The sequence below is a fragment of the Ochotona curzoniae genome, unplaced genomic scaffold, assembly GCF_017591425.1.
Source record: "Ochotona curzoniae isolate NIBS_2020 unplaced genomic scaffold, NIBS_Ocur_1.0 scaffold_3171, whole genome shotgun sequence".
NCBI classification, from domain to species: Eukaryota; Metazoa; Chordata; class Mammalia; order Lagomorpha; family Ochotonidae; genus Ochotona; species Ochotona curzoniae.
Window position 1 is genome coordinate 4308754 of NW_024467104.1, and position 70260 is coordinate 4379013.

A 70260-nucleotide genomic window follows, 5' to 3' on the forward strand; every position below is an offset into this window, starting at 1 on the left:
GAGCAGTTAGGGACGCTGGGAATGGAAGTTCCTTTCCTTGACCTGATAGCCACTGCTGAGCTTGGCCAACTCTGGCTTGGTTCCCTTTGAGGAGTTCTTTTCTGAGTTCGCCTCCTGCAATAGGTTGTGTTCTAGTGTTCTTTGCTTTGGCTGGGGGTGGGGTGGGCGGGTGACAGAGGTCTTCTGGTTTTGCTTTTTGACATTTCTCAGGCTCTGGGGTTTGCCCAAGTCCGTGGAACTGAAGTTCTCGAGCACCCGGGATCAGCAGGTTCCTAAGGGAAAACTTGTGTTCCTGCTCTCTTTGGACTTGAACTTCATTTCTCGTGGTGCATCCCGCAGTGGTGCCTTTGTAGGGATGGTGGAAGCTGCTTTTGTTTGGGCTCTCTTCCGCCAGCGTTTTGCCTCAGAGACGCCTCAGCATACACTGTCTATCATATTGTCAGGAACCAAGGCGGGAGCCAGGTTTCCCAACCCCGCTTGAATACGGTTCGCTCAGGACCACGTGATCGCGTGTGTGTCCACTTTACCCCGGCTTGTGGTTTGGTCGCCTGTTTTTGAATAGTGTTCTCCTTCCCCAACGAGTCCATCACGAAGTTCCACTCACTGAAGCATGGTAAATGAAAACAGAACTGAATCAGTGAGCTGGGCACACCCATGCACCATCCTGTGTTGCTAGAGACCATCCACTAGAGGGCAACCTCAGCTGATGGCCAAGCCTATTCTGCCCCCCTGGGTTGGACAGGGTCGAGCCACCCAGAGGGGAGTCTGGCTCCCCGAGGCTCCCAAACCCACTACATCAAACATTCCCTTGGGCAGGACTCAGTGAAGGGAAAAAAAATCTTCCAGCTTGCACAAGCGGGGAAACGAACCCACGTGAGGAAGTGGGCAGTGAATGACCAAGAGGGGGTCCCCAAGAGTGGCCACAATCAACCCTCTTCAGGGTTCTGCTTGGGCAATCTATCTCTTCTTTCATTCAACAAACATTTATTCAGCGCCTACGGTAGGTATGCCCATCGGTAATCAAACACTTGTGGTTGCCTTTTGCTACCGGTGGCAACCTCCTGCTGCTGTCCTCCCATGCAGCCCAATATGTTCCAGCCTACCTGACCACCTTCTTCCAGCCCTCCACTTCTGCTGTGTGGCCTCGAGCCTCCCCCATCACCACCTGTCAGGATCCTCTCCACTGCTTCAGGTCCCAGTCCCATGCCAGAATCTCGTAGAGGAGGACCTAGCCCCATTCCTAGAGCAGAGGTGGGGTTGAACCCTTCTGTGCCATCTCTGGGGGTAGTCCCACCTGGGCCAGGGCTGTCCTTTCTGCAGAAGGAGGTGAGGGACGCACTCTCTCAGGCCCACCCCAATTTTCTTTTTGTCTGAGGAAAAGCTTACTTAGGCTGTAGGCTCTCAAGGAAGTGTGTCCCCACTGGAATTCCCAGCTGTTCCACTTCCGCTCCAGCTTCCTGCCTAATGAGCCTGGGAAACATCAGATGATGTAACTCCTTGGGCCTTTGCTGCCCACATGAGAGACCCAGATGGGGCTCCAGGCTCCTGGTCTCAGCCTGGCTCAGCCCTGACCATTGCAGCTGTTGGGGAGTGAACCAGTAGATAGAAGATCTCTCACACCCTCTCTCTGTAAGTTGGCCTTTCATTTAAACAAAAATCTTTTTTTAAAATGGTGCCTTGAGGGGTGTGTGTTGTGGCACAGTAGAGTAAGCTACCACTTAGTTTACTGGGGACACCTGCATCTCAGGTCAGAGTCTCGCTATTGCTTTGGACGCAGCTTCTTCTACACGGCCTGGGAAACAGATGGTGGCTTAACGACTGGAGTTTCTGTCACCCACTCAAAGACCTGGATTGAGAAGGCTGCTGGCTTCAGCCTGGTCCAACCCTGAAGTTGTCGGCATTTGGGGACAGTTGTCGGCATTTGGGGACATAGGAACAGTCGGAAGGTGTCACTTTGTCTCTTTCTCTGCCTTTCACACACAAAAAAAGTTTGTACCAAGACCTCTCCTTTCCTGCTTCCCAGCCACCCTCGTACACCAGGACAAGGTCAACTTGGGATTTGATCCGAGGAAAGCAGAATCCGTGGAATGGAACACAATGAGCCATCTCTTCCGCTTTCCATGTGTGTTGATTGCACAAGTACCAACAGCCCCTCCATTTCCCTTTGTGTTAGGAGATTCTGGGGAAGTGTGTGTCCGCATCTGAGTGTGCATGTGTGTCCATGGTATCTGACTCTGTGACTCTTGGGGTTCACCTGGGCTTGCGGGGCTCCCAGCAGAGGCGTGCTGCATCAGCCTGGCTCGCAGCTGTACCAGCCTAGCTTCCTGGAGACCAAAACCACAAGCAGAGGGGAGAGGCGCAAGAGACTCTTACGGCTGGGCTTGGTCGTCTGTGTTTCAGAGAGAAAGCAGCTGAGAGAAAGGCGCACGTTGCACTGGTGGGGCGGGTGAGAGGGGTGCACCTGTTGGTCCCAGGATGGCGCTTCCCACTGGAGGACACGCTTAAGTGTCGGAAATGGCCCCGGACATGCGGCTCCTGTTCATGCTGGCTGGATTGCTGACGGCAGCCCTCCCAGGTAACCTGCTCCTCTGTCACTTTCTACTTGCGTGTGCCCTAGGACCCCCCCGCCCCCCCCCCCCCCCCCAGTTATCTCCTAGCCATGTTTCTGGAGTTGTTTAAGCCAAAACTGTATGCGGGGAGGTCTCGGTTCTGCTGGCAGCTGCTGCAGCTCAGAGAGGGGCCAGCGCTGTGCCTGGACGGTACTCCAGTCCTGAGGGCCCGGGCGTGAGACAGTGTGGGGTGCAGTGCCAACCATGTGTCTCACCGATGGGTTCCTAGGGCGGGTTTCCCCTGTGGGCACCAGAGCTCCTCCATTGTGGCTTTCTCACCACCTCGCCAGAAGCAGCCATTCCCTTTTCCAAGAGGGAGAGTTTCTGATGTCAGATTTTTAACATTGAAGCTGGGCTCGGGGCTTGAGAAGTCCAAGGAGAGTGAGTGGCTGGTGGCTTCAGCTCAGCCAGTTGGGGTGGCCAAGGGCACGTAGAAGTGGCAGGCATTTGAGGGCCACGTGCCATGGCCAAAGCGCACTTGCGACTGGGGCAGGGGGGAATGGGTAGCTACCAGGGCTGGCTCCTGCTGAGAGCTTGTGTCTGAGCTGGTCAGGGATGGGCAGAGGCCCAGAGAGCAGGCTTCTGGGGTGCTGTCCCATTTAGGGGGTGATGAGCCTGGTGTGGAAGCAGCAGTGTGGACATGGGCAGTCAGGTGCTTTTGGTTTGGAATGAGGTCCTTCAGGAGGGGACATGGGAGCAGGTGGGCACACTCTTGCCCGGGGTTCCTCTCTGCCCCTGGCTGCAGGCATACACTGTGAGTCCCTGAGCTGCCCTGTTCCCGTGTTTTTCTGGGAGTGTGAGTTTGTGTGCCCCTGGGGCCTGTGGGGTCTGCCCTCAGCTTTGTCTCCCTCATTCCACAAGCAGTTTCCAATCTAGGACTTGAGGGTACATGGGTACAGCAGATGGGGCTTCCTCTCATCGCTGTCTCCTCGCTCTCCACTCTCTCGTCTTCTCTGGGAGTCTTGGCCATGCCACAGTAGGCTTAAGGTTCATTCAGAGCTGGCAGGTCCTGCCCAGGGCCTTGGGCCAGCTCCTTGCCTGGCCTCCTATGGGAATGAGGGCCTAGGACTGAGCTGGACACTGGGCAGCACCATCTGTGCAGGAGCCAGGGGAAATGACCTTGAATGGTGCCCAAAGGGAAAGTACAAGGACAGCCCCGTGGGACCTGCTCTGTTGTGGGCACGACAGTTGCTTCTTGTTTTTGAAACTATGTTTGTAGTTGATGCGCTTTTTGTACCTGATATCAACTGAATTTGGAAAGGAAACTTTACACCACAATTGCAGGTGGAAAGTGGGTATATGTGCCCTAAATAAAAAGGACAGGGATGCATAAAATATAAATGCTGGCCGATGCATCTGCTTGGCAGGAGTGTGCAGTGGCACCAAAGTGCCCTGGCAAGGAGGGCCTGTAGGTGGAGAGTGGATGGTATCTCAGGCAGGCTGAGCCGCTGTTGCTGGCCTGTCTGAGCGCTTCACCACTACGACTGTGCCCACTCGGGTCCAGAGCCTGGCAAGCCCTGCCCGCAGGAGGCAAAATGAGCCTAGATTTGCTCATGAGGGGGTCTGTGTAGATCCTTCAAGGAGAAAAAGCAAAGGTAATAATGATAATAATAATAGTAATAATAATAATAGCAATATTAAAAGATGGAGGAGAGGGAGCCCAGAGAATGAGGTCAGACTGGGGTTCTAGAGGCTTCACTCCAGGGGCTGGGTCTGAAGCCTGGGGAAGGCCGCCCGTCCCTGCTGTCGGAGCTACGGCCCTGGAGGAGCGTGGGCTGCTTAGGACCAGCCTACCTGCCCTGGGCCCTCCGATGCCCGGGCTGACCACCCCGGGGAGGTGCCAGGCTCTCTGCTTCTCTGCCCAGGTGGTCTGGTCCCTGGGCTGAGACAGGGCGGCCTGCTCTGTGTTGGTGAGTGACCAGGGCTTAGGGAACTGGGTCCACGCCTCTGCCGGTGCTCCCCGGAGTCCTGGACCTGGGACCTTGCACTTCTGTACCTCTAAGGGTGAAGCTACAGAGACAAAGAACTGGAAGTCCTTGATGAAGGAGGCTGGAGTGGGGTCTAGAAACCCAGGGCTGTGTCGTGTCCTGCTTCTGATCCTGTGGCTTCTGATCCTGTCGCTGTGCTCCTTTCCTCCCCTGGGCCTCAGTTTGCCTGGACTTGGAATGGGGCTGCTTTGGGAAGATGACCGTCCAGGGCTCCTCCAGTTCTCACCCGCCGCTGTCGTCATGAAGGCCTTTCGCACTGGGGCAGTGCCCATCCAGCTCCCTGACTCCAGCTCCACTGCGCTGTAGTTTTCAGGCGCTTTAGGGCTGGTTTTGCGTGTGGAAATCGTTGCTCGGGGTGGCTTTCAAAAGATATCATCCTTTAATGAACAAATTTAAAAATCTGTTTTTTTCCTGAGCTTGAAAATTTAACATTCGAGTCGCATTTTATGTGTAAGCTCAGTAATTTTTAACAATGACTTTCAAGGGGCCTTTGATTAATATTTCAGCAAATCAAGTTGCACAGCCTAGGCCTCTTTAAATAATAAATATCCTCTACAAGAGAAGCCAATTAAACGCCTTTAGATCCCTGTTGCTCAGGGCCGTAGCCCCTGGAAATGTGTGTTTAAAATGTGGTGGCTCAAGTGGAGATGTGTGAAGTGTAATATATACAGTAGATCCTAAGGATGAGTTCCAAAAAGAACGTAATGATACTCAGTACTACTTTTAGGTGAATAATACGTTGAAATGATAATATCCTCGGGACGTGTTATGTTAAGTAAACTCGATTATTATAACACAGTTTGCTTATTCTCTTTCACCTTTTAGCAACGTGACCATTGGGAAACATTAAATTATGTATGAAGACTCTTCAAAAAGTTCACGGAAAAATGTGTAGTTTGGGAACATTATGCATGGATCTCATTTTTCTTTTTTTTAACAACACATCTGACTGTGCACGGAGTTTTGCAATCCCTTCTGTACGTGGATCGCGTTCTCTCTGTATCAGGCAGCGCAGCCTTTGATAGCCCAAACCACATTTATAAATACAGTGAATTCCATTCCTAGAGAATAAGAAACGGAACTTTCCCAAGGATTTCAGAGAATGCCATTGGGCCTAAAAAAGTAGCACAATTCTAAATAAATGCTAAGTTTTTTTTTTTAGATATTCTAATGATGCTTACAGTCAAATTCTTTTCACTTTCACATTGACTTGTTTATTTAAAGATTTATTTATTTTTATTGGGAAGTAGAACTGGTGCCCATATGGGATCCTGGCACTTGCAAGGGGAGGATTAGCTAATTGAGTCATTGTGCTGGGTCCTCACTTTTCAACTTAAAGTATGAACTGAAAAAAATTATCCCATGAGAAACTCCATGGGCTGAGTGTTCTGGAACATCGCAAGTATTGAACCTTGATTAAGCTTGCATTTAATGTCGACGTAAAGGGATACCTCAGTTTGTGCAAAATGGAGTAAAAAGGGCTGTTTTGAAGCAGGAACAAGTTAGAAATTCAAACTTAGTTTCGTCATCATGCGCATTTCCACGGACTTTCAAAATAGCTTCATGTAAGCACTATGGGGTTTCTGCTTATTAAGTCATTTCTCTATTCTAAATTCTAATCTTCTTGGAATAAAAAGTACTTATGTGTGCTCTCTGGATTTAAATTATATACATCTCACCTTCGATAACTGGCCTCACCCCCGAGGCCTCGCGCCTGGATTGCATTAATCACACACGGGTCTCCTTTTCCACTCTGCTTTCTTGCTAAGTTCTCCCAGCTTGGCTTGCAGACACCTAAGTGACATGGCACAGGTTCCTGGCCTTCCTGGCTTGGTGTGTCCAGAACGGGAGCTGACACAACAGGAGAGTTGGCTCAATCGTGGCAACAGTGGCAATGAGGACCAGGGGAATGAGGAATAGCGGTAAGGCTCGCTTAGCCATATGTGGATGATTATAGAAGGATCGAGAATGAGCGAGAAGCACCTCTGTGCCCCTCTCATTAGGTCCTTGTTCACTGTAGCCTCGTTCAGAGGCAACACCTGCTCCATTACCTTATGGGAGAATCAGTGACTCCACTGGGCCTAGCTGTGGGAGTCAAAGGAGCTGGCCTTCTCCCTGGGACAGGGAGGAACAGCACGTGGCCGTGTTGGAGGCTCTGGGACAACGGTTACAAGGGGTAACTGCAACCGCCTGCTAAAAAGGCAGCAACTTTACCAGCCTGGCCATGTGCTCAGGCTGCACTGAGCAGACCTCAGGAAGCTGCCATTCCGGTTCCATCTCCGTTCCCGGTCAGCATCCTGTCCACCCCAGCACGGGTCCACCTTCCTGGTGTTTGCTAAAACCAGCAGGTTTTCCCACTTTTTTTTTTTAATTATTATTATTACAAAGTCAGATATACAGAGAGGAGGAGAAACAGAGAGGAAGATCTTCCGTCCGATGATTCACTCCCCAAGTGAGTGCAATGGCTGGTACTGCGCTGATCCAAAGCCGGGAACCAGGAACCTCTTCCAGGTCTCCCACGTGGGTGCAGGGTCCCAAAGCCTTGGGCCGTCCTCGACTGCTTTCCCAGGCCACAATTAGGGAGCTGGATGGGAAGTGGAGTTGCCGGGATTAGAACTGGTGCCAGTTCAAGGCGAGGACTTTAGCTGCTAGGCCATGCTGCCGGGCCCTCCACTTTTTCTTTTGAAAATAATTTATTTCTTTCTATTGGAAAGGCAGATTTATAGAGAGGAGAGATGAAGAGAAGGATCTTCTGTCCGCCAACTCACTCCCCAAGTGGTCACAATGGCTGGAACTGAGCTGATCTGAAGCCAGGAGCCACGAGCTTTCTGGGTCTCCCATGTGGTGCAGGGTCCCAAGGCTTTGGACCATCCTCTACTGCTTTCCCAGGCCACAAGCCGGGGGCTGGATGGGAAGTGGGGCAGCTGGCACCTGTATGGGATCTGGGTGCATGCAAGGTAGCGCTTTAGCCGCTGTGCCATCGCACCCGGCCCTTCTGCTCTTTCTTAACCTTAAGGTGACAATGCCTTTCTTCTTAGATGAGAGTGTATTAACACGACCTTAAAGGGGAATTACGAGAAGGATAATACTGGTGGAAGTAAGAGTCACAGAAGCAGTGACATCATGAAATCCCAGCTAGGCGTGTTGCTGCCTTTTCCTGCTCAGAAGGGAGGACTGTGGGTATGGCAGAAGCAGGAACACTCTGGCCCTGTTGCTTGACGAGCCTTTCTCAGAGAGGCTGAGAGGAAAGTCAGGGGGCACAACTCCCACAGCAAGCGAGTTGGTGGCATTCAGGGCCACGGCTGTGACCACGGAGTCATCATGCAGATTTCTGGCTGTGCGTCTTGTGTTTTTGTAACGGGGATGCCCTCGTTAGGGGTCTGGGCGTGGGAGGCTGTGTGCTCAGACGACCCCATGTCAGACAGCCTGCAGGCATGCTGGGCAGCCTCTGGATATCCCTGAGGAGCCTTGAAACTGGGGCTGATCCCCAAACTCAAGTGTCTAGCTCTGGGAGATGAAGTCCCTATGCACAGAGAGGAGCTGGGGGCCCTTGGGGGCAGGAGGTGGGGATGGAGGCTTGGGGCTTCACTCTGGCCCTGCTTTGTTGGGTCATCTCGTGACCTCCTTTCTCTGCCTCTCGTTTCCTCCCTGGAAAAACAGGACAATGAATACCAAAGACCCAGCCTATACATTCTGGTACTTTCTGTTTGCTCCTCCGGCAGCCAGCACTTCGCTGTGTGTATTCAGGAGTCCACGTAAGCTTGGCCTGACCCTAGGTGCTTTCTGTGCCTGTGTGTTAGAAACAAAAAGCATCCAGCTTACTAAGGCACGGTGCTGTATTTAGTTAACCAATCTAAAAAGGAACCGATGAAACGCAGTGGTCAGCTTATGTCACAAGATCATCCCTTATAAATGTGGATGCGAAATTCGGTGGTTAACATAGTGCTATTTGCCTAATGAGCTCGATTCCCCACGTGGCAATCTCACTTCATAAATGAGGAATTGGAACTTGAGTGAGGCTGAAAGACTTGTTCAAAATCTACAGCTAGCCTTGGGCAGGCAGCCCAGTGGGTTTTCCTCCGTGAACGAGTGACCTGGCCTAGCTCCGTACTGTTGTCCTACTGGCCGGTATCCAGTTCTGGGTTCCTCCCCCAGGGCCTCCTGCCAGAGCACAGCCTGGTGACACTGAGTCCCAGTACAGTCTGAGATTCCTCTGAGATCTGGGTGTCCCCTGCATCCGAGTGAAAGAGGACTCTCTCCTGTTGGCCCAGCCTTGTGGGGCTGCCTGGCAGGTGTTGTGCATGTTGAGGCCAGGAATAAGGTGAAGTTGCCGTGTGGTACCAGGAGCCAGGAGAAAGCTGATGGGCTCTGTCTGTTTGCATCCATTCAGCACCTGCTGTAAGCTGGGTCCTGCATTGGCAGTGAGATATGAGACAGGAAAGTTTTCCCTTGAATGCTTTGTGGTGTTGTTGGGAAGAGGCTGGGACACACCATGGTCTGCCTGGGCAGGTGTAATCCGGTGAGGACTATAGCTGCCACCTGGTACAGGGGAATTCCAGTTCATCCAGTCCCACTCTGATACCTAGTGGAAAGCTGCTTCTCAGAAAGCATTGTCCCTGGTAGGGACTGATGCTAACTTTTTTTTCCCCCCAGTCTTATTTGGGAGGCAGAGTTCTATAGAGAGAGAATGAAGGAGAGACGAATCTTCTGTTTGCTGGTTTGGGGTTTCATCTCCAAACACCAGGGTCTCTCACATGGGTGGCCGGAGCCAGATGCTTGAGACATGTCCACTGCTTACCCAGACGCATCATAAGGGAACTGAGCCAGAAGCAGAGCAGCCGGGACTCCAGCTGGGGCTGTGATCTGGGGTACTGCACGACAGGCAGTGGTTAATCCACTGCATCACAGTACCGGCTCCTGATGCCGACCTTAACATTGCTCACAAGTCTGCCAAACCACTCATCTGGGGGCGGGTGGTTCAAGGGAAGACGCATGTGATATGGGACAGCTTCCTAGAAAGGGCACACCACCACTGTCTCCGAGGGACTGCACTCTGAGAAGCCACTGCACGTGAAGAACGGCCCCAAGCCTTGAGGCACAGAGAGTTTTGGCCAAGGAAGGCATGCGTGCGCTGGGTGGTCTGCCTGGCGTGCTGCTGTCTGTGGGTCAGCTGTGCCAGCACTCACTTCCTGGTCTCGGTGATGCACTCGAGTTAGAAAACATATCACTATCATTTGCCAAACTTCTTTGCCATTCGTGTCGTTTCTTGTAAGTTTGTGCATTGTTTAAAAAAAAAAAAAACCTTATAAAGTGTTTACTTGAAAGGTGGAGTTCCAAAAAGAAAAGGGAGAGACAGCGATCTTCCGTCTGCTTTTCCACTCTGCAAATGGCTGAGTGCAAACGGCTGGCCCAGGATGGATGTAGAAGTCCATCCGTGTGAGTGACACGGACTCAGGCATGCGGTCATCCTCCGCTGCCTTCCCACGCACCTTAGCAGGGAGCGGGATGGGAAGGAGAGCAGCCGGGACACAGAGCAGCACTCAACAAGACAGCTTCAGACACAAGGGCACACTCGTGCGGTTGCCTGCAGTGGGGAGAGCCATGTGGCAGTTGCCCACCTCCTGTCCCAGAGGCTCTGTTGGGTGGGAGTGATGCAGTGTCTGCATGAACACGCTGGGCCCTCGGAGCGGCCGGCACGTGGGACACACACAGGTGACACCTTCCTCACTGCCGGCAGGGTCTTGCCATTGGCGAGGGCCTCCAGCAGAGTGCTCTGTCTGTATCTAAACCTGCCTGCGAGATGCCGCCCCTATCCCTTTACTCATCAAGTGACTGAAGTCTGGACAGGCCAAGTGACTAGTCCTAGGTTGCCTTGCTCACAGACGACCTAGACCTTGTGACTACAAGCAGAAATTGGGCAGTACTGGGGGAGGACTTCCGCTCCTCTCTGCAGTCCAGGACCCTTCCCTGTTTTCCCACCGCCATCCCTTTTCTTTGAGGTTTTTCACCCAGGCCTCCAGTTGGGCTGCCAAGGGACTGCACGGAGACAAGCTCGGTTGTGTTTGTTTCTGCTTAACTCAACTTTCCTCTGCTATAAGGCGGGGTCATGGTAACCCTCCAAGCCCAGGGCCAGGCTGGGCTCCATGGGACATTGCCTGTGACAGACTTACAGAAACAACAGGCTTTATGGAATAATAGGAGAGTCTCGGGGACATGACCGCTGCTAGGGCCGGGACAGGGCTCGGGAGGACAGCAGAGGGCAGCCAGGCTTCTACCCGCCATTTCATGGGTTCCTACAGCCCGCTGCCTTATGCGTCATGGCAGAAGGAAGCAGCGTGCGGCTCCCGCAATCTGGCCCATGGGAGATGCTGCGCAGTGCTCTCATCAGAGCTGCCCCAGGGTCTTCACCATGTGTCAGGGTAGGGGCATGTGGGAAGGTTTGGCCTGTGAGGTTTCAAGTCATGACTGACTTCCATCATGCTTCTGAGTGTGGACTGGGATCTTTGTGAAGGGCCAACAGAGCCCAGGATGTCTGTGTGGGGCTGTGGTCAGAAGCAGATAGGGGCCAGATTGTGAGAGAGAGAGACGTCTTGGGGTATCCTGGGTTGGGGGGGGTGTGCATCCACCCCAAAGTGAAGGGCACCTGCTGAGCCCTGTGCCAGGGAGGATGGCGAGGTGACGACACTGTGTCTTCAGGACACAGCTCTGTCAGAGGGCCAACGCCCTTCAACAGTGCCCCCAGTTGCTGGCAGAGCTGATGCCAGCCCATCCCATCCCAGTGGGCCTTGGGGGAGGGGTTTGATCCTGAATGTCAGGGCATTTTATGCAAGGGTATTGACTTCCTCTGGGAATGCCTGAGAGCAGAGGTGGGAAGCCCACGCCTCGCTCTGCATGTGCCTTGCTTCGCCTCCTTTCCGCCACGATGCTCGCATGAACACGCCCGTCATGTAAAGTGGGCACTCCCTCACTGTGCACCTCTGATGCCCATGAGATTGCCTAACCTCTGGTTCTGGAGCGTGGCTCAGCTCCGGGCCACCCCAGGGTCAGCTCTTCCCTTAGCTTTCCAACTTGGACCATTCATTTTCTGAGTTCCTGTAACGGGGTCCTGGTCACTGCTTTTTATCACAGAGGATACCCAACAAACTCCTTGTCTTCAAAGAGCTTATGTATGTAGTGTAAACATTTATTTATTTATTTATTTATATTGGAAAGGCAGAACAGATTTACGGAGAGAAGGAGAGACAGACAGACAGATCTTCCATTCACTGGTTTGCTCCTCAAATGGCCACAACAGGCATGGAGCTAAACTGATCCGAAACCAGGAGCCAGGAGCTTCCTCTGGGTCGCCAGTGTGGGTGCAGGGTCCCAAGGCTTTGGGGTGTCCTGTACTGTTTTCCCAGTAGAAGAACAAACCTGGGGCTGGATGGAAAGTGGGGCAGCTGGGACATGAACTGGCGCTCATACAGGATCCTGGGGCTCATAAGGCGAAGACTTTAGCTACTGAGCTGTTGTACCAGGCCCAAGTGCTTCTATTGTACCAAGGTGAACAGGTAAACAAGTAAACACAGTTTTCGAACTTTCATTTCAGAAAACAATACTGAGATATTTGAAAAGTTTGTGGGAAAAAGTGAAATTAAAAGGTACATTTATTTTAACGCAGTTTTGAAATCCACAGTTTTCATGCGCTACACAGTCTCCACAAACTTATTGAACACGCCTCACTTGCATGGATTTCAAGACGTTTTGCACTGGAGGAAACTTACCCTTTACTTTCATTTTCTGCAAACATTTTGAAAGATCTTCCTTTGTGCAGCATGGGAGCAGAGGCATAGCCAAGCCCCTGAGGGCACATGAGCTGGGAAGCCAAGGTCAGCGAGAAGGACACTACAGAGATGATTTTTTCTTAAAAAAAACTTGTTTATTTTTATTGGAAAGGCATATATAGAGAGGAGAGGGAAACAGAGAGGAAGATCTTCTGTCCAATGGTTCACTCCCCAAGCAGCTGCAACGGTTGGAGCTGAGCCAATCCGAAGCCAGGAGCCAGGAGCTCTTCTAGGTCTCCCACACGGGTACAGGGTCCCAGGGCTTTGGGCCATCCTTAACTGCTTTCCCAGGCCACAAGCAGGGAGCTGGGAGGGAAGTGGAGCATTTGAACCATGAACCAGCGTCCATGTGGGATCTCAGGGCTTGCAAGGCAGAGATTAGCCGATGGAGCCATTGCGCTTGCTCTAAGTCCACCTAGTTTGAAGTGCCTATTTCTACCGGGACATAACTGTGAGTCATCCTCACTGACTTGCGGAGCAGCACCTGCGATGCTGGCTGAAGACACGCAAAGGGATGGATAAAATCTCCAATGTCCCCAGCAGCAGGGCTGGGCCCTGAGCTCAATGCAGGCGTCTGATGATGGCAGTAAAACCCCGGGCCCTGGAATCCTCCCCTACTGCCGCCCCACAGCCGGCTGGATGGGCACCCCGCTGCTCACCCAGCACAGCGTCCCATTCTGGAAAGAAGTTCTGCGGCAGTCTTGAAGAGGGTTAGTCAGCGCAAGGCGGGTGTGTTGCCGGCGCCCAGGCAGGGCAGGCTTCGCCATGGCCATGGCTGCGAGGCCAGCCCTGACTCGACAGTTCCGCTCCGAGTGTGGGCGGGTACCACCGCCTCGCAGGGAAAGCGGGTCAGCTCCTCCGCTCTGGGCTTCCAGACAGACTCAGGGCCTTCCCTGCAGAACCCGGTAGGCAGGCTTTAGGCATAGCCTCAGAACCAGTCCCACCAAGCCCACCTGGTTTGCAGCCTTTGAGGCATCTGGCAGCCAAGACTAGGGCGTCCCGGGTCGGGTGTCCTCCAGCTTGCTCCCCAGGTCCCGTGAGAGCTCTGGGCCCTGAAGGCTGTTTTTGTTACAGGTGCATATCTTAGTCTTGGTTAGTCTTAAGCTTGCATAACGTAGTTTCTCAGACAACACAAAACAGCCTGCTCACAGTTGGCAGGCTAGGAGCCCAAGCCCAGGGTGTGGACTTTCCTTCCTGTCCACCACCCCCTTCTGGAGGCGACCTGCCAACCGCGGGCACCCCTGGTTTTGTGGTTGCTTCCTGCAGAACTCACCCTTCCTGGGGACATGGCGTTCTCCCGGGGCTGGCATTTTCCCTTTGTAGGCAGGCATCAGTCTTTTTGCATTTAAACTTTGTGACTTCTTGCAAGGCCTCGTCTTCCAATCGGGCACCAGAGACCAGGATCTAACATGTATTTTGGAGCAAAGACACAAGCCAACTCTTGGCTGTGAGGTAATGTGTGTGCTCCATACTGATGGCTTGTTGCCGTGGAGTCAGAGAGATCCCGGTGTTGCTTGGGAGTGGACGAGTTCACATCCTCCTTTCCACCCACGCCCAGGGCAGGCAGCGTTTTTTCCTGACCCTTTTCACCACTCTTTGGGCTTTGACCTAGCCAGGGGGTCTTCGGCTCACTCATCATTGTGGGGCTGGGAACATTTTGTGTTGCTGAGCCCTTCCCACCCCCTGTAGGTGCCATCCCTGTCTTATTTGCTTTTCCCTAATTCCTTCATGGAAGATATCTTTCTCAGGCTAGCACCATGGCGTAGCAAGCTAAGCCTCAGCCTGCAGCACCAGTATACTTTATGGGCGCTGGTTTGAGTCCCAGGAATTCCACGTGTTTTGTTTTTCAATTTTTGAAGATTTATTTCTTTTATTGGAAAGGCAGATCTACAGAGAGAAGGAGAGAAAGATCTTTTGTTCACTGGTTCATTCCCCAAGTGGTCACAATGGCCGGAGCTGAGCTGATCCAAAGCCAGCAGCCAGGATTCTCTTCCGGGTTTCCCACACAGGTGCAGGGTCCCAAGGCTTTGGGCCGTCCTCTACTGCTTTCCCAGGCTAAAAGCAGGATGCTGGAAAGGAAGTGGAGCATCCAGCATGCAAACCAGCATCCATCTTGGATCCTGGCGGATACAAGGCAAGGATTTAACCACTAGGCTATTGTGCCCGGCCCAAGGGTTCCACTTCTGATTCAGCTTCCTGCTAATTGCCTGGGAAGGCCGTGGAGGAGAATCCAAATCTGAGACCACCGTATCTCCATGGGGTACCCAGAAGAAGCTCCTGGCTCCTAGCTTTGGACTGACCCAGCTCTGGCCAAAGTGGCCATTTGGAGAGTGAACCAGTGGATGGAAGATTTTTCTCTCTCTTTCTCTCTATAATTTTGTATTTCAAAAAAAAAAAAAAAATCTTAAAAAAAGTTTAAAATAAAATCAAATAAAGAAGTCTTTCTCCCAGGACAAGATCAGAGAGAGGAAGAGAAAGGGAAGTTGGGCCAGCTGTTCCAGCCTGGTGTTCCAACTGGTTGAACTGGTGTGTCTTTCAGGCAAAACAGGAAACCATTCATGGTCCATGGTCTGTTGCGTCTTGAAATTTCTGGAATTGAGTAACTCGTTACTGATAATGTTTTGCATTCAGATGGTGAGCTGGTACTCACACAGGGCACTTCAAAGAGTTCATGGGAAAACAGGATTAAAAATGAGTTTACTTTGATGCAGGAGAGTTTCAAAGTCCATGCATATAGTCTATTCAAAATTCATGGTTTTCACAAACTTTCTGGAGACTCATCATGCTGTCTTTTTTGTGGTGGCTCAGCAGGGGCCTGGCCAGCCACTGAAATCCCACGTCTTCACATTTCTGCAGCAGAGCGTGCGGCCTTTCACATCACGTCGAATAAATGAGCAGCCACACGTCGGGTCTGGCTGTCCGCAGACTCTCTGGGCCTGAGTCTCAGAGAGGGAACTGTGCGAGGTGGTTCCACAACAGAGGCTGTTGAGGCCTGGCCTGCAGAGCCTGTCTTACTCCCCTGACAGTCCCTGGGAAACTGAGGCTGACGTGGCCATGGATGTTAGCAAAGGCCACTTGGGGCTCCGAGAGGCCAGAACCAACGATCTGGAAGAACTGGGATTTGAACCTGTATGAGCCTGGCTTCAAAACCTACACATCTCTCTCTCGTTCTGCTGTGTTCTGAGGCTGTGGTGTCCTTTGGAGGCCAGTTTCTCTGCTCCCCAGGACTCCAGAGTTTGGAAATGAAGCCACTGCCCAGTGCAGTAGCATTTAGGGCATATCAGGACTGAGTAGGTAGTGAGCCACTGGCTGGGCCAGGTTTCACCCCATGCAGCGGGTGCCAGTTGCGGGAGCCTGTCATGCCCACTCAAACTTCCTGGAAGGTTCCAAGCACCCTGTAGGCTTTGGCACCTGCTGGACCTCTTCTTACCCAGGTTTAAAAATCTGAAGACTGCACAAGTGGGGGTGGATGGGAAGGGGTCATTGATCGTGATGTTAGTCATTGGTGAGATTCAAGGGCGAAAAGCAGCCAGGTCTCCCCAGCTTGCCTAGCAGGATGGGGGATTCCAGATGCCAGGGCATGGGCAGGGGAAGAAGATGCGCTCACAGGATGTGCTGAGAGACTGGAAGGCCACTGCCTGCGAATTCTCCTCCCAGCTCTCTCTCCCCTTGGAAAGATGCAAGGCCAGCATCACAGGTCCTATGGTCAAGACCTGGGGCTCCACTTCTGTCGGTGACGTTTCCATCCTTGTAAGTCCTGCCTCTCTGCTCAGACCCTGCTCACCTGCTCTTTGGCGTCACAGCTGTTCCCTCCCACCTCAGCCTCCTAGGGGACTCTTTTCTGAGATAACACATACAAGTGACCAGAATCAACCGCACATACCTGTGTACCCTGTGTTAGACTGTGAGCCTGACGCAGAACCCAGCTGAGAGTAGTGAAGTATTGCTTCCTTTACTAAGGAAAGAAGGAATGACATCCACTTGGCCAAGGGTTCAGAGAGGTGAGAGATGGTGGAAGGCCTAGAAGTGAAGAGGCCATTTGAGATGCCCCCATCTCATGCTGGAGTGCCTGGGTTGGAGTTTCCCCATTGCTTCAGATCCAGGTTCCAGCTCTTGTGCGTCCTGCGAGGCAGCAGGTTGAGTCGACGCCATTCACGAGGGACACCTGGATTGGCTTCTTGGCTCTCAGCTTTGGCCCGACCCAGCCCCGGCTGGTGCAGGTGGGGGAGAAACAAACTAGTGGATGAGATAGGGCTCCACCCCGTCTCTGGCTGCCTCTCTGTCTCCGCTCTGCCTAAATAAAAACAAAAGAATGAGGGCTTAAGAGGACCGTACTGGCTCTCAGACTAATCTTGTGGGCCGACAACTTAGAGTGTGGGCCTGGGTATGGAGCGATCTGAAGTCAAATCCCATTCCACCTGTTAGTTACTGTGACCTTGGGCAAGTCATTTTATGCCCCCGAGCCTTCATTTTCTCATCAGGGAAACCAAGGCCTTCCGGTCTCATAAGGAGATAAATGAGTGCATGCCGTGTGTGTAGAGCAAGGCACACATGGGGAACAGCAGGTGTGATCTCCCTACCAGGACAGCCACATTTATATCACGAACTTGAACCCAGGGGACCGTTGAATTCTTTGGTTGCTGGCGATTACCAGTCCCTGGCTGTTCATGACACAAGCTGACCATAGACCACTGATCTAGATATCTCTAATGCTTTCCAACTTCTCTTTGAACTTAGGTCTGAGCCTGGATTTATTGAAAAAGAGCAGGTGGCTGGGAGTTTGATCATGCGTACATGAAGGGGGGTGGGCAGAGGAGACTCGTCAGGTGCCCCCAGGAGACACTTTGATTCTAGCTTGAAAATGACTAGTTCCTTCCCAGCATGCCTTCTCTTATGGATCCTCCGGCCCCCCAGAAAGGCCTCCACATCCTCCTGGGTTGGGGGACTTTTGTCCCTCACCCACGCTCAGTTTAACTCACCAGAAACTGATAGTCCATCAACTCAGGGAGATGGCAAACAGGGGCCCCTCCTGGCAGCCAGTGGGTGGGGCAACCCCCCCGGGAAATCCTGAACAACCCAGCACTTTCGACTTTGTTCCTGCAGAAACCCAGTGCAGCCTTGTCACAGAGTGGCCACACTCCAGGGCTTTTACTCAGCCATTTGCTCTCTTGAGTTTGGAGCCAGGCTGCCAGGTCTTGCCTAGCCTCCAAACCTTGGCTCAGGGTGCCCTGCTACCTTCTCTCAACTACCCAGGTTGGCAGGATGGAGGGGAGAGAATTAGGAAGTGAAGTTGAGTTTGAACACTGGTTCTGTCAACTGCAGGCTGGGTGACTTTAGGCTGGTAACTTGCCCTCCCCGAGTCTCTCTCTTTTTTTAAATGGATTTTGTAATAAAAACTCCCCACCAGGTCCTCCTGGTGCACATGTAAAATGCTCATGGCAAAGGAAGTCCTCCTAAATGCTGGATCTGCTCCGGCTGCCCTAGTGACATGCTGCTTGGCCCAGAGACCACTGTCCCTGCCGTAACTTCCTGGACTCACGACCACTCCTCTTCCTCCACACCCCCTGGAGCAGGTTGTCTGTGCCTCTGTCTGCATCTGACCTGTAGAGACAGGGCTTGAGGCAGCCCCTGACACCCAGGCCTCCCTTCCCTCTGTCTTTCCCTAGCAGAATCCAGCATGGGCCTGATCCCACAGGGTGCAGGGTCCCAAGGCTTTGGGCTGTCCTTGACAGTTTTCCCAGGCCACAAGCAGGGAGCTGGTTAGGAAGTGGAGCTGCTGGAATTAGAACCAGTGTCCATACAGGATCCTGGTGCATGTAAGGCAAGTACTTTAGCCACTAGGTTATTATTGCGCCAGGCCCCCCTTTTAACTTAAAAAAAAAATTATTATTGTTATTTGAAAGGCAGAGTTACACAGAGAAAGTGAAACAAAGAGAGATTTTTTTTTTTTTTTCCACATTCACTGGTTCACTCCTCAAATGCCTACAACAGCCAGGGCTGGGCCAGGTCAGGAGTCAGGAGCCTGCAGTTCCATCCAAGTCTTCTATGTGAGTGACGGGGCTCCAGCACTTGAGCCGTCTTCCACTGCTCTCCCAGCTGCTTTAGCAGGGAGCTGGATTGGAAGCGGAACAGCTGGCATCGGATGGGTACTCACATAGGATGCCAGTGACACTGGGAGCGGTTTAATTTGCTGTGCCACAACACCAGTTCCTGCTTTCATTTTAAAAAAATAAAGTTTATTTTTATTGGAAAGTCAGCTTCACAGAGAGAAGGAGAAACAGAGAGGAAGATCTTCCATGTGCTGGTTTGCTACTCAAGCAGCTGCAATGGCCAGAGCTGATCTGATCTGATCTGAACCCAGGAGCCAGGAGCCTCTTCTGGGTCTCCCACACAGGTGCAGGGTCTCAAGGCCTTGGGTCATCCTCTACTGCTTTCCCAGGCCACAGGCAGGGAGCTGGGTGGGAAGTGGAACTGCCGGGATACAAACCGATGCTCCTTTGGGCTCCTGGGGCAGGTAAGGCTAGGACTTTGGCTACTAGGTTGCCATGATGAACCCCTGCTTTCATTTTGAAAAGTTTGTTTTTATTTTGATCACTAAAAATTTATATGGTAAAAAATGTTAATAGAATCTAGGAGATCCAGGGGAGGGGAAACTTACCAGTATGCTTTCAAAGAGAACTATTCTGGAATCGTACAGGCATTTTGTCAGAAAACTGCCAATGCGGAGAAGAGCAGAGAGAATGTTCTAGCAAGGCCCAGGCGTCTCCACCAGCAAGGTGTAAGAGAGGTTGACATTTTTGTCTTATTTGTTCAGACCTGCAGCAGTCAGAAAGCCTACGATGCTGGAGAAAACTTGCTCAACCTTTACGCCCCAAGCCTTACAACCTGCAGCCTGGCCTGGGCAACTGGTCCTTCCACCTCTTTGTTTTCCATGACACCGTGATGTAGCTGTAATGCCAGTGGGTATTGTGACGTATGTCACATTGTATACAAACTACAGTCAATTGGATGACGCTGTGACTTCTGTTCTCATTGGTTTCAAGACCTGCCCAAGTGGATAGTTTTGGATCCAGCTCATTCAGCCATCCGAGTCATCCGGTCTGTGACAGAGCACAGTATCTTTGCTTCTAGCTGGTGAGCTTTGGTATTATCTTAGTTTCTCCTATTATTATTATTATTATTATTTTAATCCTAAACATGTGAAGTAATAGAGAATTCTTGTCTAGAACTAATACATAAAGGTGTGACTTGGTTGTCAAATACGAACTTCAAATTGATGAGGATATCATCGGCTATTTTTCTTGTTATTATTGTCTGACAGCCAGAGAGAGGCACACACACACACACACACACACACACACACACACACAGTGCTTCCACTTCCATTTGTAGATCACTAAATGCCTGCAACAGCTGGGACTGGGCCAGGTTCAAGTTAGCAGCCAGCAACCCGATGTGGGTGCAGGCACCCAGTGGCTTGGGCCATCACTGCGGCTTCCTAGGTGCGTATCAGCAGGAGGCTCAAGGTGGGCGTGGAGCTAGGACTTGACCTCAATGTTCTGATCCGGGACAGAATGTGTCCCATCACACCACATGCTGACTCCTAGGCACCGCATGTGCGAGAGTAGGATCTTTGTGTCTTTTGTTTGTAATCTGCTCAAGTCACTTATACCTACACACACACACATCCACCACCCAGACGCTTTGACTCCTTGAGGTCTGCTTGGACCCTGGGTTTTCCTTGTGACCTTCAGTCAGTCCTGGAGATGAGGGAGACCAGTTAGGTTAGGAAGGGACCCACCCAAGGTCACAGAGCAGTAAGGAGCAAGCCAGGTTTGAACTCAGGCACACTGGACTCCACCCCAGCACTCTGTCTGTGGCCAGATGCCTAACAGATGGTTTGCCCAGGACCTGGGGAAGGGCTCCTGCCAAGACCTGCAAAATGGAAGTGCCAGAGGCAGGGCAGAGATGTCCTCCTCCCCCATTCAGGACACTTGACAGAGGGTGGAGAAGATGGGGCAGGAAAAAGGCCAGTGCCTCTGCAGGCAGCTCGTGACCCTCCCACCACGAGGGCTGTGTCTCTTTGAAGCATCTGGAGCTGTGGAGAAGGTACCGTTTGGCCCAGGGATCCGAGTGAGCCTGCAGCCTCAAGGCCAAGATCGCAGGAGCTTCTGCTTTCACAGGCACTCCTGTTACTATGGCAACCATGGCCCTCATTTCCTCTCCAGGAATGCGGATGCCAGACTGGCAGAGCCAGGGAAGGGAACAGCCAAGCTGTGGATCTGAGGCAGTGTGGCTGAGCATTAGAAGAAAGACGGGGAGAGAAAAAGAAGAATTGCAGTCTTGGGGGAACTGTCATTGTCCCTTTGGAGAGAAGGCTGAGGGGGCCCCTGTCACACCTGGTCACAGGGAGCTCCAGGAAGTTCATGAAAATGGGAATGAAGTGTTTCATTTAGAGCATTTTAAAAACATTTATTTATTTTTATTGCAAAGTCAGAGATATATAGAGAGGAGGAGAGACAGAGAGAAATATCTTCCATCTGGCAATTCGCTCCCTAAGTGACTGCAACAGCCAGTGCTGTGCCAATCCAAAGCCAGGAGGCAGGAGCTCTTCCTGGTCCCCCATGCGGGTGCAGGGCCCCAAGGCTTTGGGTCGTCCTTGACTGCTTTCCCAGGCCACAAGCAGGAAGCTGGATGGGAAATGGGGCTGCTGGGATTAGAACTGGCGTCTACATGGGATCCCGGCACATTCAAGGGAAGGACTTTAGCCGCTAGGCCACAGTGCCGGGCCCTAGAGGATTTTTTTGAATCTATGCATGCAAGGAGTCTTCAAAATTTTTTTTATAAAAATATGTATTAAACCTTTCAAAACACTTTTTTGTATCACAATGGGTTTACCGTTGAGTTCCATTATCCATGCACTTTGGGAGGTATCTTGGTATGCTAAGTGGCGGCCACCTTCCCCTCCTCACCTGGTGCTGAAGGAGGGAAAGGCCGAAGCCTCGGGGTGGGGACCACCGCAGCAGCTGTCACCTCCCAAGTGCCAGCTTTTCACATTTAACAGCCTTCACAGCTGTCCTGGCTGACTGGAGGATTAAGCCCAGAGCAAGGTGAAAGCTGACCCCAGCTGGGCTCCTGGCTTCCTCAGGGTCACACAGCTGGTGGTTCAGATCACTGCTTTATCCGGTCCCAGAGTCCCTGACCTGCTTATGCAGAGAGAATGTCCAGGGAGTAGGAGCTGCGATGAACTGAGTCTTGTGCTGCGTCCCCCGCCGTTCCACTTCTCTCCCTAACCCCCGGCACTGGGAGGAAGCTCAGTAAAGGTTAATGGAATTGAATGCAGGCTGGTGACAGACTCATCTCTCAGCCTTCAGGAGAAGAAGGCTCACACGCTTTCACCTTCCTGAGAGAGAGAGAGAGAGAAAGACAGGAAAATTGAATCTACCCCAAGGCAGGCGAGCCACGCTGCTGTCATCGCCAAGCTCCCTTCCTGCAGCCACCACGGCTGCCCTTCACTTCCCCTTGCACTTGGAGGTGGGAGAGGAGGGATTTAAAATCCGGGCCTGCACAGTGGGAGTCTGTAGGGCCAGGTCCTCTGTGCTGTGACACGGTAACAAGACGGAGATGAAAAAACTGAGATGAATGGCGTTGGCCCTTTGGGGACTGGGACTCAGAGCTTTTGCTGTTCACCTCGCCCTGTCCATCAAAAGGGTAGCGTTGTCCTTGTGTTCTCAGGCACTCGCTAAGTGGAATGAGACAATGTGAAGGAAAAGGAACCAAACAAAATTTTGTGAGAGACAAAAGTGACTGCAATCTTCCTGGGCGTTGCAGGGCATGCAGTGCAGCCCAGATATAACCTGGTCTCTGCCGTGGGCATCCTCATCTGGGCTGGTGTGGATGACACTACCCCAGGAAGCTCCACACAGCCTGGATGAAATAAAGGACACTCCAAGGCCCCCCTCCCAGTCAGATGCGCCGTCAGTGCCGTCAGGCCTGGGCTGCTGTCCAATTTGAATCCATTCATAGCATCCTCTGCCCTTTACCCAGTGCTCTCAGTTAACAACATCGAGGGAACTCTTGTGATTCATGGCAACCCCTGCATCCTCCGACATGTGGGGACCCTCCCCCTAAATCCAGCACTCTCTTGGTTGATAGTCCTTCCCATTTCCACCTAGTGTGCAAGTCACATAGCTGTGGAGAGGGGGGTGTGCTAGCTTGTTGCTGAACAGTAGGACCTTACCCTGTCCACGCAGCAGGGACTGTGGGACAACAGCCATTCAGACTCCCTACCCCAGCACAGGATGGGCTCCTCCCTGCTGCTCGTGTTTGGAGTTAGAAGCCCTTTCGGAAGTTAGTCCCTCGCAGGTGGGGGTGGAAGGTTTGAATTGTATCCCTATCAGGAGTCCTGGTGGGTGAACACTTCCAAGTTCAGGGAAATCCGAGGCTGTCATCCTTTGCGTGGTCACTCACGGACAGGGAAGCCAGTAAGCTTAATCCCGGTCTGGTGGAGAGGAATGTCAAGAAGCTGGTCTTGCAGGGGCCAGTGGGTTAAGCTGCCATTTGCAATACTGGTGTCCCATATCTGAGCACCAGTTTGAGTCCTGGCTGTGCTGCTTCCAATCCAGCTTCCTGCTAATGTGCCTGGGAAAATACCAGAAGATGGCTTAAGTGCTAAGTACCTGCCACTCCCGTGGGAGACCAGGATGGAATTCCTGGCTCCTGGTTTTGGTTTGATCTAACCCTGACCATTTGGACCATTTGGGGAGTGAGCTGGTAGGTAGAAAATCTCATCTCTCTAACAGGTTGTCTTTCAAGTAAGAGCGGCAGGTGCACTGCGCGGGGGATCGCCGCTGTATGGCTCTGACTTCCCAAGAACTTTGGCGCATGCCTTCCCTCGGGTCCCACTTGCTGTAATTATTCAGCAGGATCATTAGCCTAGGCTGTGACAGTCACCACGTTTTCTCAGTCTCAACAGCCAACAGAGCACTTGTCCACAGAAAGGCTTCTGAGAGAAGCTTCACGAGCTTTAGCTTGTGGGTCAGAGATGGCAAGGTGCAGAGTGGCGAGCTGACTGGCTGCAGTCACTGCAAAGGCTCCAACCCAAGGCATAGGACACAACACCCCTGTTCTCTTCCCCAGTGCTGTGCTGGCTTGTACAAATGGTGTAATGTCAAGTTTTCTAGTAGCCACAATAGAGAAAAGGAAAAAGAGACAGGTGAAGTAGATTTATTTAAGACTTTCGTTTTTATTTATTTGTTTATTTGAGAGAGATAGATGGAGAAGATACAAAGACAGATCTCTTATTCACTGATTTACTTCCCAAATACCTGAAACAATCAGGTCTGGGCTAGGAGAAGCTATGAGCCCCGAACTCAACTTTAATCTCCCATGTGAGTGGCAGAAACCCAATTATCTGAGCTATCACCTGCTGCCTAGCACGGTACACATTAGCAGGAAGCAGGAGCAGGGCCAAGTGTCGAACCCAATCACTGTAATATGGGATGCAGTCACCACATGAAGGGTTCAAGTTGCTTTGCCAAGCACCTGCTCCTGAAGTTCATTTAACTATATATGTCATGAACCCAGTGTATCAGAAATATTATCATTCCAACATACTATCACCATAAAAAGTAACGGAAAATTTTTATTTCTTCTTATTTTTTTTTTTTTACCAAGCCTTCAAAAACACAATGTGTATATTTAAAACACAGCTCTATTTGAACCCTGAAGTTCCATCCAAAATTAACACCAGTATTTAGATTTTGTGACATTTACGATTGAAAAAGGAGAGTCAGGGGCCTGGCACGATGACTCAGTGGCTAAGTCCTCTGCTTGCACGTGCCGAGAGCCCACTGGGTGTTGGTTCATGTCCTGGCTGCTCTACTTTCCATCCAGCTCCCTGCTTTGTGACCTGGGGAAATAGCCGAGGATGACCCAAAGCCTTGGGACCCTGCACCCACATGAGAAACTTGGAAGAAGCTCCTGGCTCCTGGTTTCAGATCAGCTTAGCTCTGACCATTGTGGCCACCTGGGGAGCAAACCAGCAGATGGAAGATCTTTCTGTCTCTACTGTCTTAAATTTGCCTTTCTAATAAAAATAAATGATTTTTTTTTTTTAAAAAAGAGTCACATATCCAAGTTGTTCAAAACATTTTGATGACAATGGCCTGACCTCTGTCCTGCTAGATGAGAGTGCATTACTGTGCCATGCACAGTAATGGTTAAAAGGGTAGCTTTTAGAACAGGACTACCCAGATTCCAGTCTTGCCTCTATAATCCACCAGCTCATTATGTAGTGTGGGGATTCAAACCAGCCCTACATGTAGAACACACAGATAAGGCATGCAGCACGTTTCCAAGAGATGTTGTCTAGTACTCTGTATGTTGCTCAATTATAATCAGAGAAGGAAAGGACTGGAAGAGCTCCAAGCCTCATCAATCTATGGTTGTGAAAGTGAGACAATTGTTCCAGAGAAGGTCAAGGTCTCAAGGTCACACAGCAAGCCAATGGCAGGAATCAACCTGCACCTGCCAAAAGTCTGTCCGATGGTGCCTCTATTGTGGTCTCCATCAGTTCTAATATTTTCAACAAACATCTTGACTCCCCCCCAGGCTGTTGAAGTCTTCATTGCTTCCTGAGAGTGAGGATGGCTTTGGCCAACAAGGCTACATGGTCTGCCAGATTTTCCCTGTAGCTCAGGTGAGCAGAATGAGGGAGCAGTCAGGATTAAAACTCACTGAGACCCGCATATGGGATCTTGGTGCATGCAAGGCGAGGACTTCGGCTGCTAGGCTACCGGGCTGGTCCTTGCAAACACTTTTAATGCACTGCCTTTTCCTAATTAGTCCATCTCTTGGAGATGATTCAGCTCTCTCCAATTTGGGGTTTTTGCTTCTGTTTCTTTTCTTGTTGGTGTTTTTGTTTTCCATTAGAAACAATGTTTCCAGAAGCTTTCTGCCTCTGACTGATTGAGGAATTGGCTTATTTAACCCTCATGATGTACATCTGATTCCCATTCTACAGAGGGGGTACCTCAGGTTCAGAGAGGCTTATGGTTTGTCTGAGCCACGTGGTTAAAAGGAGCTTGGCTGTGTGCAATTCTCAATCATGGACTTGAACCTCCATGCCACTTTGGTATTCAGGACTCCTTCTCTCCCTCCCTCCCTCCCTCCCTTCCTTCCTTCCATTTTATTTATTTGAAAGGCAGAGTTACAGAGAAGGAGAGGCGAGGAAGATAGAGATCTTGCGCCCATTGTTTCACTCTCCAAGCGGCCACAGTGGCTGGGTTTGGGCCAGACCAAAGCCCAGAGCCAAGAACTTCATCCAGATCTTCCGCGTGGGTGGAAGGGACCAAAGTACCTGGGTCGTCTTCTGCTTTTTTCCCAGGCTCGTTAGCGGACAGCTGGATCAGAAACTCAGCAGTTAGAACTCAAATCGGACTCTGGTAGGGAATGCTGCTGTCACATTTGGCAGCTTAGCTGGCTGCACCACCATGTGGCGGCAGGATGGTTTCCCTAGGCAGGTCCCCAGAGGCGGAATTAACTGAATCCAGGGAACTTGCTTTGATGTTGCAATCCTTGTTGTTGAAGCTGTTGGCATGTGTACTCCCAAACACTTCCCCATGGCTTTTTTTGGAGTGTGCTCCGGCAGGTGACATGTACCACACTTCCCACACTGGTTCTCCTTGGCGCTCCCTTCTCCGAATGCCTACAGGCGTGGTTTCATCTCCGTCACCCACTCAGCTCTCTGCCTGTGTTTCTCTTAGCATGCCCAGTGAAGTGAAGGGGCAGTTCCGCTCGAGCTGGTGGTGTTGCTGGTTGCCTGGAGCTGGCTGTTTTGTATCTTCAGTGGACCTTAATTCTGCATCACACAGAGTGAACATCAGGGTCATGTCTTCTCAGGCTCTGGGCTGGGGACCGTTTTGTGCTCTTATCCTTCCTGGCTTGGAGTGTCCCTGGCTACACTTCCCCTGGTCTTTCTCAGGGTCCCATCCCATGGAGGGGCTTCTGCCTGGAGCTGGTCTAAAAAGGCACCTGCCTCCTTCCTGTGCTGGGCAGGGCTCTCTCAGTTTTTTTCTTCTCCTCTGCTCTGCTTCATCAATTCCCCATCTTGTGCCCTCCCTTTCAGAATCTGGGGCACAACTCAAGATGTTTTTGAGGCACACACAGGATAGATTCAGATGGCAAATGAACTGGGTGTTAAGTAACACTAAGTCACACAATAACTATAATTTGATTAGTCCTTCTCAATGTCCCACCAGTCTGTTTTTTTTTTTCAAAATAAATCTATTTATTCATTTATTTTGTTTGGAAATCAGAGAGAAACAGACTTAATTGCCCATTTGCTTGTTCATTGCCCCAGATAGCAACAATGGCTGGGGCTGGGCCAGACCAAAGCCAAGAACTGGGGATTCAGGTCTCCTGTGTGGGCGATAGGGATCCAAGCACTTAACCATTAACTGCTGCCTCCCAGAGCACACGCTTGCAGGAAGCTGGGGTTGGAGATGGAGCTAGAAGCCAAAAGCAGGCCCTGTGATTTGCAACGCAGGCCCCCGAACCAGCAGCTGCACTGCTAGGCCAAATGTGTCCCCAAGGGGACTGAGGGTGACGCACCTTTTAACATGTCTAGTAGGGTTTCCTTATTATGACACCTATTGTTATACCTACCTTCTATTTCATTCAAGCAATATAAAGATCTCCTTACACGTTTTAAGATTTTTCTAATTTTTTGTCCATCAGCACATGCACCTAGCTTTGTTGCCAGAGGTGGCTGGAATAGAGGTTCTGGTTTTCCCACAAGGAAGAATTTGAGCTGTGAGACAGAGCAGCAACAAGGCCTAATGAGTTAGGGTGCTGGTCAGAACAGGTGGGCACTTCTTCAGATGGATCTGGGCGTGCCTAGCCACTCAGATCTGGGTAGCAAAATCGCAAGGTTTGATGGAGTACACCTGATAGGTCAGGTGGGAGGCTCAGCGAAGGACAGAGAGCTGAGAGCAAAGGCTGTGTTCAGATTGGGGTTTGTAAGTGGGCGGGATGCAACTTTGCTCTCTGAACTCCCCTCTGCGCCCACCTTCTCCTAGACAAAGGGATTGCTGACATGGGTGGAATTCCTTCCGAGGTCTTATTACCCAATGTTATTGGATTGCATAGCCCGTTTGGCACTAGGCAAAGAGAATGTTCCTGGGGGGCTCTCTTTGTGGCTGGGGCCACCTAGGAAGTTATGGGGGCGAGTGTGAGGCTTTGGAGTGTGAAATTCCAGCCTGTTCCTGAGCCTGCTGCATGCCTTGCCTGGCTTTTTTCTTGGGCCCCTTTTACACACCTGTGCTAATTTGTATCTTCCCACCTAACCACGTCACACCCATGGGATTACAGTACACACAACTTTATAAACACAGCCTTTGAAAATCGTTCTGTACCATTGTTCTTTTTTTTTTTTTTCTACACCTTGATTCTCTGACTCAGCACAGTGTGGAAATCTCTCTAACCGGTGTGGGCCTCTTTCTTTCCAAAGGGCTGTGTCGGGTGTCGCACTGTGGCTGGGCCACGATGAACTCAGCGGTTCCCTTGTGGACACATGTTCACTCTGTTTCCAATTTTTTGCTATTTAAAAAACTGCACAGAACTTTTTTTTTTTTTAAAATTTTTAGAGTGAGTGCACAGGAAAAGGCTAACGGTTCCTTTGCACGTGAGTGTGGTTGTAGAGAAAGGGCGAACCGATGCAAAGGCAGATGGGAATCACAGGACCAGCTAAGTGATGGCCATGCCAGGAAACTTGGACACTGCACTGGGCCCTCGGTTGTGAACAGAGGCCTGGCTCCCAGGGGCTGGGGCAGGGAGGTGTCTGCAACTTCTGCTTTTGCTCCTGCTGTTCAGAAGAGAGAGACTACACACAAGTTGGGCTGTCTTCTTGGGGTAGGGGATGGGAGACTCAGACAGAGCTAGCACAGAGCAGAGCTGGAGCCCTGCACATGTATGCGTGCATGGTCTGTCACATCCTAGCACATGCAGTCACGCCCACGCATGTTCACACACCGCAGCCCGCATCCCAACCCCTCCCCTCCCCCAACACTTGAGAAATGCCGAAAGCGACAGCAGAGCCCTGGGACCCGTTGCTGTGGGAACCAGGACTCTGCAGTCCTAACTTGTGGGCATCTGAATTCTTGTTCTGAATATTGCATTAGCTGCAGAGTTTGTGCTCTGAATTCTGAGTGATTCCCCTCCAGGGGGTCAGCCTGGGCAGCCGAGCAGGGAGCTGGTGAGGATGGGCAGTTACAGCCTCATTCTTTGCTGTCTGGGTGATGGAGTGGTCCAGATGGAAGCAAGCAGGAAGGAGGGCAGTGGCTGTAGGGGGTATGTGCGTGTGTGTGTGTGTGTGTGTGTGTGAGAGAGAGAGAGAGAGAGAGAGAGAGAGAGAGAGAAAGAATGCTCATCAGGGTGGGAAGCCACTGAATTTTTTTTTTTTTTAGATTTTGCTACATTGTTATTTTAAATTTTTGCATTTTATGGTGCAATTTTGTAGGCCATTGAATCTTGCTGGGTCTTCAGCCTCTGTCAGTCAAGCCAGGTGGGGCGAGGTGGTGACAATAAGACTCGCCCCCTAATCTGGAGGAACCTAGTGAAGGGTGGTTGCTTAAGTCACACAAAATCCAAGTCAGGTCAGCATCCTCCTCTGTCTTCCAGCTGCTTCTGGAACCCAGGACCTTCTCACATCCTGCAACAGGGAAGACACCAAGTATGGATGTTAGCTCTCTCCTCCCTGCAGTGGCTGGAAGGGAGCATGCATCCTTCTATGCAAGCTTCCACTGCCCCAACCCAGCTGCAGGGGAGATCAGACGAGGCCGAGAGCCAGGTCTCAGGGGAAACCAGGCCATTCTGAAGGCCTGGTCCCGTGCGGGGTGGGGGCGGGGTGTGGTAGACCAGGGGTCCAGGTCCCAGGAGACAGTTCATAGCTTGGTTCTGCGCTTGCTTGCTAGCCGATGGCCTCGGGGCCACTTTCCAGGCAGGGTTCCCCCAGGAAATAGGAGTTGAAAGGCAGCTTGTTCACAAAGGCACTCCTGCAACGCAGTGATCAAGGGCACCATGCTCGGGTCCTCAGGAGAGAGGACCTGGGGTGATCTGTGAGATGCCAAAGATGGGCATGAGGAGGCAATTACCTTGGGAGAAGCAGTGACTTCAGAAAAGGCACAGCCTGCCCGAGGGACCTCATAGAGAGGAGTCTGAAAGCAGCATGCAGCATCGCTGGCCTCTTGCCCTCCTGTCTCTGCTGGGGCTCACACTGGCTGACATCAGCAGATGCCTTCAAATGGCCGTGAAGATCTAGTTCCAATGGAGCCGCCTTGTGGGACAGAGCAAGGAGTGACTCTGGAAGCACAAACGGCCATTGTCTAGCACAGCATCCCTTTATTTAAATGTAGTTTTTTAAAAAGAAAATATTTATTTATTTATTATTGGAAAGACAAATCTGTAGAAAGAGAGACAGAGAGAAAGATCTTCCATTTGCTAGTTCACTTCCCAAGTGGCCTCAGAGACAGCCAATCCAAAGCCAGGAGCCAGTGGCTTCTTCCAGTTCTCTCATCTGGGTTCAGGATCCCAAGGCTTTGGGCCGTCCTCCTCTGGTTTCCCAGGCCACAAGCAGGGAGCTGGTTGGGAAGTGGAGCTGCCAGGATATAAACCGATGCCCATTAGGGTTCCCAGTGCATGCAAAGGTAGGGTTTAGCCACTGAGCCATGGTGTTTAGCCCCCATTTCCTGTTTAGACCTCCCTTACCTAGTTTGTAGTAGAACTGGAATGCCAGTGTCTGCCTCACTGTGTGTGTGTGTGTGTGCTGTTCCTCTTGAATTAGCAAGTGTAGTGCAAGGACCTTGGCCAGCGAACGTTAGTTTCTCAGTAGCAGTTCTCAGCGGACCATGTGCCAATTCTGCTCAAGCCACAGGTGTCAGAACAAATCCTGCAAATGCAAATTGTTCCCAAACTGCTCCTGTTTCTGAGCTGCTTCCATATGGCAAGTATTCCACAGGTGTCATCTCCTCTCAACCTTACAACATTTTCCTAAATGTTACCGATAGTAAATTAGAATGGGTGGAAAGAGAGGCTGAGCTGCCCACCCGTGGCCGCACCGGCGGCTCTAGCCTTAGTGCCCGTGTTGCTCCTCCCTGTGGCTCTGTCTTGATGCCTGAGAGGTGTCTGTGATTCTTAGATGATGCAAGGGATGAGGCTGAGGGCCGTGTCCTTCCACAGGCTGCAGTACATGGGCAGGATAGGCTCAGCCCATGCCTCCCCATGTGCCCTCCACATCCTGCCCCACTCACTGACCATGGCTGCTGCTGGTTAATTTCAGGTCGCCCCCCTCCAGCACCGTTGGGCCAACCGGACACCAACAGTACACACAGCAAGCCCTTGGAGCCACGTGAGCCAACCCATTTCTCCAGTGTCAGCTTATGGAGATCAAGTAGGTTGAAGAGGGAGAGAGACTTTGGGCGCACCCAGGAGGCTCCTGGCCTTGGGACAATACTTCTTCCCAACTCAGCGGTTGGAGTTTTGCCATTAGAGTCACAGTTCTGTCACAGACACACACATACAGATTTTCCTGGAGACCTGTCAGGGGATTTGTGGAGAATCAGCTAAAGAGTCTGTGGTGGTACTGCAGATGCCACCAGGTACCCAACAGGGAGGCTCATGAGGGAGCCACTCTGTGCCAAGCCATGAGCTAGCCCTGCGGACCCAGTCACAGGCAAAAATGGAGGGTGGTTCCCAAGCAGAAGCCCATCACCAACTGCACATCTGTCCTCCGGGACATTGGGGTCACTTCAGAGCCACAGAGACACCCAGTGGACTAGGGCCCCGACCCCAGAACTCTGCCCTGGAGACAGGGATGAGTGGGGTCGGGGGACCCCATCTTCCACTCTAAGGAGAGCTAGGAGGTCAGACCTTAAAGGGTGGCTCGGGATGAGCCCACATAATCCCATTTTACAGACTGGAAAACTGAGGCCCCCAGAGACCTAGCAGGACCTCATCCAAGCTCACCCACAGGGTTAACAGGGGAAAAGGGCAGAGTGTGACTCCTTCTCTCAGCTCGAGTCTGGCACTTGCAGGGCCCCGCCTGGTGAATGGGAGCAGCCGCTGCAGCGGGGTGGTGGAGATCCAGCTCAACTCGACCTGGAAGCCCGTGTGCGGGTCCCCGCCTTGGGACAGCCGCGCCGCTGAAGCTGTGTGTCGCGTGCTGGACTGTGGCGAGCCGGTCCCGCCTACCCAGGAGCTGCTCTGGGGATCCGCTGGTGGAAACGCCAGCAGGGCCCCGAATACCTCTTTGCCAGCGGTCCGGTGCAACAGTTCCGAGTGGCAGCTCTGTGAGGTGGTGAACCGGCCTTGCAGCACCGAAGGGAAGCCGGTGCAAGTCACCTGCGCAGGTAGGTACAGTGCTGGGTCTCCAGAGCGCCCAGGTTCCTAGACGCACACCATTTGGATGGTGCGGGTTCAGCCTGCCCTTTCCGAGCTCGGGGTGTCTGCCTCGACCCTTCACCCCAGGTACTGCAGACACCGATAACCCAGGGCACACAGCCCAAGTAGCTCCTGGTCCTTCCACTATGCCCCGCCCCACCCACAACTCTCCTGCTCAGGACCCCAAGTTCCGGCCCCATCCCCCACAAAACCCTCCCTCCCCCAGAGAATCGCGTGCTGCGTTTGGTGGACGGTGGGAGTCCCTGTGCTGGACGCGTGGAGATGCAAGAGCATGGCAGGTGGGGGACAGTATGCGATGACACCTGGGACCTGGAGGATGCCCACGTGGTGTGCCGGCAACTGGGCTGTGGCTGGGCCATCCAGGCCCTGCCCGGCCTGCACTTCAGCCCTGGCCAAGGGCCCATCCACCGGGACCAAGTGAACTGCTCCGGGAACGAGGACTACCTTTGGGACTGCCCAGGGATGCCAGGAGCCCACTACTGTGGCCACAAGGAAGATGCCGGCGTCGTGTGTGCAGGTCAGTGGGAGCACAGCCCAGCTGTCTCCAATCATCAACACTCTACCCACCTGCTGGGTCCCTACCCTCAGATGCTCACAGCTCAGGCAGGGAGATGAGACCCAGGCAATTCAGGGAAGTACGTGTTGGAATGCCCCCAGAGTTTTCCAGGGAAACACAATCCAGGAAGGATGAGCCTGTCCACCCACTGGAGGAGGTGACACTTCTCCAGAGAGGACGTCTCACTTAGTTTCCAGCTGTAGGAGGAAGACAAAGGCAGGACTCCCCCAAGGAGGCCGTTGGCCCTTCCAGATGCTTCTTGCGGGATGAGACTGGTGGTGGAGGGAGTGTGTTAGAGCAGCTCCTGGTTGAGCAGGCCTGAGCAAGCCTGTGCGTTCTGTGTCTTAGTAAGATCCCAGTACTTCTGACGCTGCTGCTCCCTGGACCCCACCTTGAGGAGTGAGGATCGGGAGCCAGCCAGAGCAGATGAAAGGGGTGCAGGTGCAGGAAGGAGATTGCAGAAGCTCTTGAGGCCGATTGGCTGCAGTGGCCCGCGGTGTCTGCACTGGGGTGTGCTGACTGGTGGGTATTCCAGTTCCAAAGACTTCCTCATCTCCTCCCTACAGAGCACCAGTCATGGCGCCTGAGCGGAGGTGCCGACCGCTGCGAGGGGCAGGTGGAGGTGCACTTCCGAGGGGTGTGGAGCACAGTGTGTGACAGCGAGTGGTACTCCCAGGAGGCCGGTGTGCTGTGCCAGGCTTTGGGCTGCGGGACCGTGGTGGACAGGCCCAAGGGGCGGCCGCATTCGCTGGCGGGCAGGATGTACTACTCCTGCAAGGGATGGGAGCCCACCCTTTCTGACTGCTCCTGGCGATTCAACAACTCCAACCTCTGCAGCCAGTCACACGCGGCCAGGGTCCTCTGCTCAGGTACGCTCCCCTCCAGCTACCCACACCCCTCATCACCCACAGAAATGACCCAAGGATTCCACCCAGGTGCGTGGCCTGAACTTGTAGCTCAAGAGCTACGCTGGCACCTGAGGGACCCTTAGCTGAGTCAACAGGATGATCTTTGCTGCAGATGTTCAAATCCAGCCCCAGAGTCAGGAATTAAATATTGAGGAATGTCTTACAGGATGCCAAGCCACTGTCACTGCTCAGGAGGTGACATCTGTTTGCCAGCCAGGGGGTGGTGAGCACAGTACCAACACAGTCAGGGCACGGTGATCATATGAGCGATGATGCTTTCAGGGACCTTCATTATGGCTAGGAGAGCGTACTCCAGCCAAGTCCCCTGCCCCCTCAGATCCAAGACAGCACTGATGGTAAGGTACACCATGGTTACTGCCCAGAAGGTAAAGAATGAGAGAGGTTGGCAAAGTGAACTCCTTGGATGCCAGCCAATGCCACTGCCAAGCGCATGTCCCCCACTTCTGAGATATCCAAGGCTGAACAGGGCTATAAGACCTAAATACATCCCTGGGATGTAGGCACCCCTGTGGAGTGCAGTGACCTGGTCATTCATTCCAGCTCTGCCACGAGCCAGCTGGGCAGCTTCACAGCTCGCCCTCACCTGCACCCGGACTGTTAGTTTCATGAACAGGTGCCCGTTGTACTAGGGTACCTGGGACATCAGGTAACGTCTGTGAAGAGATTCTGCAAGCTCATGTCTCTGTCAGTGTGCCTGTCAAATGGGGATGCTGACTATGCTAATGCAGATGATAGAATAAAAACGAGGCCTGAACAGAAAAGGGATTTGTGGTTTGGGGCAGATTAAACAGAAGGATGATTCTTCTGTTAGCTCCTGACTCTAACTAGAGAACCTGCCAGCGTTTAACCCCTCACCTCCTGCTTTTTGAGAAGGAGTGGGAAGAAGTCTCCTTGGCATCATGCCCCAGCTCCAGGCTACGTGTCTGCCTTGTTCAGGATCACACACCAGGCTGAGCACACAGTAGGTGTTCAGGATTTGTGCTGAGGGAGTGGGTGGTGCTTTCCACAGGTTCGCGGAGTTTGAACAACCTGTCTACTTCCGAAGCCCCTGCAAGTGTCCAGCCGGCGTCCACAGGTGAGTGTTGCTGGGGACTTAGTCTCTCTGACACGCAGGGCTCTGTGTGTGCATGTGTGTGTGTATGCCTGCACATGCACTGTGTGTGCATCTGTCTGGGGTGGGCGGTGGCCAGTGGACTTGCTTCCCAGAAGCCCTCTGGGCACTTTGTGCTATTGTCCTGCTTCTGACAGCCCAGGGATAAAAATGCCTTCCTGTAGGGCAGAAGGCTAGAGCTGGAGAGAGGCCAGATGGTCCTGGCCTGCCAGGTCATGGGGACCAGCCAACATTTCCAGGCACTGGGACTCATGCGTGTCAGCTACTATTCCCAGCCCTTTGCTGCTCTCCACAGTGACCTGGGAGAGGACTCTTGGAAGAAGCTGAGGCTTGGGGCGGAAGTGACAGCAGGGGTTCGCCAGAATCAGCATCCAAGACCTTAACTTCAAACCTACATTTGTTTTGTGTGCACCAGTTGTATAGCCTGGCCAGCATCAAGCCCAATGCCTGGGCTTAGATGCTCCCTGTGCCTCTTGCCAGCTGTGTGATGTTGGGCAACAATGAACCAACCGAGCCTCCGACTCCTCAGCTACAAAATGGGGCTCTTCTTTGGGTGATCTAGTCCAGGCCCAAGATCCCTCCTGGCCATGGCATAGCCACAGGGTTTGCCCAAAATCCTCTGCTCTGACCTGGCTCCCTGTCCCCCGTCTCAGGTACTGCAACATCAGGAGGATGTGCAGGCTGCAGAGCAGGTGCCTGCTGGGTGCACCTTGAACACTAGCTCTTGCTGAGGCCGAGGTGGGATGATCCCTCTTGTGTCAGTGTCCTTCCTCCAGGGATGTCCTCGGGAGGATACTAGCTGTGCTCCTCGCCCATGGAGAGTAAGGTGCCCCCAGTGAGCCTCAGGCCCGGCGTCTCCGTGCAGGTCTCCATCACAGGTGTCTCCCACACTGGATAGATCTGCTTGTCTGCCATCGAGGTACCTGAGGCTGCTATCATAGTTGTATCTTTAGCATCTCATGCCTGATACATGGTAGGTGCTCAACAATCGTCTGTTGAACAGAAATGGAGTTCTACAGGGATAACAGAAACCCCTGTAGACTTAGAGCCATAGGACAGTTTCCAGTGGTCAACTCCTGTGGTTAATTGCCCCTTCACTCAGTATGCATTTATGGAGCACCTGTTGTATTCCAGGCACTCAAAAGCAGATGAGAAAATCCTTTTAAAGGAAGGGAGGGAGAAAAGTTAAAAAGGAGGAGGGATTCAACTGTAGGAAGAGTGGTAAGGCAGCAAAAAAAAAAGGTGAGGAGAACTCTACCCATTTCTTTCCCTCTCTAACTTGGGGTTCTTTCCAGAACCTTCTGTGATAGTGAAAGTGGATGACAAGGAATCCCGGGAGCTGGCACTCCTCATCCCCTGCATCATCCTGGGAATTCTCCTCCTTGCCTCTCTCATCTCCATAGCCTGCATCCTCTTGAGAATCAAAGGGAAGTACGGTAAGTGCAGGGCTGGGAGAGGCACTGGGAAGGCTTGGGGACCCAGGCTGCACACTGGGTACAGCCGTCCTAGAGCCTCACGAGCTTTGATGGAACTCCAGCAGGAGTGGTGTGAACCAGCAGTGACCCCCCCAGCACTGGGAAACACCTCTGTCTGCTGGGAAGGACTTTCCCAGTGTGTCCAGCAGAAGCACAGAGGTGGAACCACCACTGTGGCTCTCCCAGGAAGAGTAGCCAGTGTGCCCATGCCTGTGTATGTGTGTGTGCATGCGTGTGTGTGCATGCGTGTAGGGAGGAAGCAGGTGGCTTGATGAGAGCAGGCAAGGTAGACTGGATAGGGCAAAACAATGACCTATAAGACTCTCTGCCTCCCCTCCTTCAGCCCTCCCTGTTACCATGAACCACCAGTACCTGCCCACCACCATCCCAGCAGGGACCAATAGCTACCAAGCGGTCCCCATCACCATCCCCAAAGAAGAAGGTAGGATGTGCCCCACCCTGGGCGTGGGAGGTGGGAGGACAGCCAGGGCAGGCTCTCTGCTTAGGTCAGAACAGTGCCAGCCTCCTGGAGGTGACACCCCTACAGCCCACTTGTGGCTGTGGGATCTGGGAGCAGGTCCAGTGCCTCTTGAGCTGGATGCGTAGGTGATGTCCAAGTTCAGGCCACTAGGCTTGTGAGTTCTGGACCAATACAGACCCAGGGCAGTTTGGATCTTGGTTCTTGTGGAAAGCTGCCCAATCGGTACATGGAACATAGATTTATTTTGTGTTTTCCAAGTGAAAAAGACATTGGGCCAAGAATCCATCCTTTATGATGTAAAGTCTGAAAGCTCTTGGGAGTCACACGTAGGAGCTGGAGTTTAATCACTTTGCATTATTAGTATATTTAATCATCTTCATAAAAAAAGAGCGTGAAGACATGAAAACCTATATAAAACTTAACCAAATATAACAGCTTTTCTTTGCACACCAGATCTGGATACTTGAGAATAGAATAGGAATGTAGTATCTTTTAAAAACATTATTTATTTTTTATTGAAAGGCAGATTTACAGAGGAAAAGAAAGAGAGAGAGAGAGAGAGAGAGAGAGAGAGAGAGAGATCTTCCATCTGCTGGTTCACTCCCCAAGTGGCCTCAATAGTCAGAGCTGAGCTGATCTGAAGCCAGGAGCCAGGAACTTCTGGGCCTCCCACATGGGTGCAGGACCCAAGGACTTGAGCTATCCTGCACTGCTTTCCCAGGCTTTGTAAGCAGGCAGCTGGAACACAAACTGGTGTCCCTATGGGATGCTGGTAATGCAAGGTGGAGGATTAGCCTGTTGAACCACTGTGCCAGCTGCAGTAATGCAGTATCTTGAGCAAGGCTCACTAACAAGCAGTCACTCAAGCATCTAGAAGTTTAGAACCAGAACACCTGCCTGTCTGGGCAAGGTGAGAACCTCTGTGTGCCTCAGTTTGTCTACCTGTAAACTGGGGCTAAGAATCTACCTACTCCACAGAGTCAAGATATAAGTAAATGAGATCAGAGCTGTAAATGGCATGTTAGCATAGGGCCCAGCACAAAGAGTGTGCTCCATAGAATGTTTGTTAAGCAAATAACTGTGGTTGGCTCCATGAGTTTGAAGTAGAAAGGCAAGCTAGGAGAACTCTCATTGGACAGTCCTGTTTGAGATGGACCACTGGGTGCTGTCCTGCCCTGTCTGCTGTCCCCCCTCAACCCTCTCCCGACACCTTTCTGCCCTCTGCTCTGATCTCTCCCCAGTTCCCAAGCTGTCCATCCAGGTCCGGGCACAGCCTGCCGAGGACTCGAGTTCCAGCTCAGACTCAGACTACGAGCACTATGACTTCAGCACCCAGCCTCCCGTGGCCCTGAGCACCTTCTACAGTGAGTGCCTGTAGGCTCCCCAGGACTCACTTTGCCCCTGTCCCAGGTCCTGCCTGTGACCCCTGCAGAGGGTGGGCAGGATCCGCCTTCTCACCCACTGTATCTGTTGACAGTGGGCCCACACTGAACTTTCAAAGCACTGAGTGACCTGGTAGTCAGCTCCATGTCTCAAGGCATTTCTGTCCTGACCAGGCAGGGTCTTCCCTATCATGGAATGTGTGGAGAAGCTCTTTAGGAGGAAAAGAGGCTTATTTTGGCTCACGGTTGTAGAGGTTCCCAGTTCGTTATCAGGAGGGTGCCATGGCTGAGCCCTCGCAGGAGGCAGAGCATGCATGAAGTGCCCACACGCGAGCCAGGATGTGGTGGGGGAGGATGGCTGGGCCTAACTCTGGCCTTTGTTTTCTTTTTGATTGGAGAAGCAAGGGATCAGAGAACCCACCTGCTGATTCACTTCCTGACTGCCTGCAATGGTTCAGATGGGCTAGGCCAAAGCCAGGGGCTGGGAATTCTGTCCTGGGCATCAGGAATCCAAATTGTGAGCCATTATGTTGATCACTGCCTCCTTGGATCTACAGTGGCCCCACTTTTTTTTTTTTTAGATTGATTCATTTATTTGAAAGGTGAAAGAGAGGGAGAAGGAGAGTGAGAGAGAGAGAGAGAGAGAGAGAGAGAGAGAGAGAGAGAAAGAGAGATATGAGAGACCCTGCGTGCATACGTTCTCTTCCCAAATTATCACAGCAGGTCCGGGCCATCATCTGCTTTTCCAGGTGTATTAGCAGGAAGCTGGATCAGAAATGAAGCAACTGTTGGACCTTGCCAGTGTGTCCCAAGTGGCAGCTCAGCCTGCTACACCATAATGCTGGCTTCCTTATCCTAACTCTGGCTTTCAGAGCCCTCTTGGGAGAAGTACCTTCCAAAGACACGCCCACCCCCTCCCCCAGGAACCCAAGGCCCACCCATAGGGTCCACTTCTGGGAGTCCAGGCAACAGATGCTGTTGGGATGGTCTGGGATAGTCTTTTGTTTGCCCACACCTCTGTGTCCCACAGGGGTTAGCCCCACCCACCCCATTGTTATACAGCTCCCAGCTCTTAGTGTCCTGTCAGGCCCTTCCTTTCTTCTATCTGTAGGGGGAGGGGAGCAGCATAGGGAAGATGGTGCTTCTGGTGGGGACTGGGACAGTTACAAGGAGGCAGGGGCTGACCAGAGAACCCACCCCTAGTGTGGAACCACTTCTCTAGCTCCTCCAAACCCTAATGGACATGTGTAGCCACACCCCTGATGTCTGGGGAGTCCACCTGGTCCACATAGTAAGGAATGGCCCACCTATGTTCACGTGCCAGAGCTGGGGCTGCCCCCATCAGCCCCATCCCAGCCTACCTCCTGGGAAAATGAAGCCTGTGGCCTGGCAGCTCTGCATCCAAAGCAGGCCAGGGCTGACTCCACTGTCCTGTATGCCCAGGTGCTTCAGCCTCCAGGACTCTGCTTCCCCCCTTGAAGGAGCCACTGAGGCTGTGACCCTCTGCAGCCACCATGCTAGTCTCCATGGAGGAGCAAATAGCAGCCCCTTTCCTGCCCAGAGCTGTCAGGGCACCAGGAGCAGGGCCGAGCCTCTTGCTAACTGCTTAGGTCAGAAGAGGGGCAGCTGGCGGTGCATGGCACCCTCAGTGCTTGACCCGTCCGTGTTTCAGGATAACCCTGGGTCAGTCTCATGCAGGGTCTGCCTGGGTGAGCCAATGGGAAAGGTCATGGCCATCCTGCCACCCTGGGTTCCCGGGACAAGGAGGCTGAGCCTTCACCCTCCTCAACAACCCACTCTGCCTACAGATTCCCAGCGGCACCGGGTCACAGACGATGAGGTCCAGCAGAGAAGGTTCCAGATGCCCCCACTCGAGGAAGGTGAGTCAGGCTGGGGAGGGGTGTGAGGCAGGAGCGGTGTGGATGGCAGGTTTGTCTTTAGGTTGGGTAGCTCAGTTGCCCTGGAGACTCACAGCAGTAACCTCTTGCGCTGGGTCCTTCCCAGCTTTTACAGTCACTGTGGGCCCTAAGTTCTTCCCAGAGTCTGATCTGAAGACTCTTTGCTGCATGGCTTCTGTTTTTCTCAGGACTTGAAGAGCTTCATGTCCCCATCTCAGCTGCTAACCCTGGACACAGCATGGCAAGCACTCCTTCCCTTGGCCCTCAGAGTCAACACAGAAGCCAGAGCGAGTCCAGTACCTCCTCTGGGGAGGACTACTGCAACAGTCCCAGCAGCAAGCCTCAGCTGCCTTGGAGCTCTCAGGGCTTCCCTTCAGAAAGGAATTCTCTGCTGGAGCAGCCTCCAAACCTGGAGCTAGCGAGCCCCCAGGTGACCTGCTCGGGTAAGCCAAGCTTCCCCAGCCTCCAGCCATTGCGCTGTCCTGGGTTGCGAGGTCCTGTCCCTGCTCTGAGAGTTGTTGACCAGCTCTGGCGGGTTCTCCCAGCAGGGTTCCCGGCCGAGGACAGCTCCAGCACCTCCTCTGGAGAGTGGTACCAGAACTTCCAACCACCGCCCCAGCTGCCTTCAGTGGAGCAGTTTGGCTGTCCAGGTAATGGGGCAGGTGAGAAGGCAACTGGGGAGGACCTGGAGAGGTTGGGGGGTGGGGGCGGTGGCAGCACTGTGGACATCAGCCCAGAGGATGCATCAGCCCAGGGAGAAAACGGAGATGGGAGAGGGCCAAGAGGAGAGGGGAGGGAAAGCGGAGCAAGCTTGGGGGGAAGTGAGGAACTCAAACGTGAATTGGATGGAGAAATGATCCAAGCAGCTGCTGTAGAAGGAACCGAGTCCCCCGTTTGTGCAGGTGGGCGAGTAGAAACAGCTGGTGGCCCCTGGGCGAGGCTGTAGCAGCAGAGGGGCCCTCAGCACCCACATGTTCACCAGCATGGGGACCTGAGCTAGCCAGCCAAGTTCTGCCAGGGACTGACCTGCTAGCATGGCCATGACAGCGGGCAAGGGGACAAGGGGGTATCACACAGCAGCCAGGGGAGGGGACAGTGGTCTGACCTGCTCTGCTCTTCCCCCTGGGGCAGCGGGATCAGTGACTGGGCCTCCTCCTGTCCCCACAGGGCCTCCTGCCTCCCGACCAGACTCCACGGATGAGGACGACTATGATGACATTGGAGCAGCTTAGACTGGGGCCAGCCCAGGCTTCTCAGGGACTCCCCAGTGCTGGCCTCCTGCTCTGCCTGCTCCCTGCCCTGCCCCACAACCCCTGCCATGCAGCTCTAAGGCCTCCCTGGAGACTAGAAGGGAATGCCCAATGGTAGCTCTGGAATGGAGAGGCCTGGCAAGCCCTGTTGGTCTCATGCATGATCATGCCAAGTCCAGGCCACCTCCTGCAGCTGCTGGGCAGTTACAAGGGACGCTGCTTAAGTCCCTGGTGTCCCTTGGTGAGAGGTGCTTTGAGTCCCTGAGTCTGCGACAGCTCAGAGCCCACGGGTACTGAAAGGAGATCCTATGTACTTGGGGCTCTTGGCTGGTGTCACTCAGGTAGGGGATGCTATAGGAGGCCCGGCCAGCCCGTCCTTCAAGGTGCCAGCTGCACTGGGATGGCCTTCCTGGGCACAGGTGGCTGACTGCGGGCAGGATGACCATGTGTCCGGACGCAGGGGCTGGAGTCTGATGTCAGTCCTGTCTCTAAGGACCCTCTGAAGCCACAAGCCTGTGCCCCAGGGATGGTGCCCGGACAGCCGATCCTTATTCTGGGCTTCCTATAGTTTACAAAGATGGTCCCAGGCCAGTGTTCTTGCAGACCTCAGAGTGAGGGTCCCAATCAGTCCCCGTGGAGCAATAGCTATAGAGTTATGTGCCAGGAAGCAGCTCCCTGGGGCTGCATTGGTCCCTGTGTCCCCATGGTCTCCTTTCATTGATGGGCGTGTGACTCTGCAGTGCTGACCGAGAGCGGGAGTCCCAGAGAGGCCCGAAGGCTCAGACTGGGGCCTGCTGTCCGTTCTGGATATCCTGAGACTAAACAGAATTACTAAATAAAACTGGAACCCAAAGTGACAAGTCCTTGAATTCTCATAGCACCCAGGCTCTGTGTGTAATTGTGGGCATGCATGTCACGTGTGTGTGCATGTGTATATATGTGTGTTGACATGTGTGCACGTGGCAGGCATGGGGTTTTCTCAGCAGCAGATGGGACAAAGAGTTGAGCTCAAGTCCTCATTTGGGAAGTGAACCCAGGAAATGCCAGAAGGAAAATGAGGAAGAGTAGGGAAGCATGTCAGGACCCGGAGTTCACGAACAGGCTGCACGTTTGGGCTGCCAAGGCTCGATGCTGCTAGGGGACTCGGAGACACAGCGTAGGATTATCCTGCTAAGGGGCAAGGGACTGGGAAGTGGATGGCCCAACTCTGCCTGTCACTCGTTGAGGCTGTGAACCCATCCCAGAGTCATGGAGCTGCCCTGTGAGCAGCGAGTGACAGGGCCAACCCAGACTGGATTGAGTGGCAGGCAGAGGGCCAGAGACGCAGCCTGGATGAAGTCATTTCTCATGGGGAAGGTCCGGGCAGAGCAAGGCCAGGGCCTGCTCTGTGTGTGCACCTGTGTGCATGTGAGCGTGTGTGCGTGAGAGTCAGGGATGAGGGGAGTGATGGGGGCAGAACTGTAATCCATGCAGAAGGTTCAAGTGGCCTGGGAAGCTTACCATGGCTGTAGGGACAAGGCCCAGGATCTGTCTCCCGGAAGCTGCACTCAGAGGGAGTCCTGAGCGCTAAGTAGCCGCTGCCTTCACTGCAGACTGGCTTTGTTGCACTGGATGAATTTCTCCAGAGGCAAGACAATGTGTGTGTGTGTGTATTTGGGGGAGGGGGTTTACCAAACCCAAGAGGCATCAGAGACAGGAAGGGAACCCTGGAATGGATCACACAGAGGAATCTGGTGCCCCCTCCCAAGCTTCTGCCCACCCACCAGGTCAGGGTGTCTCCCAGACCTCCTGGAATGGGGTGGAGAAGGCTGGACTGCGGGTGTCTTCTCGAGGGGCTGGAGGGACCCGTTTTCTGTTCACCTGTCCCAGAGGTGGAGGGGGGCAGGCGCTCCCCAGGGCAACCGTCACAGGATGTGGTTGGTGTGGGGGCAGTAGCAGGCCCCTCTTTCAGCTTTCTGAACTCCTTCTTCCGGGGCCCATTTTGGGGATTCCTAGAGGAGGAGCCACTGCTGGGGTAGGCAGGGCACACTCCCAGGCTGGGGTCTGGCGTCAGCTCCCAGCTCCACCTGCTCCTGGCTCTGGTCATGCGGCCTCAGGCAAGGCACTCAGCATCCTAGATTCTCTGCCTTTGCTCTGTCTGCAAAGTGGGCATGCCATGGAGGGTGACTCAGGGGTGCTGGAAAGGGTTTGAGGCTTGGGGAGGAAAGTCCCCTCCCTTATTGGTAGACGCATGAATGCAGGCAAAGAGATCTCCCGAAACAGAGGGGCAGGGGACGAGAAGGATGCTGCCATTCAGGACCTGAGCCGGCAGTACAACCATTGTGGGGTATAGCCCACTCCAACAAGGAGAGGGTGGCACTTCCTGAGTCTTCTCAAGTCCCCAATCCCAGGGGAACTGCCCCTTCCTTCACCTGGCCCTCCCCCTCCTCCCCAACTAGGACAATCCAGGAGAAACTCCAGGCCCCGTGGCCCCTGTCCTCCCCCAGTGTCACTGGGGACAGCCCGTCTGATGTACAGCAGGTGACCATAAGGCTTGAGGCAGTTGATCCCTCTTCCTGCGATGCCTCCTCGGGTCCCAAACCCTGTTCCCACCTGAGCTGGCCCTACTGGAGGCCCGGAAGTAGGAGATGACTGACATCGGGCTGTGGCCTACAGTCTCAGACCAGCAGGCGGCTCCTCCTCCACACTCAGAAGGCCTTAAGGGTATAAAGTCAAGTGGACATGGCAACTGAATCCCATTCCAGAAATGTTGCTTTTCGGGGAGGGGATGCTGAGTATGGGGATGAGGTGCAGGGCAGTGATGGAGGGCTTGGCAGCTGCAGGGGACCATTGGGAAGGCTTCCTGGGGGCAAGGCAAGCCCTGAGTGTCATGAATGGGGATGTCTTTGTGAACCCATCAAGTTGGTGGAATGGCCCCAGTGGAAACCCAGCCGAAAAACTGCTCAGCTCTCTAAGGAAGAGGCTGGATGGGTGCTGCTCACACCAAATCCATTTTGTGAGCCAGAAAGCTGAGTCCCAGACGGGTACCCAAGTTCATGGCACTAGAAGGTGGTTACACTGGAATTTGAGCAGGCATGAAGCAGCAATGATGGTGCCTCTGGGAGTGGGGCAGACCCATACCTGTCCCTGAACCCCCCTTTAGCCCCGGCCTGACTCTGGGACCAACCCAGGCATTGGCTGCATTCAGTGATGCTGGACTTAGAGATGGGATCCATTCATTGCCTGAGCACCAGCTGAGATCTAGCTCTGTGCTGAGTTCAAGCGCCAGGGCAAGGAGAGGGACAAACCTGGGCCCTGGCCCTTGGGGGAGCCTGCAGTCTCTGGAGGAGCCCAGCACTACAGCGCATCACTGTGAGTGAGTGGTGACGATGGAGCATTTCCTGGGTGGCGGGCAAATACTATTTCAACCAACTCTCACAAGGAGCACCCTGACAGGGTGTTGTCATCCCTAATTTTCAAAAAAGGAAATGAAAGCTCCAAGAGGCAAGAAGCCACCCAATGCATCATGGGTGCACAACACAAAAGCCCCAGTGTGCCCCAGCTCAGGCTGCAATACAAGTGGGTTTCGCCCAAGTGAAGCGCGGTGCATCTGCTAAGCAGCAACCACGGGAGCAGTGGGGCCACACAACCCACCTGCAGCCTCTGTGAGAAACTCCCAGCAGCCAGGTGGGAGCCCACACCTGTTCCCTCCCATCCCGAGACTGCTTACCCTCTGGGCATCTCGGCGAGAGGCACACTTTTCTCATATGTTGCTCCTGTGGCACAGACCTGCTGGGGTAGGGAAGGCCAAGCCCAGGTCTGTCTGTCCGTCCTTCCTTCCTTCCTTCCTTCCTTCCTTCCTTCCTTCCTTCCTTCCTTCCTTCCTTCCTTCTTTCCTTCCTCTTTTGCTTTAACATTTTACAAAACTTATTTCTTTAGTTTATGTGAAATGAACCCAAACAGAGCTCGTCTCCATGGACTCACTCCCAAATTCCCAGAACAGCTGGAGTTGGTGCTGAGCCATATGGAAGCCAGGAGCCTGGAACTAAATCAGGTTGTCCCAAGTGGGCAGTGAGCCTTAGAGCCTGCATGAGCAGCAAGCTGGAATGTGAAGCCCAGCCAGGCACTTCCTTCCGGAATCTAGGTGATCCAAGCTGGAACTTAATTCCTGCACTGAGCACCTGCCCCTCCCCCCTTCTTGTCTTTGTCTTACTTTCAGATGCAGAGTACTCTGACATTGTTCAAAACTCTCACATTAAATCACGTCATTAAGGCCTCATCCACACTGGCCTGCCCTCTTTAAGCAAACACTCCAGTGTTACCTGCAAATGGGCACAAGCTACTGTGAATCCCACCTGCTGGGCACCGCCTTCTCATACAAACAAGGTCACCTGTCTTCAACCCAAGATGCCTGGCACGTTTCACTTCTTGAGGGGAGGGTTGCAGAGAACATTCCCAAGGGAGTAATGTGCTGCACCTGTTGCCCTGGGACCCAGGACGGAGCACAGAGGCTGGGCACGGAGAGCTGGAGGTGCCGCAGACTGCCAGGGTTTGCTGGGAAAAGAATGACAAAGAGCAGACCGCTGAGCCTTTGAAGACATGGGGAGTCTGCTGGACAGAGAGGAGAGGGAAGAACCTCACTGGGGATGTGGCAAGCAGATTGCACATTGTCGAAAGTGAAGCCTGGGTGGGGGTGCAGGGCTAACTTGTCCTAGGGTTTGGTCCTTGTTCCAAGACACTGGGGAGTCTCGGGGAGCCCTTTCTTTTTTTTTTTTTAAAGATTTATTTTTATTTTATTTTTTTTTATTGGAAAGGCGGATATACAGAGAGGAGAGACAGACAGGAAGATCTTCTGTCCGATGATTCACTCCCCAAGTGAGCGCAATGGCCGATGCTAAGCCAGGAGCCTCTTCCGGGTCTCCCACATGGGTGCAGGGTCCCAAAGCTTTGGGCCGTCCTCGACTGCTTTCCCGGGCCACAGGCAGGGAGCTGGAAGGGAAGGCGAGGACCTTAACCACTTGCGCCACCACGCCGGGCCCAGGGGAGCCCTTTCTAAGGCAGGCAGTGCTCCTGTGAGGTGGGTGGTCTACAAAGACACCTGCTGTGAAGCCGAGGGTGGTTTGAGAGGCCAGATGCTCCCGGTGACCGGGCCTGGGGAAGGAGAAGGATTCTGGGATTTGAAAAGCAAATGTGGCCATGGAAGATGATTTTCCATGATGATGATGATGGTGATGGGGAGAGTGATGATGTCAGCTTCCATTCCCAAGTACTTGATGCGTCAGTCCCTGTTCTGGGCATGTCATAGCCCCATGAGGCTCTGGAATTGACCAGCGTATGAAGGAAGAAACAGTGGCTTGGGAAGGTTTGGAGTTCTTTCCAGAGCCGTCCTCTCCTCACTGTGTGGCTGGACACTGAGTTCTACTTCCCAAGGCCTTCTAAGAGTGGCAAAGCCCACGTAAAGGCTCACATATCCATGCCTATTGACTTTCATGTCTGGGGGCTTTGCCCACAACCACTTCCTATCCTCCAGATGTCTGCGACGACCCAATGGACGAGGCCAGGGGGAGGGATTCTGACAGGTCTGTCCACCAGGGCTCCAAGGCCGCCCCCGCCCTCCGCCCCAGGAAGCCTAGGCTGGGGCCTTGCCTGCTGGCTCTCAGCCTTCCCCACTGGTACACCTGTCACCCTGCTGTTCAGCTCCCCATCCCTCCCTCTCGCCCCCACTTGTGGTTTCCACATCCGTTCCTTGTGAAGACCCTCTCAACAGGGCTGAGAGGTGGACAATGGTACCTGGAACCCATGCAGTACCAATGAAGTCCTCTGGCTGTGGACCTCGCTGCCCACTCCCGTCCCTTAGTGGATTGTTGCAGATAGAATGGTGTCTCCACAGCTGGAGGAGCTGGGGAGACCCAACAAGGAAGGGACGAGTTCAAAGCCGCCTCAGTGGAAAGTTCATCTCCCGCCACATCCTTCAGCTGTTTACCAGTTTGACGGAGTTCTGGCATCCGGACATGAAAAGAGGCTCACCCCATTGTCGAGGAAGGACCAAAATAGCAACAGAGGAAGACAGCGAGGAGAGAGACGGGCAGGGGGCGATATGGCAGACACGGGGAATGACGAGGGCATGATAGCAGCCTGTCTAAGAGGTGGCAAAGCCAGGTAGTGCTTGGTGACCCTTCCCTGTGGCTGCCACTGTGCTCTGTCCCATCCTTCATCCCCAAACTTCTCATCTCTGTTATCCTCCAGCCCCAAGATATCATGGGACCAGTTCAAGGCCACCCAGCCAGGACTTGAAAGCAAATGGACAGATAGAAGGCTGGTGAGCAAGCAAGAGGAGTGGGCTGGAGGCTGAGGGAGGGTCATGACACATTCCCAACCCCTGAGACCCTAGCTCCTTCCTGGCTTACTGACATGAATGGGGCCAGGCAGAGAAATGGGAATGAGGGCTGGAGTGTGGACAATAGTATTCTGTCCATACTGACTCTCTCGTTTTGTTCAATGTGCTGTAGTTCGGTGAGAGAATATGCTTGCTCTTAGGAAATACACAACGAATAAAAAATTGACATATTTTGGGGGAAAGAAATAGCATCCTTGTAAACAGCTTAGGAAAAAACTGATCTGTTTGTGGTGTTTGTGTGCAGACAGGCAGGTGGAGATAAGCAGTTTGGGGGAAAGAGAAGACTTTTTTTAAACTCTCTTTTTAAAAAAGATTTATTTATTTTTATTTGAAAGGCAGATTTTCCACGGCTGCAACGAGGAACCAGCAGCTTCTTTCGGGTTTCACATATGGGTGCAGGGTCCCAAGGACTTGGGCTGTCCTCTGTTGCTTTCTCAGGATCTAAGCAAAGAGCTGGATAGAAAGTGGAGCAGCTGGGACTCAAACTGTCACCCACATGGGCTGCCAATGCCACATGGCAGAGCATTAGCCTGCCACACCACCTTGCCAAATCCAAAAGGGAAAATTAATAGGAGGGGAGTCTGGGTGAGGAGCGTACAGGATTTTTTTTTTTTTGTATTATTCTTGCAGCTTTTCTCCAAGTCTGAAGTATTAAAATTTGAAACAAATTTAAAGGCAACCTTGTGCTGCAGTAAAAAGTTTGAGTGACTTGCTATCAATTGAGGACCATTCTGTAAGTAATGATACCACTCTCACTGGATCTACTTTTTGGTCTACATCTGAGCTAAGGACTGGCCTGTCCTTGGTCACATGTGGAGATGGGCAAGGGCCCTTGTGTCCCTGCGTGCACCCGAGACCACTTGCTTGGCTGTCATGGAGGTGACGTGGGAGATGCTGTCTTGTGATGTGAGTTGCTGGTATTTGGAGTCCTCTCCTGGGTTCTGAGTCTGGAACATTCATGCGGCACTGAGACGCAACAGGTGCCCTCGTCAAGCAGCTGTCTGTTGTGCAGGCCTGGGTGGCACTGGAGTGGAGGAACGTGCAGGGAAGAGCTGGCTTTTCTGGATCCAACATTCCTGGGGTCCCTGGTCAGAGACAGTGGTCTCAGGCGCCAGAGGATCAGATGCACAGCAGGGCAGTTGAGGCCTGGTGAAGACAGAGATCCTCCACAGTGTGAGGGATAGGGGCAGCATGTGGAATACCCTGACTGCCTGGTCTGCTCCCTGCCCACCCGACTCTGCTTCTTCTCATTGCCAATGAGGCTTTCTTTCCGTCTTGCTGGAGGCACGTTTATTTCTTTTCCTTTTTTTTTTTCTTTTAAGATTTATTTATTTGAATGGCAGAGTGAAAGAGAGATAGAGAAAGGGAAAGACATAGAGAAATGTTTTATCTGTTGGTTCACTCCCCAAATGGCCGCAAGAGTTGAAGCTCGGCTAGTCTGAAGCCAGGAACCAGAAGCTTCATTAAGATCTCCCACATGAGTGCAGGGGCCCAAACATTTGGACCCATCCTCTGCTGCCTTCCCAGGCCTACAGCAGGGAGCTGGATCAGAAGAGGAGCAGCCGGGAGTCAAACCTGTGTCCACATGAGACGCCATCACCACAGAGGGTGGCTATGCCACATTGCCAGCCCTAGCAAACTCCTTGTCTAATACTAACTTCTTGCTTTATAACACAGGAAAATCCCATGGACAGGCCTGAGCGTCTGCTTTCACCTTACTTGGTCTCCTCTGTCATGATCATCCCACCTCAGTGTGGTAACTGATCACGTTTAGTGAGTCAATGTTGGTATTTCCTTAGCCAGAAGTCCAGACACCAGTCTGATTTCTTTAGCCTTGCACAATATTCTTTTTCTATCCCAGGATCCCACATCACATTTAATCACTCTGCCTCCTCAGACTCCTCTTGGCTCGAACAACTTTTCACGTTTTTGTTATTTTTGACAATGATGATAGTTTTTTTTTTAAATGCCTGCATTTATTTATGTCAGCTTGAGTCACGGGTTAGCCATTTTAGGCTCGAGCGCAATACAACTCACTTGTGTTGCTCAAGCTGTTCCAGCTTTAGCCATCGGGAGTTCCTTCCCTCGAACCTTGAGACAGGTCCACATTTCCCTACTACGGCCGTTTCTTTGAGCCCATCCCTGACTTTCTGGCACTACAAGATGATCCAGGCATCACAGAAGAAGGACATTTTGAGATGGATGAATCTCGAAGTTTTTCTGCCAAATGAAATAAGCAAGTCAAATATTCTATGACTCCACTTCCACAAAATATGCAGAGAAGAGAGTCACCAGGTCAGCAGTAGAAGCGTGATGGCCAGGGGTTGGTGACAAGGAGTTTGTGGCAAGGAGTAATTAGGCCTGAGTTTCTGTTTTGCTAGGTGAAGCATTTGCAGGTGGCCAGTGCTACGCTTCCAGAAGACCAGAAGCTATGGAGCTGTGTACTTGAAATGGTGAAGACAGTAACTTGTGTTCTATGCGCATTTTATCACTATGAAAAAGCTGAGGAAGCTGTAGGGCTGCAGGTTAAACCCATGTGGGAGTGTTGGTTTAAGTCCCAGATGTCCTACTTCTGGATCTAGCACCCTGCTATTGTACCTGGGAAAACAGCAGAAGATGGTTCAAACACATGGGTCCCCGTACCCAAGTTGGAAACCCAGGTGGAGTTCCTGGCTCATGACTTCAGCCTGGTTGAGTCCCAGGTGGAAATTTGTGAAATGAACCTATCTTTCTCTGTCTCTATCTATCTAGCCATCACTCTGTCTTTCAAATAAATAAATAAGCCTTTTTGAAAAAGGAAAAGTTGGAAAAGGGCCAATGTTGTGGTATGGTGGTACAGTCATTGCCTAGCACACTGGCATCCCGTGTAAGCATCAGTTTCTGTCCTGCGAATGGAGTGGGAAGAATGGTGGAAAATGGCCGAAGGACCTGAGCCTCTAACACCCACTTGGGAAACCCACATGAAGCTCCTGGCTCCCAGCTTCGGCCTGGCTCAGCTCTGGCCATTGGGGCCATCTGGAGAATGAACCAGTACATTGAAGATCTCTCTTTCTATTTCTCTCTGTCTCTCCCCCCTCTTGTCCATAACTCTGACTTTCAAACAAATAAATACATCTTCTCCTCCTGCCTCCCCCCACCCTCTTTTTTTTTTAAGTTGAAAAAAGATGTTACAGACTCCTCTGGGTTATTCCCAGCTCTGATCTTAAGTCCTGGTTTTCCTTTGATGAATAGTATTGACAACAAGATCCAGGTGCTATCTGTGTTTGTGGCTACTAGGGTGTGGAGGCTTCTGAGCCACCTTTCTGACTGGGCTAGGAGCTGCAAGTGTGCATAGAAACCACAGTGCTGGGGCCATGGCATAATCAGTTAGGCCTTGGGCTACAGCACCAGCATCCCAAATGGACTCCCCATGATCCAGCTCCCTGCTAATGTACCTGGGAAATCAGTGGAGGATTGCCCAGCTGTTTGGGCTCCCATACCCGTAAATGAGACCCTGAAGAAGTCCCAGGTTCCCGGCTTTGGACTGGTCCAGCTTCGGCCATTGCAGCCATTTAGATGGGAGGTCTGTCTCCATTCTCCATGTGGTTCGGTATTAAGGTCAATGTGAGAACATATTTATGCCTCTGGTGTGACTCTGTCACCTTCTGGATCCTTCCAGACTTCTCGTGACGATCTGTAGTCTCCCACTGCGGCCGTGAGAAACTGGTTCCTACCTCCCCAGCCCACCCCGGCCATTGACGAAAGTTTCCATCCTTACACCGCTTTTCTGTCTGACAGTTTTCCTGTCTTCTCCATCAAGGTTGTGAGTTCTTCAAGAGCAAGGCCTGAGCTTGTTTTTCTCTTTCAGTCCCTGCCCCCTCCCCCACCAACATCTAGTAAACTATGTCACCTTTGCCTTTGCATTCTATTTTTTCCATAACATTAAAAAAAAAAAAGATTTATTTATTTGAAAGACAGGGTTGCAGAGAAAGGAGAGGGAGACACAAAGACATCTTCCATCTGTTGAGTCACTCCCCCTGATGGCTGCAATAGCCAGGGCTGGGCCAGACTGAAGCTGGGAGCTGGGAACTTGATCTGGATCTCTCACATGGGTACAGAAGCCTCAGCTCTTGAGCCATCTTCTGCTTCCTTCCTAGGCACATTAGCAGGGGGTTACACCGGAAGTGGAGCAGTCAAGATTCAAACCGGCCTTTGAATGGGATAATGGGATGCAGGCATCTTGGGTGGCAGCTACAACGCAGGTTCTCCTGTGACCTTTCTGCATCTCCTCATATAAGTAATACTGCAGGAGTGTCCACCATGGGTCATCTTATTTTTGCTCATCTCTGGGGAAGCAAAAATGGGTGAGGTGCTGTGCTGGCTCCCCAGTTGCTCCAGGAGCCAGCATTTGTGAAGCTCTAAGTGCAGCATCATGGCACCTGTCTGAATGACTGGACTCACACATCCTAAGAAGAGCACTGTCTAGACGGGTAGGCAGACCGAGACGCCAGCTCCATGCGTGCAGTGGTTTTGTTGTTGTTCCTTGTGTTATCCCTGGCGCCTGCGGGACAGTGTGGTGAGGAGTCACGCGGCACAAACTACAGACGAGAGGAAGTGTCAGCTCTCAACACGAGCTCACCTGCCCTCCACAGCCCTGGGACTTTGCCCCTTACACACTTACCCCTGAACACCCTTCCTGCATGACGTCTCAGTCACCCACATCAGCGGAGAAATGAGAATTGGAGCCGCGGCCACCAGCCCCCACCTTGTTAGCTAATTTCATGCTCTCAACACCTTGGGAAGGCTCACTCTGCAAAGATGACACGGAGATGCAAAAGGGCCAACTCCCGTGAGAATGGGGGCTCACATACCAAGCGCAGCTGTGGCCCAGTGGAGAGCTCTCAGACCTCCCCACGCCTGGCCTTGAGCTCTGCACCTTTGAACGGCAAAGCTGTGGCAGGAAGAGACCTTGAGTGGTTTCGGAGCCAGGGCCACGCAGCACACGCGCCCTTCCAGAAGTGGATTGCCCAGCACCTCTGTGGTCGCAGTGTGGAAGGTCTCTGGTAAATTGTCTTTCTCTGTGAAGCCAGCTTGTTGGCGCCTTTGATGTTTCTATAAATAGGTTATGCAGCAATTTGAGCAGCTATGTCCCACAAAGACTTTAAAAGTTGTGGAAGTGGTTGCCCCCGTCGGCATCCATCACTGCTACTCTAATTTAGCTTTCGTTATTATTTTTTCAAGAGCCAATGCTAACAACTTGCTGGTTTCCTTTTTTTGAAGATTATTTACTTACTTCAAAGGAACAGTGACAAAGATGGAAAATCTGCTGGTTCAACTCCTGAATGGTCAAACAGCTGGGGCTGGGCCACGCTGAAGCCAGGAGCTGGGCACTCAATCCTGGTCTCCCATGTGGGTGGCAAGGACCCAAGCACTTGAGTTTATTGCCTCCCAGGCACCTTAGCAGGGAGCTGGATGGAAGCAGAGTAGCCGGGCTTCACAAGCACTCAGCTATGGGCTGGGTGCTGCAATGCCCATCCCCAACCCCAGTGTATAACGGTAAGAGGGCTCAGCTCCCTGCTGCCCGTTCACCCTCAGCACAGGACAGCCCCAGGTTTTCTGGAGGCCTCGGCCATGGCCCTTGGTGGTTCTTTGGTGCCAAGCTGTGGGAGTCCAGGTCCTGTCCCAGAGCTGGAAGATCCCTGCATCCAGCAGAACCTTGCTCAAGATCTATGTACCCCTTCTCTAAACTAAAATCCCTTGCTCATGTTTAATTAAGCCAGATGAAAAGATGAAACACACACACACACACACACAAAACAGCTTTGAGAGCGTGGTGGGAATCCTGTCGTGTTATGCAAAGCCACAGGGCTGTTTTAGTTCCACGTGACCCCTTCCTTTGTTTCCATTTGATTTGCACACTTCTGTCATGCTTCTTTTCCAGGCTCCTCTGCCTCCCCTACCCCACACTTGCCTTGTGGTGCAGTCATTTTAACCCCGCCCACTCTCCTGCAGTTACTCTCCCTTCTCCAGTTCAGGAAACATCATAGGAATTCACACCGGTGTGGCACCAGGCCTCCCTGTGCCTCAACACCCTATCCTTACAGCCAGGAGCTCGCGAGCATTTCCTTGTGAAAGGTCTCGTACTGGCTGTGGTGCTGAGAGGAGAACGAAAACGATGGACCACTCTCTGACAATAACCAAGGGACATCTGAATTTCCTCTAAGAGGAAAACGCCCACACGAAGACCTGACAGAGCCTCGCGGGAGGAGCGACACATTTATCAGCGCCATCTTCGCAGCCGCCCCCTCTCCAGGGTCCGGTTCCGTGGGGTGCAGGGCACCTCTAGTCTGAGAAGCTTCCTCGAGCGGATGGAAGGGCTGCTACAGAGGCCTTGGCAACACCGTCAAGGACAAAATGAGGTCACCTACTGGCACAGGTCACAGGGAAGCCTCGTTCCCCCTGATGCTCGGTGTTCCTCCTTCTCAGGAGTTACCACCATCCAGCTGTCAGATGAGGAGAAGACTGACATCATGAGGATTGATACTGGAACAGGTGCATGGCCACACAACAGCCAGTCAAACCCACAACCAGCCCTTGGCTGCAGAGGAGGAAACCCCAGCTCAGTGGCCACCAGGGACAGCAAACTCATGGGCCACAGTCAGTGTCAGGGTGGAGGACAAACAAGCCCCACCGCCCAGGTCATGATTCAGCTGTCTGCTCTCACATTGGAAGCTTGAGGGTCAAAGATGATAAGGATTTTTTTTTTTTTATTACCAATATTTCAATCACTGATTTGTGGTTTCTTGAAAGGAAAATAGACAACTGGAAATGTTGGGTCGGGCATTTGGGGCAGTGGTTGAACTGCCATTCAGGACCTGTATTTCATTTTGGAGTGTTTGGGTTCAGGTCCTAGACCCACTCGTGCTTGCAGCTTCCTGCTGGCACCCTGGTGGCAGCTAAAGACGGCCCAGGTGTTTAGTCCCCTGCCACCCATGGAGGACTTCTGGGCTGTGTTCTCGGTTCCTGGATATGGTCTGGCCCAGCTGTGACTCTTGTGGGCATTTGGGAATAAACCAGCACATGGAAGCTTTCTTATTTCTATTAAATGAATAAGTTTAAAATCTTTTTTTTTTTTTAAAAAAAGATTTACTTCTTTTCATTGGAAAGAGAAATTTACAGAGAAAAGGAGAGAGCTAGAAATAGCTTCCATCACTGGTTTACTCCACTAATGGTTGTAATGGCCGCAGTTGAGCTGATTCAATGCCAGGAGCTGGGAACTTCTTCTAGGCTCAGCGGCCATGCTAGTTCAAGGGTCTCAAGGCTTTGGACTGTCCTCCACTGCTTTCCCAGGCCATGAACAGGAACTAGTGCCCATATGGGATACTGGAGCTTGGAGGTAGAGGATTAGCCAGCTGACCCATCATGTTTGGTCCCTTCCCCTCCCAAATGAAAAATCTTCAAGAAAAATTCGAAACTACAAGCGTGGAACCTCAATGACCTGCTACAATGGGCAGAGGTGGATTTGGCATCCTGTTGTCTCTGGGGTTGGTGAGCCTGCCTCCTGCTCTCACTTCAGAGAAGTCCACTCCGGCTCATGAGGAAGCTGGCATGACAGACAGCCTCCGTCGGGAGTAAGCAGGAGGCAGCTGCAGACAGACCATGCACACCGAGCCTCCACCCTCACAGCACAGCGGGGTGCGTGGGAGGCTGCGGGGTCTCCTCCCAGGGGACCTGTGGCACCAGAGCCTCAGGGTGTGGCCCGTCCCTGGTCTGCCTGGCACTCACGTGACACCTCCCAGCACTCCTTGCAAGCCCTGCCTGAAAGGTGAGCGTCTCCCAGGCAAAGAGCCAACCCCACCGCCCTCGCTCTGTGCCACTAGGCCAGACACCAGGGGTGCGTGCAGGTACACATGAGAACAAGGCTGTTTTCCATTTGCTCTCTGAGTCCAGCTTCCCGGAAGCTACTTCTACAGAATTTCTAAAGTCTGTGAGCTTAGAATGGGCTTGGGTTGGCCTCTAGGGATAGTGATGGGTGTATGTGCCAGCACAGGTTGGCTTGTACAAAGCTTGATCTGCTCAAAGCAGGCTCTGAAATGGACTGATGCTGGGGTGACCCTCTCGGCAGAATTGCCACCAGCAACCCATGCCCCTGTCTGAGATTCTGCTGCCTACACTTTGTTTCTTTCAGTTAAGGGTGCTTTTCACAAATCAGAGACTTAAAGGCAAGACAAAACCTTAGCCTAACATTGTGCAGAAGCTAGGAGCTGAGAATCCCAGAAGACAATGGAGTATGGAGATGCTGGCTGGTGTAGAATGGCTGGGGTCACTTTGAAAGGCAGCTGTCCCTTTAACACATGAGCGTGCATCGCTTTCCTAGGTTACTTACATTTTTAGAGCTGGTGGAAAATTGAGATCATTTCCTCCAAACAGCACTTTTTGTTTTGGTTTTGGTTTTTTAAAGCTTTATCTGCAGTCAAGGGTAGAGCTGGAGCCACTCAGGCTGTCCTGTGCAGACTCTCCCGGCCTTATCAGCACATTCTTAACTGCCAACCTCAACACACCATTGCCATGCCTCCTGTGGCCGAGCCAGACGTTCTCTGTGTTGAGAATTTGAACTTCACCTACTCTGAATGTGTTGTGAAATAATCTTTCTTGTCCTTTTTATCCTCCCAACCATTTCAAAATGCAAAATCCACTGAGTTTTCCAGCAACGCCAATCCAAGCACTGGACCCTGAGGAGGCGTCCCTCCATGGGGCTACAGCTGCTTTTTTGGGATCTAGCAGAAGATTTGAGATCATGGCCTTAGAGGCCCTCAGCAGTTTCCAAGCTATTTTCTCAAATGTTTCATCAAAGTCTTGATGAGGCAGGATATGATTCATGTCATATTTTCAATACTGACATTTGAAAAGAAAGTTCCCAGCACCCTTCTAAATCAACCGAAGGACCCTGACATCTGCCGTTGCCCACTGTTGGAGTGTATGTGAGCATGCCCGCAAGCCGCAGGACATTCTACACCAGCCAGCATCTCCATACTCCATTGTCTTCTGGGATTCTCAGCTCCTAGCTTCTGCACAATGTTAGGCTAAGGTTTTGTCTTGCCTTTAAGTCTCTGATTTGTGAAAAACGTTGTAAAAGCCTCAAACAAAAATATGCCCAAATCCAAGTGCTAACACACTATCATTTCTGCTGAGCATCGGGCTAGCTGACGCTATTACCACATCGTTCTTAGCACACCAAGTAAAATCATCAAAATTGAGATCAGAATGAATAATTTTGATACAATTGATAATATCCCTATATTATCAGCCCTCCCCAAGCCCAAGTTGACTGGAAATGTACCTTAATGAGATATTTGTGCCCCTCCCGCCCCATGTAGGCATTGCTGTATCCACAGGTGGATATTATTAATTGCTAGAATGAGGCAGGAATTAGCATCACGTTTTTCATTTTTATAGCTACGAACACTGGGGACATGGAACTAGACATTTCTATGGTGATGTCACTATATATTTTTTTCTAACTCTGTTCATGTTAGATTTTTAAAAAAAATCACAACATGTACTAGAATAGCTGATTTTTTTAACTTATGAAATGCTGTGTTGGAGCCAGAATCAGAAGCCATCTCACATGCAAATTGTGTCTGAAGCCCGCCCGCTGCTGCAAAGGAGAAGGGAGGCAGATACTCCTTGTCGAGAATCGCAAAACGTTTTGCAAAAAAACTGTGGCTGGGTCCCAGCACAGGGACACCACCAAGCTCCAGTGACCTCCTAGCAGTCCCAGGTCGTCCGTGGGACCACCCAAGCCCCTAGCATTCCTCTCTGGAAAAGCTTGGCTGCCAAAAAAGAGGCCCCAACCTCCCTTTTCCTGGAGCATTTATTTTGTTTGATTTTTAAAATGATTATTTTAGTTGCACATGTTTACGGGGACCATGTGATAATTTAATGCACAAACACGTGTGATGGCAACATCAGGGTAGTTGGTATTTCCATCTCCTTAAACATTTTTATAAAACTTTTAATTTATTTATTTCAGCAGACAGAGACAGAGTTCAGCCACCTGCTAGTTCAGTCCCCCAATGTCCACTCTAGCAGTTGGTTCCCTCCCAGGTGGATGGCGGGGACCCAGTTTGATGGACCCTCACCTGCCACCTCCCAGGTGTGGGAGCTTGGATCAGAAGCAGAGTTGGGGTTCGAACGCAGCACTTGCTTGGAAGATATGGGAGTTCCAAGTGACTTCTAAGCTACTGTGCCCTACACCCATCTTCTTTAAAATAGTTTTTTCCTTTTTTGCTTATCTGAAAGACACAGAGAGAGAGAGAGAAAGAGAGAGAGAGAGAGAGAGAGAGAGAGAGAGGAAGTTTGACTAACACGTATCAGCTGTACATATTTAGGGGGTTCAGCAATGCAGGCGGTAAGTAAAATGGGACCCTGTCATGTCAGGGTAATGAAGATGGTCCTTGATGTCTCTGCTGTGCTTGCCTTGCAAACCTGCAGTGGGGACCCTTTGCATCTTTTCAGGGAGCTCAGAGCTGATCCTTTGAAATGTCATCATCCCAGAGGGCGTGGCCTGTGTTCCTGCCCCTGGGGAGGCAGGAGGCTGCTGGGCAAGTGCTGGGCTGCCCACAGAGGGCCTCATCCCTGCACCGGCCAACCCTCTTGCTCCTGCCGGATTTAGGCAATTTCCCTGACTCTGCCTTGTCCTCGCCCCCGCCCCCCACTCCCCCCATTCGCCCTGTAAAATGCCTCATCCCTTCCCAGGAACCTGAAAAATCTTCCTGCCAGTCCCTGAGGAACGTCCCCGAGCCAGGGCCGCTTTGTTCATCTGTGACGGAGCACACAGCTCCCCTGCGGCTGGCAGAACCACTAATGGATGAAAACGCTCCTTCCAGGAGGACCCCAGGGGCCAGGCAGGGGTTTGATGAGCCCTTTGTCAAGAGTGCTGCAGGCAGTCCTAACACAGATCACAGAGGCTCTGTGAGGCCCCAGCAGCAGCCATGCCACTGCCCTCCTGCTCCCTTCCCTCCCACCCTACCCCTGCCCCTTCGCACCAGACTCTTCTGTCTTGGCAGAGGATTTTTTTTTTTTTTTGCTGGTGTTTGGATGAGCCCTGCGGGGACAGACTGAGTTCTTGTCAGGTGAGTCCTCCTTTGCTTCAGAAGGAGAAAGAAGCAGAGCCTGGGAGAAACCTTTCCAGTCCCCTAAAGACCAGCCGATGCACGGCCAACATGTGGGGGCAGAGGCACAGGCCTGTCCCACCCAGAGGCCCCACTTCTCTTTCCAACAAGCCTGTGTGGCCTGACACAAAACTGATGTGGCGACGTAAACTTGTGATGGACAGGGGTCAGCACCGAGTCCCCAGCATTGTACACATGAAGCCGGCGACAGGAGGCCCAGGCGTCTATGTTAAAGTGCCCTGGTGGATAATCCCTTGTGCAATGCTGCAGTGCCCTTGTCGGTCACATGTCTTGGGCATGATATGAAAGTCGCCTTGTGCTGGGCACAGTCCTGAGGCTGGAATCCCTCTCGGGGAGTGACAGAGCCGTGGCCTCACAGAGCCAAGCTTACCCACGATCCTAACCTATCACAGCAGGTGCTTGGGCTCCGTGACACCCAGCGAGCCTGTATCCTTTCTTAAAGACCCCTGGAGTAACTTGGCTTAATTGTGGGTGGGGGTTCAGGCCCTATGCCCTCTCCCTGTGCCCTGGAAGCAGGTGCTGGCAGCAGAAAGGGCAGTCCTTCTAGAGACTTCTCCGTCCTGTGTAAAGATCAGAGAAAAGGAAGGTGGGAGGGAACCCCGTGGCCAGCACCCAAAACAACACCCAGAGCCACCACAGAGACCAGCCTGCAGAGCCACCACGTGGGACCGGCATGCAGACATCCCACTGAGTGGGAGTGAAGGTTACCAATTATGGAGTGCTTTATGCAGCGCAGGGGAGCAGGCCCACTGCCTCATTGCTCTTGGTTTGAAAGCTGACACCAAATGGAATCAACACATTTAAAAAAAAAATCAACTTTGCTGAGATATAATCTCTATACAATAAAGTGCTCTCCTTTCAAGTGGGCAGTTGGGCCCCGTGCAACCACCGCAGAGGAGTTCTGCAACGCCTCTGTCCTCGTGCCCCCTCTGTCATGCCCCACCCACCAGCTTGGTCCCTGGAGCTTAGTGTTGGTACATCCGGAGTTGCTAAGTGTGATCGCACACGAGGCGTTCTTGTTTCTGCCTTGTTCCGTCAGCGCTGTGCTGAGCATCACTGTGCAATTGTGGGGTCACTGGCTTGTTCTTTTTGGAAGGTGAAAAATATGGAGGTACAAGGGGTATACATATATATGTGTATATATATATGATATACAGCACTCGTGTGTGTGTGTGTGTGTGTGTGTGCGTGTGTGTGTATGAGGAATTCTTCACGAAGCTTCCTGGAAAAATAGAATTAAAAAAGAAATGTACAGGCCAGCATTGTGACAAAGTGGGTTAAACAGACAGCTGACACTGTTGGGATGCTGGTTCAAGTCCTGGCTGCACTCCATGTGGGGAGCCAGATGGAGTTCCTGGCTCTGGGTGTGAGCCGGTCTCCGCCTTGGCTATTGAAGTCATTTGCAAAGTGAATCAGTGGATGAAAGCCGTCCTTCTTTCTCCATCCCGCTTTCATTTTGCCTTTCAAAATAACTGTATCTTTAGATGATAATAATAAAGTTTATTTTGGTGCTGGATATGTTTGAGATCGATAGAAAGCTTTTTCATAATACACACTTTCTATGGACTTTTTGAATATGTGTGTGTGAGAGAGAGAGAGAGCGAGAGAGCATGAGGGAGAGAGAGAAGATGAGAGAGAGATGGTGAGAGAAAGGATGAGAGAGTGGTTTCCGGTTTGGGGCCGTTGTTCCCAGGGATGGCTATTCGGGTGGTTTCCATTTTGGGGTTGTTGTCGGGATCATTCCGGTATGAGGCACGTGGGGATGTGATCGCACGCTTCTCAGGCAAATACCACGAGTGGAATTAAGCGTGTTGGGACGAGGTGCAGGTTTCATTGTGTAGGAAGCTGTCAGACCAGTTTCCAACATGGAGGGACCACGCTGACGTAAACAGGACATTACATTTTGAAATCCTGTGACTGCCATTTTTCTTCAACTTCAAGTGCAATAGATATATGACAGAGTGTCCAGAATTAAATCATGATTATTCACAGTTGGGCCATTTGCTTCAAATTTAAAAGTTCGTGAAACAGACTGAAGAAAAATATGAGGAGTATAGCATTTCAGAAGCATGGCTTATAAAATGTTTTAAATAAATTTAATGGATGTTTGTTAAATTTGGGGGCACCAAAGCTGGATCACCTCAAATTTTTAGGCATTTATGATAAGACTGGTACTTGACTTTCTTGCTGTAAAAGCTTCATCTGTTTGCAGTAGAAAACTTTAAAAATACAAAGAAAAGTATCGCTTAAAGTTCTAATCATCACAACACCATTTTCCCCTGTGTGTTTTGTTAAGTGTGTGTGTTTATTGAGGTTAACTGTAAATTTTTATCTCATGGGAACTTTCTAGAGTTATCGCCTTGTAAGGGTACGTCCAAAAGTTTGTGGCAATGGAATTAAAAGATAGATTCATTTTGATGTAAAAAATTCTGAAATCCATGTGAGCTTTAATTGTGATAGGTGTTTTCCAGAAACTTTTGAAAGTAGCCTGCTACAAAAGCAGTGCTTCCTCGTAGCAAAATGCTTTACTGGCTCACAGGTAACAATCATACATCTCGAGGGAGTGTGGAGTGATATTGTAATACAGGTGCGCTGTGCTGACCCAGCTGCAGCATGTGTACTTCCCAACTCCATTAGACTTGGAATCTTCATGCTCTCGTGTGCACCCACAGGTCTAGAGTGGACTCTAGCTGCCCACTGGGCTGGGCAGCCCTAGAATTTACCCTTCTACCTGTCCATGTTTTGTGGGCCATTGTCCACCTTCTTCCTACACTGCGAAAATTTACAACCAAAATATACATCATTAAAAATTGAAAATAGAAAGAAGGAGGTCATCCCCAAAATGAACAAGCTCCTGTGTGTCCCTGCGGCACGTTCACACCTCTTCAGTCCGCTTTGTCACACGCGCAGAGCGAGTCCTGAAGCTTCTAGACTCATCTACCGTAACACACTAGTTTGATGAGCACAGCTTGCTTTTTTTGTCCAGTAATATGTCTTTAAAAGCAAGGCTCCTAATGTACATATCGTAGTCTATTGCATAGTGCTGTCTGTGAGAGACCCTGCCTTGCATTCCTGGGGTCAGGCTCAGCCCCAGCATGGCAGGTATTTGGGGAATGAATCAATGGATGACGGAAAGCTTTCCGTTAGTCTGTCTGCCTCTGTGTCTCTCACATAAATATTTTTTTTAAATATATTTTAAAGGCTGTTTGTCAAATATTGAACACTTCAGTTGAGTCTGAGACAGAGAATATGTCATGAAAACTATTCTTGTTTGTAAAACTTGACTCTATCTCTGACCCCCCACAGACTTAGGATAAATTCCTAGAACTAGTTTCTTGACCGGATTATGCATATTTTAAAGTTGTTGCAAATTGTCTCCAAAAGTATTTCAGTTAATTTACTCTTCAATTGGTCAAAATTTAGTTGAACTTTTCCAAATCCGTAACTCTGCTTTATGGAGTGAAAGATTATTTCTCATGGTTGCATCAATTTATATGCCTAGAACTGTAAGTTGGTTCTTTTTTTTTCTGTTTTGTTTTGTTTTTTTCCTTCTTAAGATTTGTTTACTTTGCTTGAAAGTCAGAATTACTGACAGAGGAGAGAAAGAAACAGATCTTGGCCAGGCACGGTAGCCTAGTGGCTAAAGTCCTCGCCTTGCGTGTACCAGGAGCCCATGGCTGCCCTACTTCCATTCCAGCTCCCTGCTTGTGGCCTGGGAAGGCAGTTGGTGACGGATCCTGTACCCGTGTCGGAGGCCCAGAAGAAGTTCCTGGCTCTGGATCAAAGTGGGAACTGAATCAGTGGACGGAAAATCTTTGTCTCTCCTCTCTGTAAATCTCCTTTTCAATAAAGATAAATAAATCCTTTTTTTTTTTTTTAAAAAAAAAGAAGAAGTGGAGCTGCCATCCCTCATATGGGATGCTGGTGCCACAAGCAGAGGATTAGTTTGCTATGCCATCAGTCTGGCCCAGATTTTATTTATATATATATACCATTCCTATCTTTTCTTTCAAAAGCTGCTTTAATTTTCTCCGGTTTTTCTTTCAGGGTCTATCATTTTACTATGAAAGTGTAAATGTATTTGATTTAATTTTAAACATACTTAATTTATTTTGAATCCCTAGCATTTGTGACAGTGCCTCAACCTTGGCAATCACACAATAAATGTTAAATGAATAGCTAAATATGAGTGGTGCTCACCCACTCTCCTGTGTGTCGCTAATATGTGTTCCTGGTTCTCTGATAGCTAAAACTCTTGCTCATGGTGCTTCGTGTACTACAGAATCAAAAGTCAATTCATGTTTTCCTTCTGGAGTTTCCTCAATTAACTGTCATTTAGCAAATCTTTCCTTCATTCTTAAAAGAGACACAGGTCGACCTATACGATTATCGGCTGCCTCCGTTTATAAAATGCTTAATATCTAGCAAGGCAAACTCCATCTCACTGCTCTTAGTTTTTGAAACTTCCTTACTAATTCTTCACACCTGATCCTTAAGTTGAACTGTAAGATTACTCAGACGTGCCATCACACCACAGCCAACACACACACGCACATGTGTGCAAGGACACATGCTCACATACACACCAGCGCGCAGGCACCCACAGTCCGGTCTAGGGAGAGCTGCCTCTAACCTGTGCGTCTCCATCCTTGGTCTTCTCATCTAGTCCATCAGGTGCCCTCATAGCGACCAGCCCACAGGAGACCCACTCCTCCAACCCTGCTGGAGTGAGATGGAGGGACACAAGAGGTGGTTAACTGGTATCCAGTGATGTCCCCGGCTCTGCACGAGCCTCCTCCAAGCTGCAAGTGCTCAGATGCTGAATTTGTCGTGTTGTTGAAGTGCAGGCACCAAGGAAGGGAGACCGGGGACAAACAGGCTGGCTCCACGCTTTGGGTTGGAAGCTAAATTGTTGTCTTTTACAGAAGCTGGAAAATGAGTGCCGAGGGTTTTAGCAGGGCCCGAGCGTTGACCCGGCAGACTCACATTTTGGAGCCACCAACAAAGCCATGTGGACACACAGAGGCACACAGGCCTGTGCTTTACCAGTGTGTCAAGAGGAAAAACCAGAACACGGCGTCTAACTTCTAGAAACCCAGTCAGTGAATTCTGGTATGGGCAGCAGACAGAATCTGCACACTTTTCAGAAATGCTTCTTTTTATAAATCCCAGCAAAATGTACAGCAGACAAAACTCACATTTGCCCATGTGGGTAGGGTTTGGTTGGGACTTTTTTCTTTTTTGCTTCTTTCTAGTTTTTAAAAATAGTTTTCCAAGGTGTGCATCATGAACATGCACTTCCTGGGTAATTGTTTGAAATCTGTTTTTAAATGGGCCATGCACATTGTTTTCAGATGACTCTAGCTTTTGGTTATAACAAACCCACGTTCCTTGAAAGGAAGAAAAAAAAAAAAGAAAAAAAACTCAACCCAGCATAATGCTTAAAGGAGAAAGTAAACATCATCTAAAAACTCCCACCACTTCTAACATTCTCTGTACAACAAGCAACAAGGAGCTTCAAAAAGTTTGTAGGAAAATGGAATTAAAAGACCAGGTTACTGTGGTACACACACTTCTGAGGTCTCAGCTTAGCTTTTCTATGATGGGCATTTGCTACGAGCTTTTTGATGATAATATGCATGCGTTTCAAAACTTATTTGCATCAAAATAGCCTTTACTTTTAATTGAGCTTTCTCACAAACTTTTCCAAGCACCCTAATATATACAGGCACACTGCTCGACAAATTGTCTCTTTCACTCATCAATATGTCATGGACTTCCTTTCACATCAATACGAGGCCATCTACCCCCTTCCTCTTAATGGTCCTCATTACAATATTTCAGCCATCCATCTTGTGGTGTGCATGTAGCACTATGCATTGAGCCTACGCTTTACTGATGCACACTGAGAGAGAGGGTCCTATTTCACTTACTCATTAGTGTGACAGTAAGTGAGCTGCATGGGGAGCTCCTCTCTGCTTGCTAACATCCTAATTCACTCTCCTGGTTGGGGCCTCAGTTTCCCCCTGGGTAAGATGAAGATCTAGGGATATTGGATGGTTCCTGAGATGCCTCTGGCTACAGCATTGTCTGATTTCTCTTTGTTGTTGCTTTCATTTATTTGAAAGGAAAGGACACACACACACACACACACACACACACATACACACACACACACACACACACACACACACACACATTTTCAATCCTCTGGCTCACTCCCCAAATGCCTGCAATAGCCAGAGCTGGAACTCAATCTCCATCTCCCACCCAGGTGGCAGAGACCCCAGGACTATGCCCCGGGGTACACAGCAGCAGCAAGCTTGAATCAGGACCAGAGTCAGGCGTCAGCGCCAGGCACTCATGTGGCTCCAGTGTCTGCTGCCTCACACACCCTCGTGATTTCTGGTAAGGAGGCTGATTTCTCAACACTGTAAAGTGCTCAGTGCAATTTTAACAACACAGCCAAGAACAGCACCTCTTGTAAGTTGACACCGTGGAAGCCCTTGGATACCTGGATGCATCTCCCTTTTCAGGAAGGTGAAGGTGACCAGAGGGTGACGTGTAACCCTGTGACCATACCAGGGTGCAGCTCAGTCTTCTGCCAGGATACCTTCGCTCATACGGCTGAGCCACCTGCCCTTCTTCCAGGCTCTGAGTAAGCCCATTGTCCTGATCGGCATCTCCTTGACCTGCGTTTGCTTGAAACACACACACACACACACACACACACACACACACACACACACACCCCTTGAGCTTTGTGTAACTAATGAATACACCTTCCCTAGGCAGCCGCTGGTTTTGTGATTACCTGAAGTGTCTATTCAATTCAACAGGAACAGAAGGCCTACTTGAGAATTGCAGAAAGTGGCCTTGAGCCCAAGGGACTGGAGCTACGACGTGTGATGAGGCTCACCCAGTCAATGGGGCCTGGACATTGTGTTCGTCATTTCAGGGTGACCGCAGCCACTTCAAAACCAAATGGCCTCCTCCTGCCTGGCCTGGCCTGCCCCTTTCTCCCCTGGTTCTTGAATGCCTCTCCATCTCTTCTTCTTGCGAGCTTCTGCTTGCTCCAACAGCTGCACTCCCGCCCAACCCTGCTAGTTGAGAAAAGCAGTTTTGAGACTGGAAACATCCACACTCCCCCAGGGTTGAAGGCCTTTTGCAGGCACCTGCTTCTTTGCATCTGCTCTTGTCTCTGGAGCATTGGGTATCCAGCCTCGAGCAAACCAGGCCCACTTTTAGCAGCACCCTTTTCTTGTCAGCAGATATCTTCATCATCTACTCACTGTTGTTGACTCTTCCTATCCCTGCAAATTTGTCAAAAGTGGGCCGCTGCTTAGCCAAGTGCTTTTGATATTGCGAAGCAAAGCCCAAGAGTGGGGTTCCATTAGGCAAACCGGTACTAAGCGGTTTGAGCAGCTACTGTGTGCCCAGCTCTGTGCTGAGTACATTTTGTGCTTCCCTTCCCTGCCAAGGGCATACTCATCAGGAACTCAGCTCCCATCAGGGTCTCTGATTCTCAGAAGCAGGTGTCACATTTACTGGGTTCTAAACAGCTCTCACAAGCCTTCCTGCAGGAGTATTTCCTTACTGGGCTTTGAGACTGACCTCCAGGCATTGAGAGATTTTATAAGAAACAGTCCCATAAAACTTGCTATTTATTGCTCATGACGATAATGAGAGAAATGTCTTTTGAGGCAGTGGAGAGTCCTCAGGCTTCTGAGTTTACCTCTGCTTTGGGCACAAGCAAGCTCACAAAAGGCACTGTGTTCCCGTTACCTGTCAAATGGACAGAACTTTGGTTGGATGCAGCATGCAGATAATCTTCCCATCAAATAAATCCACCGTGTTGATTCCTAACACCCAGATTTTTCTGCTTTTTATCTGCTTTCATTTGATGCACTGCTTCCTCACGTCCATGGTGGAATCAAAGGGGGAGCAGATAAATGTCAGACGTCAGAGCTAGGACAAAGGAACGGCTCCGGGACCCCGTTCCCTTCCTCCCCTTTGGTGACTGGGTCACACGGAAGGACAGATCTCAGCAACTCCCCCTGCCGCAACTTCAGAACAAGGCGTGCTGCTGTCTCGCCCCACGTCTTCTCCAGTCACACCATCAAAACGAATCTCTTTTCCTCCTGGCCCACCAGGCTATAGCGACAAAATCAGCCCATTAAAATGACGCTTGAAGGCTGTCTGTTCTGCGGATCTGGGACTCTACAAAGTAATGGCTTGCAGGATCGAAGGTGACCGAGAGCACGCTTGAAGTTTCAGAAAGCAAAACAAAAACTGAAGAAGCCATCCCGCCTGCCGAAGGTCCCATGCTGTGGCACAGGCACAGAGAAGGCACCTGCCTCAGGTGCTCCCCCAACGCAGCCACAGGAGTGACCTCCCAGGAGGTCGCTAAGCTCTGAGGCTTACCCTCAATGCTGCCTGGCCTGCTTTCCTTCCTCCTGTCCACGACCCTTCCGCCACCCTGAGTCTCGCCTCTCCACAAGAGCAAACCACCCTGGCCCTGGAGGGCGCCACTGCTTTTTCACCTGTTGAGAGTTCAGCCCAGCCCAGCCCTGTCCCATCCCATCTCCTGGTCACTGCCCTCAGTGGAGGCGAGCGATGCTTGAAACACTGGCCTGGCTGCCAGTGAGAGCACAGGAAACTGCACGCTGGGTTACTGGCCACTTTCCTTGTTAACTAAGATTCAGCCAAGGCCATCTTTTAAGACCCAGGATTAGTGAACAATGGTGGGAAATTCTCCATGTTAAGTGGATCAAATTGAACTCCAGCACTCAGCCAGCACTATGGAACAGTGGTTCTAAAGACACATTCACTACATCAGCCTTGCTGTGTGTGTGCCTATGACCTTGACTTAGTCGCTTTGCAGCCCTTCAGTTTCTCATTAGGTGTGGTGTAGAGGACGGTGGTGCCTCCACCACATTTGTAAGCACTGTAGCTGTTTACTTCCCTTCTCAGCATTTTAGTTCCCTTCTTTCTGTGAGTTGTTATGTTGCTAAGGCAAGAAACGTGCTTAGCAGGCTGTGCACACAAGTGCCAGGGACTCGCAGTGATGTGATCATCTCCCACCTGTGACAGTGCCAGCTCAGGGCCTGGCACACGGCAGGTGCTCAGCACACCTAGCTGATGGCGCGTGGTGGTGGTTTCTAAGCTTTCGGAGCCCTTCCTATTTTGCACACGCTGTCAAAGCACATTGTGTCAAAGTCTGCTTTCTTCGTAGGCTGCTCAAGTTTCACTACTGTGGGAAGAGGATGCTTTGCTTTTCTTTCTTTTCTCTTTTGTAATGAAACTACGTATCGTGATGCCAAATCATTCATGTAGCTTGATTTTGTTTCCCTTTTAAAAATGAATTGGCTGTTTTTTTCCCCCTTTGACTCTTCCAAAATTTAAAATGGCACTATCGAAACAACATCTACTACCAGTCTCCCAAGCAGACACCCTGGGTCCCTCACAGACCACTGTGCTCTTACATTGGGTCCCCACTCCTACCCCCCGGCGTGACTCAGTTTCCCTCCTTGTAGGGTCCTGTTGCAGACTGGGCCCAGGAGTTCCCAGGAATGGCTCTGTCAAATCCCAGAATGTCATTTTCCTGGCTGTCTGATCAGGCTTTGCAGTCCTTTCTTTAGTCATGTCTCTAGTGGCTCATCCATTTGCTACTCGACGGAGAAGACATGCTAACGCACAGATCTTTCTCCTGCAAACCGAGTCCTTCAAGTCAGCACATTTAAAACAGGAACTGCAATCACACTTCTCCTGGTTTAAATAATGTGCAGCTGAAGGGGCTCAGAGTCTGATACTTACAAACACATCACTTTGGCTGAGTTGCTCTGAGCAGAATGCAATTAGCTTCCTGTCCTCCCCATTTCTACTGAAAACCAGGGCAAACGCTTCCCCTTGTGAAAGTTAAAATTCTATCGCAAAACGTCTCCTTCCAGAAGAGGGCAACTCCATCTTGGAGATGTGAATGACTCTTTTATTTAAAAAAAAAAAAAGATTTACTTGTTTATTTGAAGAGTGGAGGAAGAGAGAGAGAAGGAGAGAGGGAGAGAGAGAGGGAAAGAGAGGGAGAGTATGGGAGAGAGATGGAAAGAGACTTGTTTACTCTCCAAATGTTTGCAACACCCAAGGCTGGGCCAGGCAGAAGCCAAGAGCCTGAAGCTTCCTTTGGCTCTCCTACTTTGCTACTTTCTTAGGAACATTCGCAGGGAACCAGATTGCAAATTTAGCAGTTGGAACTGGAATCAGCGTCCGTAAGGGATGGGAGTGTCACAGTGGCACGCCACAGTGGCTGCCCTGGACATGATTCTTACTCATGGAGAAGGCGGCAGCTTGAGTCTGCATAACCAAGCTTGCCTCTTAATCCTGTCCCCCTTCAGTTCCCCTAAAGTATTTACCTTCCCACAGTCTGCTGCCTCCTCTTCCTCTAGTCACTTCTCCACAATTCATCCTTTTTGGTTAGGATGGTAGATAAACTCCTGATTCTGACCCACTTCTTGCCTGTGAAATCAGCTTTTCCCCCCATGAATCTTCCACCAGTTTGACTCATGGTCTCTAGCCACTGAACCTAATAAGACGGAAGAAAAGTTTTGTTACCTCCTCAACCCAGTCATATGTTGACATCTTAGAAAATGCCGACACCTAAAGAAAGCTTTTGAATCACCTACAAGCAACTTCTCCATGCCTGAGAAAATGAATGCCTTCATTTGGGGATCCTTTTTCTAGCCTCCCACTTGCCTTCTGCGTAACATATGGGAAGTCCGCGTCTAGAGGACAGCCTAAAGAACAGAGCTGTACTCCCAGACAGGTAGCTGGAGTGTGTCATTTAACCTTTCTTGGCCTTCCTCTTCACCTGGGAAGTGGGGAGAAGGCAACGAGGTGCTTCACTAAGCCACACAAGGGCTGTTGGCAGCACCTAGCTCGTGGTTGGTGCTTGTAGCATGATTAACGAAGTAGAGACTTGGGGGCAGGAACTCAGCTTAGCATTTAAGATGCCATGTCCTGTGTTGGAATGCCTGGGTCTGGTGTTGTTCCAACTCCAGCTCCAGTTTCTTGCAAATGCACCCCTGGTAGGCAGCAGCGATCATTCAAGAGGTTGGATTCTGACCACCTCTTTTTTTTTTAATTAAGACTTATTTATTTTTATTGGAAAGTCAGACTTTACACAAAGAAGGAGAGACAGAGAAGATTTTCCACCTGTTGGTTCACTCCCCAAGTGGCCACAATGGCCAAAACTGAGCTGATCCGAAGCCAGAAGCCAGGAGCTTCTTCCAGGTCTCCCATGTGGGTACAGGCTCCCCAGGCTTTGGTGTGTCCTCTACTGCCCTCCCAGGCCAAAGCAGGGAGCTGAGTGGGAAATGAAATGGAGACATGAACTGGCACCCACCTGGGATTCCAGCACATGCGAGGCAAGGTTTTTAGCCACTAGGCTACTCCATCGGACCCTCTTTACCTTTTTAAGAGATGTAGATTGAGCTCCTGATTCCCAGGTCAGCCTAGCCCAGTCACAGCCCTGTTAGGCATTTTAGGGAATGAGTCAGTAGATTGGATGGGACCGCACGCGCGCGCGCGCGCACACACACACACACACACACACACACACACACACACACACAGCTGATTCTCTCCTCTCTTTCATTTTAGTAAGTGAATATTAGGAATCCATGTTTTATGCATTAAAATTCTATTTACACATTACAGATTCATTCTGTAATAAATTGAACACCACACAGCTATAT

At 51.3% G+C, this 70260-nt stretch overlaps 1 protein-coding gene across 7 annotated transcripts; it reads left to right on the top strand.

Annotated features, from left to right (window-relative positions):
* Nucleotides 1-2233: 2233 nt before the first annotated feature.
* CD6 (CD6 molecule) lies at nucleotides 2234-41813 on the top strand. Of its 7 annotated transcripts, none has more exons than XM_041004259.1 (13): nucleotides 2236-2575; nucleotides 30758-30868; nucleotides 31512-31826; nucleotides 32084-32395; nucleotides 33001-33303; nucleotides 34373-34438; nucleotides 35770-35910; nucleotides 36293-36391; nucleotides 37672-37794; nucleotides 39621-39692; nucleotides 39899-40153; nucleotides 40259-40372; nucleotides 40878-41813. In XM_041004259.1, exons 1-13 carry the CDS (start codon nucleotides 2515-2517, stop codon nucleotides 40940-40942), a joined length of 2037 nt encoding a protein of 678 aa, XP_040860193.1. In that variant the 5' UTR covers nucleotides 2236-2514; the 3' UTR covers nucleotides 40943-41813. The 7 variants fall into 7 exon arrangements, with proteins under 7 accessions (XP_040860197.1, XP_040860193.1, XP_040860198.1 ...); XM_041004258.1 differs by having other exon boundaries at nucleotides 2237-2575; nucleotides 40256-40372; XM_041004261.1 differs by having other exon boundaries at nucleotides 2238-2575; nucleotides 40259-40360.
* Nucleotides 41814-70260: the final 28447 nt, after the last annotated feature.

What these genes read in the sequence shown, in the direction of transcription:
- CD6 (XM_041004258.1), top strand. Translation starts at nt 2,515, where the DNA reads ATGGCCCCGGACATGCGGCTCCTGTTCATGCTGGCTGGATTGCTGACG. An exon ending in TGTCAGCTTATGGAGATCAA is followed by an intron (nt 30,869 to 31,511) that starts GTAGGTTGAAGA and finishes TGGCACTTGCAG; the next exon opens with GGCCCCGCCTGGTGAATGGG. An exon ending in CTGTCCAGGTAATGGGGCAG is followed by an intron (nt 40,373 to 40,877) that starts GTGAGAAGGCAA and finishes CTGTCCCCACAG; the next exon opens with GGCCTCCTGCCTCCCGACCA.